Raw genomic sequence first — 50,554 nt, forward strand, 5'->3', positions numbered from 1 at the left:
CAGCAGTCCTATGTGACATAATATGATTCCCTTCATTATGCAATATTAAGAGTTCCAACAAGATGCTTACAGTGCAGTTGACTGCAGTATTTGGAGATCTAACAACTAGTTTATGTATGAAATTGCACATGAATCAGAGCACTGGTGGCTAAGCAACCTGTAGAAAACCCAAAAATTACCTAATTGACCCCTTTTCTCCGCTTCCCACTGCGGCTTTCCGGGACAAAAACTGAACGGTGTGTCCTGTACTTAGTTTCAGCACTCGATTTTTACTGAATTGCACAACAATGTAAATCATCTTCCTATTTCCTCTTTCTGCTTCTTCCTCCTGTTGCCCGCAATATTAAAGCGTGCTGTTGTAGCAGAATCCGGCCACATTTCCAGAGTACAGATAGAAGTCAGACAAACGGCAGAACTCATCATCCTCGCGTGTAACGTAAGTACATCAAGGTGGGGCAGGAGGGTTGCCATCTCCCATTTTCCTGATGGGGAAATGGTCTTTGAATAGATGCACAACAGGAGAAATTTAGTAAGTGCAACTTCGCTCATCGCTGTATTCCCTTCGGGGGGGGGGGGGAAACTGCCCCTGTCCCAAATGCAGCTGTTAAAAAAAGCACAGGTTGGGGAAAGAGAGAGAGAAAGGGAGCAGTAACAGTTCTACACAGAGAGGAGAGTAAAGGCTGGAGGACCCAAGGCAGGTAGTTCAACTTTGGAGAAGAACAGCTCTGTCTCTTCCTGGCCCCGGTAGATTCCACTAGTTAAACCCATTCCCTTCTCTTTCCATATTGCTCTGCAATTTTCTAAAGGTCCTCAGAGAAAACACATTTATGTACATATTTTTGAAAGCATTTCCTCACAGAATAAGGCATGGGCAGAATTATTTTCTCTTAAAATAATTACTTTTATTTTTTTAATGCATTTTGGTGGGATTTGATATTTTCTTGAGGTGGCAGCCAGAAGTAATCAGAAGTAATGATACACCTTTCCAAGGCATCAATTCAGGAGGTGCAGAGCTGGCCAGTTGCCATTGGAACTGACAAATAGCAAACGATTCTAGCGTCTGCACCCTAAGTCACATCCATTTCTGCTTCTAGTCTCTCTTCAGTTAGACCCTTAGCACCAAGGCTATCCTAATGTGTGAGGGAATAGGATTCTGAATACCAGTTGCTGAGAATCATAACAGTACTGTTGTGATCAGGTCCTGCTCTGGTTATCTCCCGCTTGGACTACTGCAATGCACTCTATGTGGAGCTACCTTTGAAGGTGACCCGGAAACTACAATTAATCCAGAATTTGGCTGCTAGACTGGTGACTGGGAGTGGCTGCCAAGACCTACATTGGCTCCCACAATTTGACGTGTTGGTGCTGACCTTTAAAGCCCTAAATGGCCTCAGCCCAGTATACCTGAAGGAGCATCTCCATGCCCATCGTTCAGCCCGGACACTGAGCAGGGCCGTCTTACCCATAGGCCCTAGGGATGCAGGGCACCTGGGCGCCAGGCTCTCAGGGGCACCAGGCCGAGAGTATGGGGCCCGAGAGTTGTCTGGTCTTTATTACACATTCGTTCTGAATGTTCATGGAACTGTTATATGTCAATGAACATTCACCCTGGGTAACTTGTGCAGTAGTTATATACCTTCCTGAAAAAAATCATTTGTTCATCCCATATTTTTCTGTGTATTTTCCTAACCATGAAGAATCTGTTGTTTTTAATTCAAAAAATAGATTCATTGCACTTAATGCTTTAATTCACTTTAACTGTGCAAACCTAAGTTTCATGTGCTAGAATTCCTCCTGTGAAAGTACTGAGAGGACCATAGATTCCAAACCCATATGAATGAATGATAAACGAATGATCTTTTGGATCCTTAATATCTCTGCAAAATAGCTTAGAGCTAGAATTTGTGACATCTTCGGGCTGGGAGAGATTTTCACCAGGGAGAAAGAAGCTGCGTTTTATAAAATGGCCCCCTTTATACCACTGTTAAGCTAGAGGAGAAGCCCGCCCTGTGCTATGTACTTTGAAGGAAACTCTACTCCCCCCGGAAGGCTCTACCTCACCCTCCCAGCTTCACGTTCTTCCACTGTGTAATCTAAACTCAGTTTGTGAAACAGCATTTCGTCATCCTTGGTTATGTTTCCACCTCACACCAAGAAAGAGCTTAAGCTAACCTCCTTGAGGCTTTTCGACATCTTCGGCTTTCACAAGGCAGAAAAAGGATCTGCCTTTACCAAAACAGCTTAGCTGGGGGGTTAATTTGATGGGTAAAAAGAAAGAAAACCAAACCACAGGAAGATGTGGAAATGTGGAGCAATTCACTTGGAAGAAGGAAAAATGGAAAAAAACCTGAAATCGACCGATTCACTTGTCTCTAATGCAGAGCCACATTCTCCCCCTCCCCTTCCACTCTCCTCCCAATAAAAAATATATACATTCTTTTATCAGATGTTAAGAATTGTTTCCCCCCCCCCCTTTTTCTTTTCATTGCCATTTTTTACAGGGGACCTGGGCATGGTGTCAAGTTAAGTGTGACAGCGTTTGGGTGGCTGGAATCTCAGTTGGCATTATCTTTTGCAACACACCCAGTGGCTCTGCTGGAAAAGAAAGTTAAGAAACAGTTCAAAAGCAGGCAGAGAGCCTCATGGGCATGGCAGCAAGTCTTCTGACATGCCATCATGCCCATGGGTGTCACATTAGAGACCGTTGCCCTAGATCAGGGATGTCCAACCAGTCAACTACGATCGACAGGCCAATCCCCGGGTGATAGTGGGGTAAAAAGAGCATCCGGTCCTGCCCCCACACTCTGTCCTTCAATCGCGCATGATTGCAAAAACGGAAGATAGAGACATCGCTGCCGGGTTTAGTACCTGGGCAGCGTTTATGGTGCACCCCCCCCCAAAAAAGCCCAACAACTTTGCCTTGCCCCCCCTAAAAATAGCTCAACAACTTTGCCCCCCCAATGGGTAGATCACTGCTATTCCCCCCCCCCCCAGTAGTAGATTGCAGTCTCTTGGGAGTTGGATGTCCCTGCCCTAGATCATCAACTTGAAGAAGGCAGCATCTCTTGAAGCCAAGTGTAGAACTAACATTTTTAAAAACGAATTCTGGAGAATGGATCATAGGAACACAGGAAGTGGTCTTGTACAGAGTCAGACCATATCTAGCTCAGTATTGGCAATGGCGCTCTAGGGTTTTGTGTAGCATTCGCTACGAACCCAGATGGCTGTATAATCCTATGCCCTTCTAAAATGTGTGGTTTGGGGGGGGCTGGGGCTATTGGGTTGTTGTTTTTGTTATGTATTTTGTGGTTTTATATCTTGATAAATTTATAAATTCAATAAATAAACATAAAAATAAAAACCTTCCTAGATGGGCTGTGACTATAAAGGACTATGAGGGGGTATGGCTGTGAGGTGACATGGCTGCAAGTATCATGAAGGGACCCTATACTTTATTAATTTAGCACTACACTCCTGTGCAAACACCCTTTTGACTGAGCCAGGTTTCCACCAACCACATAGTTGGTGTCTTATAGGTCAAGTGGATGTATCTTGGATAAAATGGCTGACAGGCGAAATTGGGAGGCGTGGTGAGTCTAATTAGTGCTAGGGACTGGAGGCTGCCCACCCCTTCTCTAGAGACATTTGATTGTCTTATGTGGGAAATGGATGGATATTAATCTGATCCAGCCAAGGAAAAGGGACCTTGGAGCTCCTCTGGTCCAACCCCTTGCTCAGCTCCTTATGTTCTTCTCAGTTTCTCTCTCTCTCTCTTTCCAGGTAGGAAAAGAAAGAAAACACGACTGCCGAGTCTCCATTGGAGGGAATGGAGTACACAACTCTACCTCCAGTTTTCACTGGTCCCGACAATGCTTCTAATGCCTCGATTGTCCCCTCTCTGGGGAAGAAGGCCAATGGAGGGACCTATGACTTGTACAAGTGGATCAATATTATCACTATGATCATCTACAGCCTTGCCTTCCTGCTGGGAGTCATCGGTAATGGGCTGGTCATTTTCATCACTGGCTTCCGTATGAAGAAGACGGTCAACACAATTTGGTTCCTCAACTTGGCCATTACTGACTTCACCTTCACCTTCCCCCAGCCCTTGACTGTTGTCTATATTGCCCTGGACGCTCATTGGCCATTTGGCCTGGTGATGTGCAAGCTGATCAGCACTCTTGCTTTCTTCAACCTCTTTGCCAGTGTTTACCTCCTCATGGTCATCAGTATCGACCGATGCATTTCTGTGTGGTGCCCTGTATGGTCTCGGAACCACCGGACCCCCCGGATGGCTTCCTTTGTGTCACTGGGTGTTTGGATCCTGGCTCTGGTGCTGTGTTCACCCTACTTACATTTCAGGGACACCGCCCCATCCCCCAACAATCAGAATGTGATCAACTGCTTTAACAACTATGGCAAGACCAGGGAGGAAGTGAATCTCAACCGACAAGCTCTCATCATCAGCCGGTTCATCTTTGCCTTCGCCATTCCCTTCAGCGCCATCCTCGTTTGCTATGGAGCCATTGTCCTGAAGCTGAGGAGGGACAGTTTGGCTCAATCGAGCAAGCCCTTCAAAGTCATCACAGCTGTGATCGTGGCCTTTTTCATCTGTTGGTTCCCTTATCACGTCTTCTCTTTCCTCGAGACAAAACTTCTCGTGCAGCCTGAGCTGTTGGGGGTTTTGCGTATTGGCTACCCCTTTGCCTCCAGCTTGACGTTCATCAACAGCTGCCTCAACCCAATCCTGTATGTCTTCATGGGACACGATTTCAAGGAGAAGCTGAAACACTCCCTCTTCTCTGCCTTTGAGAATGCCTTTTCTGAGGACAGCAGCCAGAGCACTTCCAGAACCAAGGACAAGTCCTCGATTGAGTTTGATGCCCAGCCATGAATACTGTTTTTTTCAATTGTTTTTATTAAAGATTTTGTTGAATTAAAAAAATACATACAGTGTCTCTGTTTTTCCAACTAAAGCATCCATGACAGATGGCTACCCAACCTCTGCTTAAAAACCTCCAATGGAGGAGAGTCCACAACCTTTCAAGAGAGACCTTTCCACTGTTGAACAGCTCTTACTGTCAGAAAGTTCTGGTGTTTAGTCAGACTCTCCTTTCTAGTTACTTGAAGCCATTGGTAACTGTGTTGTGCTAAAGGTGCTGAGATGTGTAAGGAGACCCCTATCTTCCTGCCGGAGCTTCAATTCCCAGAGCTCCCTGTGAAGAGGAATTGATTGTTAAATCAATCTGGCAACTGTAGCTTTGTGAAGGGAAGAGGTGTCTCCTATGAACTCTTAGCACCCTTAAGAAACTACCACCCCCAGGATTTGTGTAAAAGATATACCTGCTGCGTATCTCTCTGTCATTCTTCTGTTAAAGAAATGTTAGGTGTCAATGTAGCCTCCCCTTCCAAGCTAGGTGTGCTTACCTTATAACCAAAATAAGGAATCCTTCTGCCTCTGTTTCCCTCCTGTAGGGTGGCATCTTGCAGGATTTTGCTAGAATATATGTCTCGCCAGAGTGGTGCATGCTCCGGTTATCTCCCACTTGGACTACTGCAATGCGCTCTACGTGGGGCTACCTTTGAAGGTGACCCGGAAACTGCAACTAATTCAGAATGTGGCAGCTAGACTGGTGACTGGGAGTGGCCACCGAGACCATATAACACTGGGACCTACATTGGCTCCCAGTACATTTCTGAGCACAATTCACAGTGTTGGTGCTGATCTTTAAAGCCCTAAATGGTCTCAGCCCAGTATACCTGTGAAATATACTCAGAGTCGCAAAGTGATTTCATGCTCTTTATTCAGCTCATAGTGGTGAGGAGGAATGAATGAAAGTTCCCTCAAAGTATCTGCTTTATATACATTATTTACACAATGGGCTGCACATGATTGGCTAATTCTGGAATTCTACTGTAAGCCAATCAGGTTGTGGATTCACTTATATCTGGAGCATGATTGGGTGGTTCCTGCCAACCAATCATACTGCTGCATTGCTCTAGGACCAATCAGACTGCTGCATTCTGAATCCTATTGTTCTAGGACCAATCAGACTGCTGCAATTTGGATCCAATTGTTCTAGGACCAATCAGACTGCTGCAGTTTGGATCCTATTCAACTCAGTACATAACAACCTGAAGGAATGTCTCCACCCCCATCATTCAGGCCAGACACTGAGGTCCAGCTCTGAGGGCCTTCTGGTGTTCTCTCACTGCAAGAAGTGAGGTTACAGGGAATCAGGCAGAGGCCCTTCTCAGGTAGTGGCACCCACCCTGTGGAACGCCCTCCCATCAGATGTCAAGGAAATGAACAACTATCTGACTTTTAGAAGACATCTGAAGGCAACCCTATTTAGTAAAGGTAAATGTACCCCTGCCCATACGGGCCAGTCGTGTCCGACTCTAGGGTTGTGCGCCCATCTCACTTAAGAGGCCGGGGGCCAGCGCTGTCCGGAGTCACTTCCGGGTCACGTGGCCAGCGTGACGAAGCTGCTCTGGCAAGCCAGCACCAGCGCAGCACACGGAAACGCCGTTTACCTTCCCGCTATAAAGCGGTACCTATTTATCTACTTGCACTTAGGGGTGCTTTCGAACTGCTAGGTGGGCAGGAGCTGGGACCGAAAGACGGGAGCTCACCCCGCCGCGGGGATTTGAACCGCCGACCATGCGATCGGCAAGTCCTAGGCACTGTGGTTTTACCCACAGCGCCACCCGCGTCCACCCTCCCATCAGATGTCAAGGAAATGAACAACTATCTGACTTTTAGAAGACATCTGAAGGCAACCCTATTTAGGGAAGTTTTTAATGTTTTATCATGTTTTTAATATTGTGTTGTGAGCCGCCCAGAGTGGCTGGGGAAACCCAGGCAGATGGGCAGGGTATAAAAAAAAATTATTTTTATTTTTATATAATCTGAAAGGCATTTATATAAGCATAACTTTACAGGAAACAATGTGTGTAAGCTCATAAGAATTCTTAGAGGTATCAGCAAATACACTAAGGATTCTTAGAGCAAAAATAGATTAGTGGGATTGACGGAGAATTAGTTATCAAGAAGAATGACTGCAACATACTAGTCATTCAGTTTCAGCTAAAGTACTTGGTGCCTTTGCAATCTTTGAATGTGTCAGAGAGTTCGAAAAGCCCCAGCAATTTTGAGATGAGTGAGATTGCTAGTGAGTAAGGGTGGACCACACAGATTGGGCACCAGAGTCAGCTAAGGTGTACTTGGACACCTGGTCTCCTAGATCAGCGTTCTTCAACTTTGGGTCCCCAGATATTGTTGATGTCTATCCAGGCATCCCTGGCCAGCCTAGGTCAAGGATGGTGGGAGTTCTAGTCCAACAACATATGGGGACCTGCTTGAAGTGATTCTCTTCTCAACTATGGAAGATGTGGTCTTCAGATGGGTAATGGTGGGAGTTGAAGCATTGCTGATCTAGGCTAGGGTAGCGACCTGCGTACCTTCAGGTGCTGCTTGACTACAATGTCCCTCTTCCCTGACAGGTGGCTATGCTGACTTGTGTCAATGGGAGTTGGTGACTTTGGTAATCTTTGCACAGCTGCAGGCGCTCCACCTCTGATCTAGCGGGACTACTTGATAGAATGCTGGATAGGCAGAAGAAAGCATCTGCATTGCAGGTGGGTAGTCCCATTCTGTGCCCCTGATTATCGCCTGGTGATAGAAAGTGGAAAGCAAGGGAGATGAGTGCATCTACAACAAGAGGGAATTCCACAATTGGGGGTGGGGAATGACCAAGAAGACCCTGCTACAGCTGTTACGAGGCTCTATCATCTATCTATCATCTATCTATCTATCTATCTATCTATCTATCTATCATCTATCTATCTATCTATCATCTATCTATCATCTATCTATATCTATCTATCATCTATCTATCATCTATCTATCTATCTATCTATCTATCTATCTATCTATCTATATCTATCTATCTATCATCTATCTATATCTATCTATCTATCTATCTATCTATCTATCTAATCTATCTCTATATCTATCTATCTATCTATCTATCTATCTATCTATCATCTATCTATCTATCTATCATCTATCATCTATCTATCTATATCTATCTATCTATCTATCTATCATCTATCTATCTATCTATCTATCTATCTATCATCTATCTATCTATATCTATCTCTATCTATCTATCTATCTATCTATCTATCTATCATCTATCATCTATATATATATATATGATCTAGCTATCGAGCTATCCTCCCAAGAAAATTTTGAGATATGGGCTAGCAATACTGGAAGAGGCATTTCTACATGAGCCATTGTGAACCAGGGTTGCCAGCGTTTCCTCCCAGGGTGGTGAAGTTTCAGCATGCTGGCCACAGATGCATACTCTCTAACATTTCTCCAATGAAAATAGGAATTGCTATTTAACAGCAGCAGCAGCAATAATAATAATAATATTTATACCACACCCATTTGACTGGGTTGCCCCAGGCACTCAAGTAGAAGAAGAAGAGTTTGGATTTGATATCCCGCTTTATCACTACCCGAAGGAGTCTCAAAGCGGCTAACATTCTCCTTTCCCTTCCTCCCCCACAACAAACACTCTGTGAGGTGAGTGGGGCTGAGAGACTTCAAAGAAGTGTGACTGGCCCAATGTCACCCAGCAGCTGCATGTGGAGGAGCAGAGACGCGAACCCGGTTCACCAGATTACGAGTCCACCGCTCTTAACCATTACACCACACTGGCTCACATTGGAAGTCTGCTTCCAATGTATATAAAATCATAATAAAACATCAAACATTAAAAACCTTCCCTATACAGGGAATGTATAATTACTTATTTCCTTGGTTTGGGTGGTTGTATAATTCCATACCAACTGATGAAAATAGGGACTGGACTTAACAGTCGGGAGTTCCTTTACCTTTACGTTTTTAAGGGAAAGCGGGACATTCTGGGATCAAATCAGAAACCTGAACGGCTTCTGTAAATCCGGGTTTGTCCCTGGAAAATAGGGACAGGGTCTGCAGATGCCAAACCCTAACATTGGCCCTACTTCAATATCCTTAGATTAAATATGCTTCTGTCCCCTTCTCCTCCTTTTCTTGTGCTTTTCGTAGTTGCACGTACAGCCAGAAATTCAGCAGGTGAGGCTTTTACCTATTACTGTCCACCACCTCTGTCCGAATGTCAAAGTCAGGATTCCATTGACCAAGAGACAGCATTAATCCATTTACTGTCACAAATATACAGCTCATCTGTAAGAGGGAGCTGGTGTCACGGTGGCATTGCTGCATAGGACCATCTTGTCACTGATTAACACTTTGCACTGCCCTCTAGTGAGTCGTAGTGGCACTGTGGGCCTATATTTATATCCCAGAGATGGTGCCATCACTCACCCTGGCTTTTTGTTCCATTCCAGATGGCCCTGGGCTCAGTAGCAGTCAAAGAAATGCACTGCACTGGCTTCCACTGCATCTGCCCCCCGCGTTCCAGTCCTCTGCCCCAGCTTCAGTGGCAAGTGGATGGAGAGACCTGCTATGGGAATAGCCCAAGAGGGACCCTGAAGGTGGCTTGTTGAGTCCAGGCAAATGATGGCATCAGTTTCCTATGCCAGAAACAGAGCTTGGATGGGGATCACAATACTACCTGCCTTGGGGCAGATCCTCTTGGGGCCTACAGAGCAGTGGTGTAGCGTGGGTTGTCAGCACCCGGGGCAAGGCAAGTAATTTGCGCCCCCTAACCTGTGGATTTGCGCCCCCTAACCCGTGGATTTGCGCCCCCTAACCCATGGATTTGCCCTAACCCCAGATGTTGCGCCCGGTGCGGCCCCCCCCTGCACCCCCCACGCTACGCCACTGCTACAGAGTAAAAGTTCTTGCACAGCAAACCTACTTTTCCAAAAGATTGGGCTTCTAACATTAAGGCAGGCATGGCCAAACTTGGCTCTCCAGCTGTTTTGGGACTACAACCCCCGTCATCCCTAGCTAACAGGACCAGTGGTCAGGGATGATGGGTATTTCATTCCCAAAACAGCTGGAGGGCCAAGTTTGGCCATGCCTGCATTAAGGAAAAGGAGAGGGATGACAATGGTTTTGTTGCAATGTTATCTATGCTTTCAGGATAGCTATAGAGTCACTCACAGGTGAGCACAGAGATGCTGGCACTACAGTGCAAAGTTCCTACTCAACAAAATTGCAATAGGTAAGCCCCCCAGGGCTGAACCTGAATCATTGCCTGCAGCATTTGGAAACCTCAAAGAGGCAAATATAGGTTGCTGCTCCAGACTGAAGGGAACCCAGGAATCGCTGCATTATTAACAATAAAAACAAAAACCATTTTATTATTTATTCCCTGCCCATCTAGCTGGGTTGCCCCAGCCACCCTGAGTGGCTTCCAGCAGATATAAAAACATAAAAAAGCATCAAACATTATTTATTTATTTATTTATTAGATTTATATACTGCCCTTCATCAAAAGATGTCAGGGTGGTTCACAGAATAAAATGCAGGATAAAAACAAATAAATAAGTAAGACAATACCAGCAAAACAATAACAATAGCACCAAAAGCTTCAGTATACAGGGCTGCCTACAGATGTTTTCTAAAAGTTGTATAGTTATTTATCTCCTAGGTTTGGGGGTCAGTTCATTTACTATCTTGCCTGATGAAGAGTTCTGAAGAACTCTAAACCTTGCACACTATTTCATTTATTTTTTACTTTTTACATTTCAGTGGGCCTAATAAAGGTCCCACAATCCCTATTGTGGGATTGGGGATTTTGTTAATGGGCCAACATGGCTAACTCTGTTTTTCCCGTATACATAGCTATATCTTCCTGGATCAATAACTGGGGCTAATATCAAGGTAGAAGCAATTAATTCAGAATATGGGGGAAATGCAGAAGAGCAGATTTGGAGTGAATGTGCTGAACACAACAATACAGTGGTACCTTGGGTTAAGAACTTAATTCGTTCTGGAGGTCTGTTCTTAACCTGAAACTGTTCTTAACCTGAGGTACCACTTTAGCAAACGGCGCCTCCCGCTGCTGCTGCGCCATCGTTGTACAATTTCTGTTCTCATCCTGAAGCAAATTTCTTAACTCGAGGTACTATTTCTGGGATGGCAGAGTCTGTAACCTGAAGTGTCTGTAACCTGAAGCGTCTGTAACCTGAGGTACCACTGTATTTATTTACTGGAGCTCCAATGAAGCTGATGATTTGATATTGGAGCTTCCTGTGTTCTGGGCACAGTCCTCAGCAAAGGCATTTTCAAATGCAGAGAGGAGTGAGTGCCTCAGCTTCTGCCTGAAATCATAACCCATGAAGGCATACAAGATGGGGTTGAGGCAGCTGTTGATGAAAGCCAAGCAGTATGCCAAACGTTCACCAATAATAAAAAGCTCTGACTGTGATTCCAGGCTTCCTGGTTCTTTCTTGTAGAAAGAGAGGATATGAGAGGGTAGCCAGCAGACAAAAATGGCCGCAGTCACTGCTGTGATGACCTTGATGGGCTTGTTTGATTGGCTCAACTGGTTCCTCCCCAGTTTCAGAACAACTGCCCCATAGCAAACGACAATGACACTGAAGGGGATGACGAAGGCAACTGATGGTCATTGCTTTGTGGGTGAACTTATTTTGTTCCTGAGTGTTGCCATAATCAGACTCACACCCCTTCTTGCCATTTGAATATGGAACCTCTCCGTTGAAATAGAAGTGTGGTGAACATAGCACCAAAGCCAAGATCCAAACTCCGAAGGCTACAATGGAAGCTCGCTGAGGGGTGCGGTGATTATGAGCCCACACCGGCCACCTTGTAGAAATGCATCGATCAAGGCTGATGACCATGAGGAGGTAAATGCTGGCATAAAGGTTGAGGTAGCTAAGGGCGCTTCCGATCTTGCACATCACTTCGCCAAATGGCCACTCTTCCAGGACTAAACTGGTAATTATCAGGGGCAGGGAGAAGGTGAATGTGAAATCAGCAATGGCCAAGTTGAGGAACCAGACAGTGTTGACTGTCCTCTTCATACGGAAGCCGGTGATGAAAATGACCAGCCCATTCCCAGTGACCCCCAACAGGAAGATAAGGCTGTAGGCTACTATAGTGAAAGTATCCATCCTCCTCCTCACAAGCTCATCATTTGAATTGCTATGAGCTGTTGGTTCAGTTACACTCATCATTCTGTTCTGTGTGAGAGTCTACTCTTCTCCTTCTTTTCCTTGCTGAAACAAAATAATAAGAAAATAAGAACTAATGTGCTGGTCCATCTTTCTCATCCTTCTGTTTATCTCAGTCGCCCAGCCAGATGCATGTGGCAGCTCACAAGCAGGGCAGACAAGGAACGCGCCACGTTACTTGTCCCCAAGAATATGGAATGGAGAAATATCCTGCCTCTAAATATGAGGTCCCCATTTAGCTATTGCTAAAGATGAGCAAATCTCTCCATCTGGATTTTTTCAGTTTCTCATTTTTTTCCTAATCTTAAATTCAGTTCCCCACATTTCCAGATCAATTTGCAATTAAAAAAACCCCTCATGAAAATTCATCAACATTTCTGTACAAATGTATCATAATATACACCTTTTTGCAAAGCCATTTCTTTTTGTATGCTTCTCCCTACATGTTTTAATGTATACTTTATCTCAGCATATGCATTTTTCAAAAGTATTTGGCTGAAGGAAATGGCGAAGGATAGCAAGAGGTTTCAGAATATTCAAATTATGTAGGCTCACCTTTAAATGAGAAATTAATACAATTTCTCCCCCTTCTTAGCTGTTGTGCTTAATAACAACTCTCAGCCCCCTTAGCAAAGCTAATTCCCAGGACTCCTTGGGGGAAGCAGATTCAGCCACAAAGTCCTGTGCCTTTAACACACGCATTCTAGAGAGAAATCTAGCCCATGTAGCTTTCCCAATTTACAGATGCAATGTTTGTGAAGGATACACCTGATAGATATAGCCTGTTCATTTACATGCTAAAGAAGTGAATCCAGTCTTAGGGAAAACTGGACACCCTCCTCTCAAGCTATGTGTGCTTACCTTCTAAACCAGACGAGTTGTCCTTCAGTCTCTTTGATTTCTTCCTGCAGACTGTTGGAGGAGTTTTCTGGAAGATATTTATATAGGCAGAAAAGGGTTTACTTTCAGAGAGTAATGCCTGCAAGACGTTTCAACATGTCTGCAAGAAGGAAATTGGATTGGCAGAGAATCCGTTATCAGGAAAAGAAAGAGTATTGCGTAAGAATCATTTAGTTCCAACTAAAGTACTCTGTGCCCTTCTGGTCTTTCTTCACATCAGTTCGGTATGTTGAAGTTCAAATCAGAATGTTAAAAAATGAACAATTTTTGAAACAAAATAAGTCAACTAGTGAGTAGGGGTGGGCTACTCAGGCTGGGCAGCAGGGGTGGCTAGGGTGTGAAATCAATCTTTGAACGAGTCAGACCGTTCACAAAAAACCCAACAATTTTTAGACAAGTGGATTGAAGTTGCCTTGTGATTAGGGGTGGATCACACAAGTTGGGCACCAGAGGCAGCTAAGATGTGTCAGGTCTCCTAGATCAGCGTTCTTCAACTTTGGGTCCCCAGACATTGAACTGTCCTTCCCAGGGTCCCACACACATAGCCAATGATCAGGGATGGTGGGAGTTGTAGTCTAACAATACCAGGGGACCCAAGATTGAAGCTACTCCCTTCACAACTATGGAAAGTGCAGCCTTGAGATGGACAATGGTGGGAGGTGAAACAGCTCTGAACTCCACCAGGGCAGGGGTTTGCCGGACTACAGCTTCCATCATCTGGTACAGCTGGCTATGCTGGCTGAGGCTGATGGGAGTCGATTATTCCACAGGAATAAAGCATAGAAAAGGTTCAAATGGCCACCCATCTCTGCACATGTGTGGTGGATGGAATGAAAATGTTTTCAGCAGGTGCCAAAGATATGTCAGTAAGGGGGATGAGTGCATACTCTCCAACGTTTCTCTGATGAAAATAGGGGTGTCCTGTTCCGTAACAATATAAATAATAATAATTTTACTATTTATACTCCCGCCCATCTGACTGGGTTGCCCTAGCCACTCCGAGCAGCTTCCAACATATATGAAAAATCATAAAACATTAAACCTTAAAAAACTTCCCATACATGGCTGCTTTCAGATGGTTTGGGTGTCGGATAACTCCATACCCTCCATCATTTCTCTGATGGAAATAGGAATATCCTATGGAAAGGCGGGACATTCCAGGATCAAATCAGAAACCAGGATGGCTTCTGTAAATCTGGGAGTGTCCCTGGAAAATAGGGACACTTGGAGGGTCTGTGAGTGTCTCTCCCACGGGAGGGAATGTTAGGATATTTCCGTTCCACCTTAAAAGGGAGCAGGCTTTGTGAGTCACAGAGTCTGCGTATTTCCTGTTCACAGGAAGTTTATGTTTTCTATTGCTTTCGTTTCTCTCTCTATGCCTGAGCAGACCGAAGCAGGCAGTCATGTTTTTTCTTTGTTCTGACCAACGCTGAATAAACTTGTAAATATGCTCTCCTGCGTGCATCTTTCGCTGTGCGAATTCTGCTGATAGAGCGTGCATCAGCTCTGGAATGTCACAAGCTATTTTCTGGAGCTCGTGTCGCTAATTGCTGATACTGTATCTACGGGAGATCGATGGACGTCCGGAGGCGACGTGGGGGCCATGATGGGCTTTATCTCCCTGGCAGTATCCCAACAACGAATTCCACAACCAGAGAAATATGATGGTGGGCAGGACTATCAATAGGGCATCCTGAGGCATGGGCTGGAAATAAGAGGAGAGGCACTTCTCCCTGGTGAGCCAAGATTGCCAGAGTTCCCTCCAAGAATGCTGAGTTTTCAGCATGCTGGCTACAGATGTTAAGCCCTGACATTGGCCCTGCCTGAGGAAACTTAGAATAGATTTGCTGACTTCTTCTTCTTTAATTGTAGGACTCTTGTGCCTTTTACAGTTATATGCACAGGCAGGAATTCAGCAAGTGCGGCTCTTACTGATCCCTGCCCAGAACCTTCGTCAGTTTGAGAGAGTCCACCATCCTGTTCTCTCAGTGCCCAGACAGATGTTTTGGGGAATCCCACAACCAGGACCTGAGCACAGTAGCAGTGATCCCCACTTGTGATCCCTAACAACTGGTACTCAGAGGCATACTGCCTTCAACAGCGGAGTTAGAAAAGAGCCATCATGGCTAGCTAGCCACAGATTTCAAAAAGATTTCACTTGCATAATTGTGCAAGTCATATTGAGTTAAACAGAACATGCACAGGCAGATTATTCAGTGAAATAAGTCGGTGGGGAAAAAATATGATTTCATAAACCCATATCATTTCTAATTAATTCAGTAGCATTCTCTCTTCCCAAAGGAAGAGAACACAATTCTTCAGTGTGTTCAAATTTGCCTCTTCTGCATTTTTATCATATTCTGAATGAATTTCCTCTACTTTGATTTCAAGTCTGGTTCTTGGTCCGGGAAGAGGGAGGTGTGTACATGAAAATCAAAGTTAGCCACGTTGGCCCATTCTGAACCCCCCCCCCTCAAATTCACATTAGAGTAAGACTTTTTTCAGGCCAACCAAAATGTCAGAAAATGATGTGCAAGATTTCTCCAGAACTCTTCCTCAGGCCACACAGAGGTGGCGAGAGCAGGAGAAGATGACCGATGTTGAAGCCATAGAAGTGGAATCATTGGGTCTTCAGATGCCATTCAAACCTACCTAACCTTAGCTCCTGCCATCTTGGAAAATGGCCAGGGGGGGGGGGTGAAGAGAGCTGAAGTCCAGCAGCTTTTGGAGGTTCAGAAACTCACCATCCCTGCCACAGTCTCAGTTTAATTGTGATCAAATTAAGTTCTCCTAGGCACAGTGTATATTTCAGTTTGCTTCCAGTGTTGGTTGTAGGGCTGTTGGGATAAAGAAGCTTACAATAGTTGACCCTCCTAAATGGGCCTTTACTCTGGTACAGTACAAAGTAGTATTCTCCACTAGCTTATGCTAGCCATCAATCAATGTTGTTGTGTAATCCCAAATCACAGCATCATCACAGGAAGGAAAAACATTCCTATGTTTCTGTTCTCTCCACAGCATCCAGCATGTTCCCCAACCCATCAAGTCATCATTCCAGAATGCAGGTTTGGTTTGGTTTGGTTCTACTTTGATTACAATGAGACAACTGATGTTCCCACACTAGGGCAGAACTACCTGTGGCTCTGGCGGACCCATTTCTCCGCAATATAGGTGCTTGTTGGCAAATCTTTAAAGGAGCTGGGAGGGACCTTTCTAGCAGAAAACTGATGGGAGAGCAATCCTGAACCTTTCTTCCTTTTCCCACCACCATTTCAGCTTCAATCCGGAAGAACTTCCTTAAACATTAGGAAGAACTTTCTGATGGTTAGAGTTGTTCGACAGTGGAATGGTCTCCCTCAGGTTATGGACTGTCTTCAAGCAGAGGTTGGGTGGGCACCTGCTTTGTATGATTTTGTTGAGATTCCTGCATTGCAGGGGGTTGGACTAGATGCCCCTCAGGGTGATTTTCAACACTATAGCTCTGTGATTCTGTGATTCTAGGTTTCCCTGTTAAAGAGGCAATGGAGGAATCCAGTGCCCCCTCCTCACTGCTTCTTTTCTGATGGAACTCATTCACTTTTCTAAGCATTTGGTTTACTCTTGTAGACTGGTATCTTAGAGGATTTCCTAGAAGATATGTTGACAAGATCAGCATAACACATAGGAAATGAGACTGCAAAACACTTGGCAATCAAGACAAGAGCTCAGATGGCCTCAGTGGGTTTTGGAGAGATGCAATCGGGGTTGGAAAACCTTTGGCCCTTCAGTTGTTGCTGAACTACAACTCCCATCAGCCCCATCAAGTGTAGGCAATGGCCAGAGATTATAGAGTTGTAGTTCAGCAACATCTGCAGGGCCAAAGGTTCCCCACACATAATGGAACCAAAGTCTTGCTCGTATCATGTTTCATGTTATATGTAACATTCTGCAGAGTTTGCTACTCCAGCTGTATTTCAGATCCTCCAAGTGCCCCTATTGAAGTTGCCTAGTGATTAGGGGCGGATCACGCAGGTTGGGCACCAGAGGCAGCTAAGGTGTGTTCGGAGACCAGGTCTCCTAGATCAGTGTTCTTCAACTTTGGGTCCCCAGACATTGAACTGTCACTCCCAGAGTCCCCACCCAGCCAATGATCAGGGATGATTGGATTGCTTTTAGCATTAAGGAAAGGGACAGGGATATGCACTGGAAAGGTTGGATGACAATGGTTTTGATGCAATGTCATCTATGCTTTCAGGATAGCTATAGAGTCAATCACAAAGCGAGCATAGAGATGCTGGCACTTCTGCTGTAATCAGTATCTCCTAGCCAGAGATGCACTGCCTCTGATCATTTAACTATAATGGCTAGGAACAATGGATAGATTTGCCCTCTAATTTGTCTTGACAGTTCTGAAGGCATCCCCTGGTTCTCCTTTATATTCTCCTACATCTACCATCATTCTTTCTTGCCACTAAGAAAGCAGTGCAAATGTGCACAATTAATCTGCCTCACCAGATCTAGAGTTTAGAAACTTATCTTCTGATTCATGGCTTCCTTGATGTACTCTCTCCTTTCCTCTAGAGGGAAATAGAGAGGGAAATGGCAATGCAAAAATGGAACTTTCAAAGATGCCTTATACCAAGATTTATTATTATTATTATTATTATTATTATTATTATTTTAAAAATATCTATAATTTTCATTTATATACATAATCCCATCAATGTCTTAATCTGTTTACAGTTTGGTTTTAAATATTCAATAAACCACTTCCATTCCTTTCTAAAAAGTTTGTTGTCTTGATTTCTTCTTCTTCCGGTAAGTTGCCTTATACCAAGATTGGTGCGTCTTGCTCAGAATTGTCTACAAAGTCAATACTGATACTACGGAGGAGGAAGGTCAGAGCCACCCTCTGGACTTAGTTGTAGGGCAGAATGCAGGCAGGTGGGAAATGGATGAGGATGGGGTAGAAGCACATCATACCCCCTAATACTTTGGTTCTCAAACTTTTTCCTCTGGGCTATACTTTAAGAATAAAAAACCTGTTCTCACCACACCAAATTTTTTATTGATAAGAAATACATTGGAAAACAAAAAGGAACAACTCCTCGCAGTGTTTAATTTGTAACACAGAACACAACTACTTTATAACACGATCATGGGACGTCTGGAAAGAATAAAACAATGCAGCTACATGTGAACATGAATCATTCCCAAAATATATTGATAAACAAGCCTCTTACACATGTACCTTAAGCAGGGCTATTTTTCTAGAAAAAGAAAAATGGCACTGTGTGCTCGACAAAACAGAGAATTGGGCATTGCCAGAGAGCCCTGCTATGGTTGCGGGTTTTCAGAATTCTGGTCACAGATGCTAAGTCCCAACATTACCCGAGGACACGTAGGACTCAGCTATACAGCTGCAAATAAAACATTTTAAGTCTGTTGTAAAGTGCAATATACAAATGTGACACTAGATGGCAAAATTGAACCATGACAAATTCAATGTATTTTTCAAAACGTTTTTTTTAAAAGCATTTTCACAGAGTTTTTTATATGTGTGTAGATTCTACCCTAGATTACATTTGCTGGCCTCTTCTTTTTGTAATATACACACCTTACAGTTTATTTTGTTAAGTCTCGTATCAAAAGACTTCCGCCTCCACCTCTCCATGGTTCCTTATTTATTTTGTTCTTTGCTTCGTATCCTTTCCATACCACCCAAATCATTCTGTACATTTACCACACTGCTCATATTTCTAACCTTACTTGGAAATTTATTTATTTGCACCTCTGGACAAATTATTTCTGTTTGTCATCACAGCAAATGGGGCTAAATTGCTACTCTTGGTCCCACCATGAATGCAAACTCTTCCATATGCAACCAATATATTGAAAAGTGATTACCACTCTTTAAACACTGTGTGTGTGATTGTGCATGTGTAGCGTTTTTGACATGGACTTCTAAGCTCTATTGCAAAGAGATGCCTTGGTTTTACTGCATGAAACCCTCTTCCTTTCAGTGTCCAAGTCTACTTAAGTGAATGTCCTCATTTCAAAATGCCTGTTTGACAACATAAGATGCTTGGCCTTTTGCTGTTCAAACCAGAAGAAGGCTCAATTCACAGAAGAGGGCAGAAGCAAGCCGTAAGAATGATGTTGCCTGGATCTTCTGTAGTTCTTTTGCTCAGTGGAGGCTGCAGCATCATGCACATGGCTGTGCACTCCTGGATGTCTTTGGCCCATGCCAGGAAAGAGCAACAATATGTTTATTTCAATTGAAACAGGAAGAACATGGATTATTAGCACTGCTATTCCATACACAGACATCAGCTGGATTTATTTATTTTAATACAAAAAAAGTTTGAAGTACTCTGGATATGAGTTTGTGGTGTAGTGGATGTAATGGACAACATACAGTGAAGAAAAAAGATGCTTTTAATGTCTGAATCCTTCTTCCTAAAGTTGACAAAGACTGCAGTACTCAATTACCTTGTTTTGAAGTATTTCCTTGACATTATAACAAACCAGGCTGATTGTTCCTTGGACAGCTTTTAGGATTATAACTGGGATGAAAAACATTTGACCCTCTAAATCAGAGTTTCCCAAACAGGGGTCTCCCGCTGTTTTTGGACTACAGTTCCCATTATCCCTGACCACTGGTCCTGCTAGCTAGGGATGATGGGACCTGTAGTCCAAAAACAGCGGGAGACCCAAGTTTGGGAAACCCTGCTCTAGATGTTCCTTGACTGCAACACCTATTGTCCTTGATCATTCGCTATGCTGGTTTGGAGCTAGGAATGGAATAATTTGTCCAGTTCCATGTCTCACTTTGCCAGTCTTATATTGAATTGCCCAGTTCTTTTGGCATCAATTGGCTACTTCTTCTTTTTTAAGTCCTCGTGAAAATGTGTCAGTAATTTAGAGTGCATTCCTCCTTTTGTGCGCCATGTGGCCTAATGCACATTTTTGCAAGGGGTCTCCTTTAATGCTTTCACATCCACATTCAGCTGGAGAACTGCATTGCAACATTTGGGGAAATAAGAATTTGAAGGACAGTTGCATTTCGATTTGCATATTGTTTAGGAAAGTGCGAAATTGGCAGTACTTGGTTTCTCTCCCATCCTTGCCTGGGGATCCTCCAGTGCTTGTTTCTTGCTGGCTTGGGCCAGCAGCTGTCACACTTTGCCATCTTCTCTCAATTCCTCCCAGGAGGCATGACTGCGATGTGCAGAGAGGCAGCCAGCCCAGGCCATGCAATCCCACCACCTTTCTGCATGCCAGATCTACTCAATTGATACATGCTGGTGGAATTCTTTTGAGTATGTAGCCAATAGATGGCAGGCAGAGCAGCAAGTGATGCTGGAGGAAAAGCAGAGGAATATAGGAAGCTGCATCATATTATTGTTCCAGCAAGCCCAATATTGTGTACACAGACTGGCAACTGTTCTGCAGTGAACCAGACAGGGAGCATTCCCAGCCCTATGGTGAAATGCTGGGGACTGAACCTAGGACCTTCTCTATGCCAAGCAGATGTTCTGCCATTCATCTAGGATTCTTCTCTGAAGTGTGTCCTATGCTCCTTAAGTTAACCTGCTGCCTTCAAGTACAGTCATACCTTGGGTTACGGTTACAGTCACTTCATGTTGCGTTTTTCCGAGCTGCGGACCACCGAAACCCAGAAGTACTGGAATGGGTTACTTCCGGGTTTTGGCAGTCACTCATGCGCAGAAACGCCAAATCACAACCCATGCGTGCGCAGACGCGGGTTGCGAACATGCATCCCGCACGGATCACGTTCGCAATCCGAGCATCCACTGCACTGGGGTAGTTGCTGTCCCATCCCCAGTGCTGAAGTAAGACCTGACTGCCAGTCAGGTCAGCTTCTGTATGTGGAACAAGAGCATGGGGTATGGGTGGGGAAGAAATCTTGCTCTTTGCTTCAGGCAGACAAATGTCTTGGGGCAGCCATGGATGGCAAGGTTAGAGGTTGTTTTGTTTTACTTGACCCTGTCTTTCTTGAAGCCCATTTCCCTTTTTATGTTGTGTGCAGAAGCCCAATAAACAGCTTAATGTTGACAGGTGGTTGTTGTTGTTGCCTCAAAACTGTTACCATTTTCTCCTGTGTGAAAAGAATCAAAGAGGCAGAAGACAGGGAGAAGTCAGAAGTCAGAACTAGGGCTTTTATCCAGTTGAAGCCCAAAACACTGACCACATTTCCCCACTGTTACCTTCTGCCAAAATGGCTAAGTCCAAATGAATTGAACAGTAATTCCAATTAACAGAAGAAGATCAAAACAATCATTTTTAAAAAGCTGAGAGCCAAGCTCTGTTTAAAAATCTAAAGAACATTCCAAAATAAATTTAAGTGGCAGAAAAACCAGGGTGTGGGGCACCATTGCTACTGAAATACCACCTCCATGGAAGAAAATAATTTGCTACATCCCAGGTGCTAGGACAGAAAAGACCCTGTGGGACATTGCCCCCAAGTCACAAATTCATTCCATGCAGATTTTTGTAAATGATTTCCCATAAAAATAGAAGGGGAAGATGCCTGAGAATCTAATTCTGCTTACATCCTGTTTGACTAACCTGTCTTCTGAGACTTCTGCTTTTCTGGTTCCTATTATCTAATTCCCTTCTAAATTTGCAAAATTCTCCCAGAGGTTCAGCACCACAGACAGAAAGGCAGAAGCAACAAGGAGGTTCCTCGCTCACTGCTTCAAGTTGAATCGGAGAGGTGAGGAGAGAAAGGGCAATTCTGAATCTGTCTAGAGGTATGTCTGCTAAGCCAGAAACTGAACCTGACTCAAAGGCTGCATACACACTACACACTTAAAGCACCCCCAAAAGTATCCCAGGAAAGGTCATTTTTTAAAGCTGCTCTCAATCGTAGCTCTGTGAGGGGTAAGCTATCATTCTGAGGATTCACAGTTCACAAGAAGAGGCTTAGTAAGCAGATGTCTGGGAGGTTCTTTTGAGGGTTGTTGAGCAGAGCCAACCCTACTATTGGACAGGGTGAGGGAGCTGCTTCAGGAAGAAAGCTGATTTAAGGTGTTGTGTCAAAATAATTTGACTGGCCTTTAATACTATGCACCTTGTTTTTTTGTTTTGTTTTTTGGTGTGTGTGTGTGTGTGTGTGTGTGTGTGTGCCAGTTCCTGCTCCACCTCAAATATCAAAATGTCTTGGGCTTGCCCTGGTGTTAAAGGCAGCTTTATTTCTGTTTCTCTTTTTCTCTCTCTCCCACTCTCAGAGAAAGGAGCAAAAGAGGCTGTTTTTCCCAAGGGCGACTATTGCAGAACAAAACTCAGGCAAGAATCGGAAGGTTCTGGAGGGGGGTAGTTCTCCTGTTTCTTGCATTTATTCTGCAGGTGCAGCTATATACAGCAAGGGGCAGTGGCGTAGCGTGGGTTGTCAGCACCCGGGGCAAGGCAAGTAATTTGCACCCCCTAACCCGTGGATTTGCGCCCCCTAACCCGTGGATTTGCGTCCCCTAACCCTAACCCCTAGATGTTGCGCCCGGTGCGGCCGGCCCCCCCTGCACCCCCCACGCTATGCCACTGGCAAGGGGTTCATCCATGGTTTTTGTGCTGTGTTTCAAGGTTCAGGTCTTTGCTTTCAAGCTCCCTGCCGGAACACTCCCCCTGGTTTCTCTCAGTGTCTCATTTCCCCAGTCTTTAGTTCTCCACATTTCCACATCAGTGAGGGCTCATCCTCCCCCACAAGCTGCTATTTGCCTCACAAGGGTGGCAAATAGCAACCTGAGGTGAGAAATTTCACCTGTGGAAACAACATGGAACTATCAAAGGGAGGGGTGGCAATTGGGTCCTCCTTTCTCTTCAGCCTTCTCCTTCTTCTCCATTCATTGCTGCCCAACAAACACACACAGACAGAGGCACTTGGCTCCTTAGCTCAGATTCCACAGTGGCCCTTTCACCAGGGTGTGAGCTTCCTTTGCATTCCTGTGTGATATATCTCAGGAACATGACTCTATGGGTGCCTGGGTGCCTGTGGAAAGCGACTGGCTCCACTCCGTGTGTGTGTGTGTGTGTACCAGTATGGAGACTCCCTCAGCTCTCCCACACTCCCTCATGGACAAGCTTCCTGGGCTCATATGCCAGCAGTGGGCAAGATCAGAGTGGGTGGAGCAACTGACAAAATTCTTACCTTTGTACAGCAAAAAACCAGATGTTTCTATAGCCACTACCATTCCATGCACATTTCTCCTCAATCCAGGAAAGCAAAAGGGCATCTCACTATCCGGGGGCACATTCCAGGCAAGCTAATTCACAAGAAGAATGCGAAGTGAAAAGGTGTGTAGCCTAGTAAGAATTTCAAGGGCCAGATACAGAGGACTGGAGGGCCACATTTGGCCCCCTCCCCCCATGGCTTGAGGTGTCCAACCCCTTGGCTAATTTAACCCTGCATTATGAACAGGAAAAGTGAGGCTGCGGTTAGTGGCCCTTATGACCCTGGAGTCTGAATTCATGGTAGATGTTCGAATTGGAATGGGAGACTTTGTGGCGAACACTGCTTGCATATTTTTATTCTTCCAGAATCTATGAGTTCCAAGCACCCTCCCTGCTTCAGGCAGCACTGCTCACTTAGTGCCTCATGCTCCTCTTCTCTTATTTCTTTCCCCCAGAGCTCCATCCTCAGAAAGAAGCCGCCAGTTCAGAAAAGATGCCAAAGGGCAGAAGGACCAGAGGACACATGAGCCTCACCTGGGAGGTGAAGAACCCAGCCTCATCCATGGTGACGGTGACACTGTTGATTCTTGCCTTTCTCTGCAAAGGTAGATATGGTGGCTGGGGAACCTGCAGCCAGCACGGCCAACCCCCGACATTTGAAGGGTCACATATTATCCATCCCTGGTGTGCAGAAACGAGAAAATTTGCTCTTCTGAGTGCTATGTCGCAAGAGGGAAGGGCCGTGGCTCAGTGGAGGAGAACTTCCTTTTGGAAACTGACAGTTTTTTAATGAAAGGGATGGTGCTGTGCTGTTTTCATTGTAATTATATGTATGTTTCAAGTGTATGTGTGTAGTTTTGATTCTACCAATGTTTAATCGTTTTTTAGTGACTATTTTCCCCTCAGCTGTTTATACGGTCATACCTCAGGTTACAGACACTTCAGGTTGCGTTTTTTCGGGTTACGGACCCGCCAAAACCTGGAAGTACCGGAATGGGTTACTTCCGGGTTTCGGCTGTCGCACATGTGCAGAAGTGCTGAATTGCAACCCGCTTGTGCACAGATGTGCCGCTGCGGGTTGCGAACATGCATCCCGTATGGATGACGTTCGCAACCCGAGCATCCACTGTATTTTTATCTGTAAGCCAACTTGAGTACCTGTCAGGCAAAAAAGGCAGGGTATAAATAAACAGCAGCAACAACAACAAACAACAACAACTTGCATGCAAAAAGATCCAGGTTCAACCCTGAGCATCTCCAGAAAGGGCTGGCAGAGGTTCCTGTCTGGGACACTGGAAAGGCACCACCCATCAGAGTAAAACTAGATGGACCAGTGGATGGACTTAGCATAAGGCAGCTTCTGATCAGGTCCAGGTTTTGGGTGGTCCTTGAAAAAGACACCCTCCACACATGCCCCTTCCTCACTGCAGGAGCTCCAGAGGGTTCTTATCATTGAGTCCCCACTGGGATAAGGGCTCTTGACAGACACCCAACCATGCCACCTCTTGAGGCCAGCCCTGCTTCCTATGTTCCTCCTAAGTTTTGCTCACTTCATGGTTTAATTTAAGAGTGAAGAATTTGAAAACTTGGAAATGATGAGTCCTGAGTACAAATAGCAGGAAGAGCTCCAGTGTGAGGCCTAAGGAGCACCGGAATATCCCTGGGTTCAGGGTCCTTGGTCAGGGGGCTTGAGAGCACCTTCCTCCTTCTGACTGAGAGTGTGTGTGGCACCTGCTATACACTCACACCTGAATGTCCTCCTCCTTCTTGCCCTGGCCCAGGAAATGCTTCCCCTGAGGTCCTGCTACTGTGGTAGGTGGTTGGGAAGTCCTGGGACTGGAGACCCACCATAATCCCCAGGCACTGCTGCTCCAGACAACCCTTGATGTTTTGGTGCTGTTGACTGTGCAGAATGTTCTTCTCAAGGTGTACAGTATTCTGGCAAGAGGGTCAGCTGCAAAACTGGTCTTCGTTAAGCCCACAAACCAGTGAACTCCTTCCTTCTTTCCTTTGGCAGGTCTGCGGAGTCAGTACCCGGGATTTGATCTTAAAGCGCTAGAGGCTGTCACTGTGCAGAGAGGTCTCTGCGTTCACATTCCCTGCAACTTCACTTATCCCACTTTTGAGGATCTGTATCCTGAGGAATTATACGTCTACTGGATTAAGAACGATGGTGCTTTGTCCTATATTCACAACCGTCCAATTGCTGCTAGTGTTGTTGCCAGTAGTGACAAGGATCAAAGAATTGCCTTATTTGCTGGGAATCGTTTCCAGTTGACTGGAAATCCATCAGAAGGTGACTGTTCCTTTAGCATCAATGATGTTAAGTTTGAGGATGAAGGGCAGTACTATTTTCGAATTGAGAAAGCAATCTTAAAATTCAGCTATTCTCGTTATATTTTACCTCATGTTTCTGTGACAGGTAAGAGGTTTCCTGCTTCTTTATTTGCTCCCTCATTCCCTGTTTTGTGCTTTTTCATGCTGTAAATGGGGGAAAGGCTCTGCCTACAAATATGCCTCAACCTCTGGACATTATGCTGATGCGAAAGCGACAGGAGATACAAGTGCTCCATGCTTCCTGTTCCTCTCCATTATTATAATGCCAAAATTAGATCATTTGCATCTCCAAATGTCTGAATACTTTACACAGCTCACTAGAGGGAAGAACTCTCTCGTTGATTCTGTGCTGACAATCTGAAGAAACAAGAAACTGGAGGCATTTTCTCCTTCACTTCCAGCTGCATCCCATCACCTGCTTCTTCTCCTTCCCCCAGCCTCTCTCCACAGCTTCCTCAATGGCAGGAGAAGCAGAGAGGTATTCTCTTGCCACCTTTGAAATCAGCCTCAGTGCAGATCTGGAACATTGTCCTAATCCACTGCACCCTGAATTCTAGGACCAGAGGGTGCTTTGAGTGGGGGACATTTCTTTCATCCATGGGCCGCATTCCAGGGGCCACATGCAAGTGGTGGGCAGGGCCAGAGGCACACATGGATGGAGCCTCAAGCAAATGTGGGCAGAGCAACAGGTGTGCCTCTTATCTTTGTCCAGGCCTCAAACCAGGTCACTTTCCCATAGCTGACTGGTTTTAAGGTGAGTGCACAGTGGGTTGAGTCATAGGGCTTAAATTAGGGGCACTTTGCTCCTCCCCTGTTTCTCCTGCTGCTGTTCTGCACAGAGCCTTGATTTGGCTCAGCATGGAGGTGGAGAACCTTCCCCTTGCTGGTGTGGGGCAGGTGGTTTTACAGGAGGTTAAGCCTCAGCTTAATGTCTGAGCCCCAAAACAAACCATGAGCAGTTAGCTAAAAAGCAAGCCTATGCTACAGCTCATGGTTTCTTTTGGAGAGAAACAAATCTTGAACCTGAGTTTAGATCAGTGGTTCCCAGTTAGGAGTCCATTGACCCCTGGGATCTGCAGAATACACACAGGGCCTCCGCGGCCCCATCCCTTGCCTCCCCTCCCCAACTCATTTTTTGGCATTTTTGCATAGTATTTCACAAATTTTATGGTCTGTTTTAGTACTCCGCAATTTTTTTCAATATATTGCTTAAAATTGGTTTTGAAATCACACCGCGATAACGATTTCGACCCAGCAATACGTAGCACTATATCACTCCTCACACATGGAAGAGCAGGGCAGCTGATTTCAAGGCACCACCCAAATCGCAGGATGATTTCAGCCGATCACGCTGCTGATCTGAGCTGCCTTCCCTCACACCGAGGGAGACCAGGGCAGCCGATTGCGAGGTGCTGCCTTCTCATGCTGATGGAGAAGAGGGCAGCTGACTGCTCTCACTTCAAGGAATTGTAGCACTACCTCCTCCTGGCACTGACTTGGAGCAGCTTTTCTTAGTCAGCAGGAAAGCAGCAGCAGCAGCCACAGTGGATGTGCTTCTTCACTGGCTGCCCACCCCCACCCCGATTGTGGCTTGATGCACCCCCCACCCCCTCCCACTCAAACCATGCAGTGGGGGTGACTCGACTTCCTCTCCTCTCCCCAGCCATCCAGACTCTGCTGCTGCTCCTTCCCTCATCCCCACGCCCAATCTCCAATTTCATAAATGGTGATATATCGGAACATTGTGATATTTAGCTGCTGGTATATCAAGATGTTAAAAAAACCAGATATCTCTCAGCCCTAGTCCTTTGCTTATTAGAGGCTACACCACATTTTGTTCAAAAATTGCTTTGCAGAGGTAACTACCACAAAGCTATCAAAATGTTCAAAAGTAGGGGGACTGTGGCTTGGCTTTTGAAAAATAGGGGGTCCTTAGTAATTAGTTAATTGGGAACCACTGGTTTAGAAAAACATTCTGTCAAACCATGGCTTAGCTCCTGGCAACATGGCAGGAGCAAAACACCTTTGATTTGGGTCCCCTACACCAACACAGTGTGCATTCACCTTCAAACAATAGTTCAGCTATGGCTAAGGTGATATGAAAGCCAGGCTTGTGTCTGCTACATGGCATTCAGGCAAATATCAGGTGTTTCTACATGGTCATCCACCTCTTTCCATCCAGGCAATCTAGACTCATTACATTTCAACAACCCATTCCTGGAAGAAGGTGTGTGCATGGAGGGGGTGGGGAGTGTGGCCAGGGGAGTTCTGGATTTGTTCCATGTCTCCTAGGTGGAATCTACACACATATAAAAAAAGCTGAGGAATTTTTTTTTAATCCACTGAATTTGTCATGGCTCACCATCACCATCTAGTGTCACGTTTGTATATTGCACTTTGCAACACACTTGAAACGTTTTATTTGCAACAGTATAGCTGAGTCCCTAGAAATTGCCCTCTCCAAGCTCCTCACCCCACGGCAAAAGATATGCAGACCTGCTTCATATTCCCCTGTATGCAAGTGAGTAGTTTGGGTGGGTGGCCATTTGCTTCAGAAAAATAGTTCAAGGGTTAAGTGACCCCTCCTCAGCCTGTGCTCCTCTTCTGATGAAAGACAGATCCCCCCAAGGCTGCTGCATTCAAGGTGTTGTTTTTCCCCTATTTTCTTCCTGTGTCTCCCAAATCACATCTGGCTTTGTCCTCCAATTTCAGGATCGTGTTCAGCAGCATAGTGGCAGCCATCAAGATTTCTCCCTCTCCAGGCTGAGTCCACATTGAGCAGAAACATTGACCAACATTGGTAGAGAAAGCAGACCATTGCATGGGGAATCAGTCTACTAAGGGAGAGACACAAAGTTATTGTTAAAGGACAAATGAAAGAATGACAGGATTTGCCACAAAGTGGGGGGTAAAGTAGTGCTGGTGACCATCCATAATTCAGGACTCCTGTGTAACTCCCTAGTTACTTTAGTCTGTGAATTTTCTTCTGATCCCATCCTGGGGACTTTTGTTTTCTCAGAGCTGGCAAAGCCAAAGATCCTGAACTTATCAGAGGTGGTTTTGGGGAAGAGCATCACTCTCATCTGCCAGGCGCCAGGGACCTGCCCATGGAAAGAATCACAGAGCCAGCCTCAGATCTCATGGAGTAATTTGCCAGGAACAATAACTCCACAGAAGCATCAGCACAGCAATGGGAGCTGGACCTTTGCTTCTGCCTTCACCTTCACACCTACTTTGCAGGATCAAGGCAGAGCCCTCACTTGCCGTGTCAGATACCCTGCAGTTGATACAACAGTTGAGAATACAATCTCTCTTGAAGTGGTCTGTGAGTAGCTCCCATAGCTCAGTACTGCTTCCCCCTCCCATGAACGGCCAACAGTTCTTTCTACCCCATTCAAGCTAATTTACTCCTTTCATGCTCCCCTCACTATTTTCTTATGTTTCAGACCCACCTCAGGACATCAGAATCACAAGGCCTGGACACCCTGGTGAGATACAAAACTCTTAAGACTTTTTGCACATCCCCATCCTCACTGAGCTCCGCTGGGCAGCCAATAGCTGCTTAGGGATCTCAGAGTGGGGATTGTGCAGGAGGAAGGGTTTTAGAGATGGCTGGGAGTTGGGGCAGAGCCCAGGATGGTGGTTTGGAGGGGAGTTGAAGACAAACTGGATGGTAACAGGGAGGAGCTGGGTTCAGTGGGTCTTTCCAGCAGCCATGCCATGCACACATCCTTGCACCCGAACCAAAATTCACTCCCCACCGTAGCACCCTTCAGGCTCTTGACCTGAGTCTCCTCTTTTAATTGCCATGGGGTTTCTATTTAATGGGACTGTTCTATTGCATATTTCAATTGTGGGTGTTTATATTTTAATGTTTGTGTAACTGGTTTTTGTACTTCGTAAGCTATTTAGAATCCTATGTTGGCATTAAGTTATGTATTACAGGGGAATGAGAAGGAAAAGAAATGGGCCCAAGTCTTCCCAGTGGAAGGCAAAACAGGGGATATTATTATTTTTTCTCTTGCCAGTTGAACTTGCAGAGAAATGAGGGAATCATCTCTCTTTTTGCAAAACTATGGCCCAAAGCTGTCTTGAACCCATTATAATTAATAATCATTGTAAAGATTTGAATCCCCACTTCTGCAGACCTGGTGTCAACCATCCTTCTTCAAAATACACAAGAACATCTCAGCACTGAATGAGGATTCCTTAGCATCAGGCATCCCAGGACCAATTGTGATCTAACTGCATTTCTCTTACAGATTTCTCCACGCAGAAAGAAAAGCTGGTGGTCCGAGAAGGTGACACCGTCAGCCTGCTTTGTGAAGCTCAGGGCAAACCTATTCCCTCCGTGACATGGCTGAAGAAGAACAAGACCCTAAACAACCATATGCAGGGCAGTAAAGATACTCTTCAACTGTCCAACATTAAATCAGAGGATGCTGGGATTTATCCGTGTCAGGCAGAGAATCCACATGGCTCAATCAGGAAGAATCTCTCAGTGATTGTGCAATGTAAGAGATGGGGAGTGGACAGATCCTTGGGGGCATTAACCTGGGAAACTCCATTGTACGCTAAGTGGCTTGACCTGCAACTAATACCAGCAAGCTTCCACTAAGGGGACCTCTGCAAATGTACACTTCTGTGGCTGCATTGCACAGTGTGTCAGCCCAGTAGTGTGAGATGCAGTTTTTGACAGCTTCATCACAAGTTCAGGAGCCCCATGATGAGCTTACATATTTGCAGAAGCTTTCTAAGAAGTTAGTTTCAGGATGCATAAATGCAGCCCCAGGGGCAAAACCACAAATTCAAGTCACTGAACATAACCCTTGTCTGAAATCTGTGGGAGTATCCTCATTCACCAGGAGAGGGCACATTTATGCAACCTCTCATCAGAATGACAGCTCTCTAATATTAAAAACAAAGGCCAAACTTAGAAGTTTCTGTTCACATATCTGTCCTGCCCATAAAGCAGGATGTGTAGGATGTGGCTCTGATGTTTTGTAAGAAAAGGTCTGTGTGGACAATGGAGGAGAATGGCTGGATGTCCCTCTCCCACCTGCCCATCTTCAGTTGCTTCAAGACCTTTTCGTCTAATGAGCATCTCATGAAGGAATATCCCCAGGTGGCAACGGTCTCACTGTTTGCTACCTGGAGATGCAGAACATAGTTCCTTTGCTTATCCAATGAAAAGGATGCCATAAGGATGCTGCTTGTGGGGACCTAAGTCATTTTGCAAAGTAATTTCTCTTCCCCCTCTTAGGTACTATGTGATAGCCTCATAGGTGGGCCTTGTGTTTAGCTGTTGCACAACCCAATACTCTGATATTCATTTGGCATAGCGAGAATCTGCATTGTCTTTTTCTTTTTAGAAAGTAGCTGCATAGAGTACAGTGGTACCTCAGGTTACATACGCTTCAGGTTACATACGCTTCAGGTTACAGACTCCGCTAACCCAGAAATAGTACCTCGGGTTAAGAACTTTGCTTCAGGATGAGAACAGAAATCATGCAGCAGCAGCAGCAGCAGGAGGCCCCATTAGCTAAAGTGGTGCTTCAGGTTAAGAACAGTTTCAGGTTAAGAACGGACCTCCAGAACGAATTAAGTTCTTAACCCAAGGTACCACTGTACTGTGACTATTTAGGGAGGCCAACTCCCTTTTTCATTAAGGGGTTCCTGAGCCTCTAATAACAGCATGGGCAGAAGAAACCAATTCAGTGCCTCTTTTGCTATTGTTGCTGCCCCGTCACTGGAAAAGCCCAGGCTGCATTGTTTTCTCCCACGAGAGGTGGTGGACTCTCCTTCCTTGGAGGCTGGGTGGCCATCTGTCATGGCTGCTTTAGTTGAGATTCCTGCATTGCAGGGGGTTGGACTAGATGACCCTTGGCGTCCCTGCCAACTCTAAGATTCTATGAGACACAGCTCTTAAGTTCTTGTAAACCATTCCTGTAAATTCTGCTTTTATTTTCAAACTGGACACAAGAGGGAAAGAAACTCCTTGCCTTCTGAATCCAAGCCGAAGCAGGATTTTACCTTATTCAACAGAGTAGGGAACTAGGGTGGCAGCAGTGTCTGCTCCCGGGTGCCTCTAGTGGATGAATTGTGGTATTGCAGCTGTTGCAGTCATTAGCTAGATCGGAATGTGTTCTCCACCTTGGCTACTTGGTTCTCTGCAGATGCCCCCAAGCTCAGCAAAAAAACCGAGAAAAACACTGCCTGTTGGCGTAAGGACAATGATATCCTCTGCAACTGTTCCCTGCACTCCAAGCCTCCACCTCAGATCCATTGGCAACTGGATGGGAAGACTGTAGCTGAGAACACCAGCACAGCAGACCTTAAAGTCTCTTCCTCATTCCAGAAGAATGAGGTCACCAGCTCCCTAATTTGGACAGGTAGCCCGGATGGCGACCTCAGCATCATCTGTCTTGGGAACAATTCTCTGGGAGTCTACACCATGCAATTCCACCTTAGTTCCTTGAAAACAGGTAAGTGTCCACCAGACAGAGAAATCCTGACTTTTGCAGCCCTGCCGATATTAGAAAATCCCCTCTGTTGCCTCTTTCAAAAAATGCAGCAATCTGATTAGCAATGACAACAATAGTGATAGGAACAGAATGGTGATGTGGGGTTGGGGGAAATCTGGATCCAAGCAGGGGTAGAAGACACACAGCCTGGATTTCAATCACAGCCTTGCAATGTTTTGTTGTAAAATGCTTTTAAATCTTGCTCTGTCTGCTCTGTCTGTCTGTACACTGGGGACTCAGCTACATTAGTCAAAAAACAGAATTTTAAATGTGCTATAAACACCTAACACCAGATGGCGCTGGAGAGCACAAAACTGTAGGGCGATTTTACATAGAGATTTTTTCTTTTGTTATAATGATTTAATTTATGACTTACTTATAGCATCCCCCCCCCCCGTGTGTAGATCCACCCTGGGATAAGGGAAAGCCACCCTCTCTGGGACAGTCATTGCTGACCCTACGTTCCCAGCATAGTGCAGGCTGGTCCATTGGGGCAAATGGGGCATTGCCCCACCTACCGCAATCTGTCCTCAGACAGTCCCAATTGGCAGCCTTCTTACTTACATGGCGGTGGCCCAGACTGCCAGCTTTCTCCTCCTTAGTCTCCATTTTACCCTTACAGAACTCAGCAGGGAGGAAGATAGGACTATAACTGGATTTAGTTGGCTCTACCAGTCTCTGGCTCCAGCTGTCATTGGTGGTCTCCCTCCCTCCCTCCCTCCCTGCCTGTCCCGATAGGCACCACTACCAGTAGAGCACCAGGAGCTCTAAAGCCTTACTTCTACTTGGAAAAAAGAAGGTGGCCACTGATAACTGCCATTGCTCCTCAGCAGCATTCAGTTGGGCTGGTGGAGGAAGGCTCCATGCCCTTGGCAGCTGTCAAGTTTCTGATTTCTCATGGAAAATATCACCATGCAACACAGGAGAGTCTCATCCGTCACTCTCCCAATTTTCCAGTTACAGGTAGTTAGCTGTGTTAGTCTGCCACAGTCAAAACAAAATAAAAAAAATTTACTTCCAGTAGCACCTTAGAGACCAACCAAGTTTGCTGTTGGTATGAGCTTTCATGTGCATGCACACTTCTTCAGATACGCTGAAACTGAAATCACCAGACCCTTATATATAGTGAGAGGGTGGGGAGGGGTATTATTCAGAAGGGTGGTGGGAATGGGTGATTGGCTGATAGGTGTGGTAAACTTATCCACCAATTGTCACGGCTAAAAATTGGCCACTGTTTCTTTAATGCTAAAACAACTAAGTCAGCATGAGTCAGCAGCCTACAATGACTCATACAATCTTTCACCTAATTGTACCTGTATATATAAAGTGGTCAATGTTAGTGTTGGCTGTGGTTTGGTTGGTTGGTAGCTGGTTGTGTTTAAGAGAGTCTGTGTACTGGTCCAGTAAACGCTTCCGCTGCGCCACCAGCAACAGTTCTCTTTGCAGAGAATTAATTAAGTCCAGTGCAGAGATTCTTGTTGCAGTACAAGCCTCAAAGTCTCAGCAGCAAAGAAATAACGACACAGGGAAGCCTGTCTTTCCAAAGACAGGTTTATTGCAGAAAGATAACAGAAACACCTCCGGAGCTTTCAGACATTTTTGCTTCACGCCCCACAGGCAGAGAAAACAAACACTCTTTGTATACTGAGCAACTTAACAACTTAACGAGCTTGACTACTTAAAGTCACATGACATTGCTAACTTGCCAGCGTCTTAGGTTTCACACCTTAACAGTGTTTGGTTTGTGTTAAAGCTGTTGGTCGTGGTTGGAAAAGAAGACTTTTTAAGAATAAAAGCAGCAATACTCTGCAAGAATACTCTTTCTCAAAGACTCATTTGTTGCCAACTAAGGTCTGAGAACTAGGCAAAGGAGTAAAAAGGAGGTCAGAACCTTTTATTTTTCAAACACTGACACCAATCAGCCAATAGGTGTGGTAAACCTATCAGCCAATCACCCATTCCCACCACCCTTCTGAGTAATACCCCTCCCCACCCTCTCACTATATACAGTGGTACCTTGGGTTACAGATGCTTCAGGTTACAGACTCCGCCAACCCAGAAATAGTACCTCGGGTTAAGAACTTTGCTTCAGGATGAGAACAGAAATTGTGTGGCGGTGGCGGCAGGGCAGCGACAGGCTCCATTAGTTAAAGTGGTACCTCAGGTTAAGAACAGTTTCAGGTTAAGAACGGACCTCCAGAATGAATTAAGTTCTTAACCCAAGGTGCCACTGTATAAGGGTCTGGTGACTTCTGTTTCAGTGTATCTGAAGAAGTGTGCATGCACACAAAAGCTCATGCCAATAACAAACTTAGTTGGTCTCTAAGGTGCTACTGGAAGGGATTTTTTTATTTCTCCCAATATTGTTGGACTCCAACTCTCAACAGTCCCTGCCAGCATGGCTCAATGGTCAGGAAAGATGGGAGATAGAGTCCAGCACCATCTGGAGGGAAACAGATCAGTCATCCCTGTGTGAAATAATCTTGTCTCCTGTTTTCCGTCTCTTGCTTTATTGTGAGCTAGTTCTGCTTTGTTCACATTGACTTTTATTTTTGCTGCTTTTCAGCTTCTTTTGAGTTGATTGTTCCCTTGGTGGTAGGCCTCATCCTGATGAAGTAAGTAATCTTCCTTCTTCTGGGTTTTGTATCTGCCCTGGGAGCCAGATTTGGCTGAAATGTGGGGGGGTCACCTGTCTGAAGTGACGATAGCAACAAACCCACCCAAATCCTCTTTAGCCTTTGTTGATCTTGATCCTAAGGTGTTCCCTCCTCCCCTCTTTTGGCTAATGGCTCTCTTATGTCACCATCTGCTTTTAGGGTCTTGTTTTGTTTCGTGTTCTTTTTCTTGGCCTTTTGGTATTCGAACTGGAGGAAGGCTCCATTGACCCAAGAGGGCAGAAGGAAGCAAAAAGAATGATGGTGACTGGATCTCCTGCCGTTCCTTTGCTCAGTGGAGGGATGGCATCACACACATCGCTGTGCACTCCCAGGCAGTGAAAGAGCATAAATGAATGTTTATTTCAAATGAAAGAGGAAGAGCATGGGTTATTAGCACTGCTATTTCATACACAGACATAAGATGGATGATTTCTTCTTCTTCTAAGAAAAGTGTTTACAGTATTCTGGTTGTGCATTTGTGGTGCAATGAATGTAGTGGGCACCATATTGTTTTTTATCATTATTTTGATAGATTTCATTAATTTATTGCAACATATTACCAACATCATTCATACATAAAATAAAATATCCCACCCTAGCCTGGGCAATGGAGTTCAGGCAATACATCAAAAATAACAACCAAATAACATATATCTTCCAGTCGCAGACAAGCATATGTATGGAAGGCGGTGTACAGTTAATGCTAACCAAAAAGTTTTATTATGTGACGGCAATCGTGTTTTCATTTTTAGACATGTAGACAATAAAGCTGTACCAGTCTTGCAAAAGAGTATTTACACTTCAAACTTCTTGCCAATTTTATTTGTCCATTTTTCCATAATTGCTATTTGCCACACTTTATTGTACAGCTGTTGGTCTAAGGCAGATATAGGATTACATGTTAAGTGAGACTGAAGACCCCCTCCCCAATTCTTTCTTTTTGGGCAGAGTCCACGAATAATTAAAATGGGATAAGGTCCCTTAATGCCTACATGTCAGCTTCCTATGTTACTAATTCTTTTTTCAATTTTTATTGGAATTTTATTTACAACAATAACATAACCCCCCACCCCCACATTACACAAATCTACCCTCATTAAACATGAACGTAACATACAGTGAGCATAACATACAACAATACAAACAACCAAATAAAAGTTCTTTCTAATCTTTAGTCGGAATCTCCTTTCTTGTAACTTGAAGCCATTGGTTTGAGTATTGTTTTGTTTGTTGCTGTTAGGCATCTTTGTGTTTTTATACTGTAAGCCGCCCTGTGATCCTTGGATGAAGGGCATTATAGAAATTTAATAAATAAAATAAAATGATTGGCAGGTGGGTTGCCTCTCCCACCTATCAAAGTTAGCTTGCAGGTATGGGGTCAGATAAGGAGCTGGCCCCAAAGAGGCCAGAAAGTTTCTCCATCCCTGTTTGAAAAAGAAGTTATCCCTTTTACCTGAAAAAAAAACTTACTGGACTGTTATCTTTAAAAGATAAAAGACCTCTGCAATAAATCAAGATGCAAAGATTTGGTCATCCGTAAAAACCACCTGGTGAAGTGGGGAGCACGGTCTCTGCCTCATGAGCCCACTAGGGAAGGGGGCCCACCAAAGGTCATTTGACACAACCCCCCACCCCATTCTGAAGAAACCACCTTCCTCTCTACATGTGGTCCAAAGTAGATGCTTCAAGGATATGGTAGATTGCTCCCCTAAATCACTTTCAGGTTTTGGGTACTTTCCCCATATATAAGAAGCTGCCTTACTGCTGGACCATTAGTCAGAGTCTACATTGCTGGGCAATGGCTCTTTAAGGACCCAGACAAAAGTATCTCACAGCGCAAGCTGGAGATGCTAGGGACTGAAGCTTTGGAACTTTTGCATGCAACATTTGTGATATACAATCAAGCTACAGTCTTTCTCTATAGGAAGCTGTCCTATGGCAAATTAGTCCATGAAGTCCAGTGCATGGACTGGCAGTGGACCACCAAGATTTCTAACACTGGTCTCTCACAGATTTACCTGGTGATGCTGGGGTTTGAACCTGGGACTCTCTGCCTGCAAAACAGATGTTTTCCCCATTGAGCTCTCTGAATGGTTCTGGTCAACCCTCTTGCCAGTGTGGATATTGTCCTCTAGACTGGTGGGATCGTCCACAAAAGCTTTACTAAACGCTGCAAAAATGGATGTCTTGAAGACCTCCTGGAATTTCTCCCCAACAAACAGGTACAGAATCGGGGTGAAACAGATATTGAAACAAACTCCGGTGGCTGTAGTATCCCATAGAACCTGTGTTGTTGCTTTGGATACTTCCTTAAAGAGCTGTGAAGCATGGTAGAGATGGTAGGGGAACCAGCCAATGAAGAATGATGCTACGGCAGCCACCAGGACTTTGGAAATCTTCCCTGCCCTCGGTAAACTTTTTTTCTTCATTTCAAAACCAATCCGACAGTAGCATGTCATGATGATGATGAATGGAAACAGGAAGGCCAGCAGAAAACGGACCAAGAAGAAAGCCAGATGAACGTGGAAATCATCTTGATTTGGGGAGAAAATAAAATAATAGCTGCACTTCATCTTCCCCTCCTCTTCTTGAGTCTCCAGAAAAGCCAGGTTTGGGGTGCTCAGAGCCAGGGAAGCAAGCCAGACTCCTGCAATTACCTTCCGTGCCAAAGGTATTCTGCGGTTACACTGGGACCAGACAGGATAGCAGGTGAAGAGGTAGCGGTCCAGGCTGATGGTGGTGAGTAGAAAGACCGTAGTGAACATCCCCAGAGAGAAGGAGAAGAGTAAGATCTTGCACATGATTGGGCCAAAGATCCAGTCAAAATTGAGGAGGACAAAGACAGCAAAGAAAGGCATGAGTGAGCTGGAGACTAAGTAGGTGAGGATGAGGTGGAGGAACCACATAGTATTCACAGTTCTCTTCATCTTCACCCCCAGTACCCAGAGGAAGAGCCCATTCACAGTTATCCCCACCAAGAAGCATGTGAAGATAAGGATGGCAACAACCAGATTTGTGTCTGCTGGAAGGTGGCTTACATCCATCTGTGTGTTGCTGGAATTCTGCAAGCTGATAGTTGTGTTATTTTTCTCCATCGTGCCCTGGAAGAAGAAGGAAGAGATTTGAGATGGAGGCAGGTGAAAGTTAGAGGGAACACGGGGAGGTTGGGGGAGAGATCAGAACACTGGAAATGGGAAAATGTGTCTATCCAGTCAGGTAAGTAAGCAAATTTCAAAACTAAGCAACTTAGCACTCTAAGCTTCAAAGAAACAACATCAGCAACCACATACATTAATATGGTTTCACTAGGACTGATATCAGGTTTGGAGTTCAGACCTAATTCATAGCTTCCCTGCTCAAACCCATTTCCCATCAACAGCTGAAAACAAAGATTGCTGAATCTCATTCAGTTTAGAACTCTGACCCAAGTCCTCATGAAGGTCCTGTGGACTTCCAGATGTTGCTCAACTCTAGCTTCCATCCATCAGTCTCAGCCAGCAAAACCAACGAACAGAGATGATGGGAACTATAGCTCACCAACAGCTGGAGAGCCTTGTGTTGCCAATCACTTGTGTTCCAACACCCACCCTTTTCCAACTGAAGACTTCATTTTCCATAACTACAAAGACAATCAATTTTAAAGATTTTAAACTTTCCTTCTCTTCCCCACCCACCCTGCCACCCAGTCTTCAGAGCATGTCCACTCACTTGATCTGCTTGTCTAGAATAGTTGTCCTCAACGCGTTCCACTGTTCATTTCAGCATTCAGAACTGAAGAAGTCCTCCAAGGGCATAGCATATTTATGAGAACTGAAAGACTTGTGAGTCACACAAATTATTTCTGCAAGTGGGTTCTCTGTATAACCCATTTCCTTCTTCTCAGTTTTTGGGAACAGAGTGCCCATGAATTATATATTGTTAGCGAGTTCCATTGGCAACGCTGCCTGTTTTAGAGTAACACCCTCAGCATGTTTACTCAGAAGTAAATTTCACTGTCTGCAACAAGGTTTACTACCATTTTCTGTTTCATTGTTATTTTAGTTTTTGGCTTTGTTTGCTTGCTTTCGGCTTTCTGAAGAATTGCAGCCTCAAGTCCCTGTAGCTGAAATATCATTTGCATTCACTGCTCCAGTGGGCAAATGAAGTGGGTGGTTTCACTTCAATTTTTAAAAAGGATGTGGGGTGGTTTCTATTTCAAATTTTTGAAGAAGAAAAAATGGGGATGGTTTTAGGTCCAGATAATATCTCACTCTACGTTGAACTCTCATTATCATGCCTTTGTGACATTGACTATATTTGGAAATATACAAGCAGAGGATAATGAAGGAAAGCGAAGAATGAAGTATCAGGCAGCAAATGCACTGCATCACTTCTCTTGCATCAGAGTCCCATGAAGCAGCTTTTCCAACACCTTCCCAGCTTCTCTGCCAATTTCTGGCTATAAAGAGGTGGTACGGAAGCCAGGAGATCAAGAATGATGCCACAGAAGTGACAAGGAATCTGATAGGTTTTCCAGCCCTCACCAACTTTTCCTCTTCCTTTTCTGACCTACCTGATAAGAGCACCCCATAATTATTATGAAAGGAACCAGGAAAGCCAGGAGAAACCAAATGAGAGCCAAATGAACATGATACCTCAGGCCTTTGTCTATATATCATCCTAGTCTCAAAGAAAGCCTAATTCTTTTGTTTTAATACTTCTTTTTTTAAAATACTTTTATTTTGCTTTAAACAAATACAGATAAATATTTGTTGTTTAGTCATTTAGTCGTGTCCGACTCTTTGTGACAGATAAATATAGACAACCAAAATTACAAAAGAAAATTACTTAATAATAATGAAAAAGCTAAAAAAACTACAAAAAATATCAAAGTACATGGCATAGAACATAAGCCATTATGGGAAAGAAAAAAGAAAAAGGAAAGAAGGAGGAGGAAGGGGGGGGGAGGAAAGAAATGGGGGGGAGGGAAAAAAGAAAAAAAAGAGGAAGATGAGCCAAAACACAAGAAGGCTCATCTATTGTACACTTCCTTCAAGGTCACAACAGATCATTATTCTTATCAATTCTCTCTATCTGCATTCCATAGAATCCCTCATCTTGGTATCAGGGAACATTTCCCTATATGCGGTATCATTCTAAACATAACCAGGTCTTTCTTGATGAGCCCTTATCCCCTAGATAATTATTTAAACATTCCCATTCTTCTTTCACCATCTTTTAAGGTTTATCTTTTATTGCATCTGTCAGCTTTGCGAGCTCCAAGTACTCGCACAATTTGACTACCCATTCATCTTTAGTGGGTGTCTTTTTATCTTTCCAGTGTTTTGCCACTATAACCTTTGCTGCTGACTTCGCATACATAAATAACCTGGTTTTATTTTTGGTAATGTTATCTGAAACCATTCCTAGTAAAAATTCTTCCAGTTTCTTGCTAAATGTAGTTTTTATCAATCTCTTTATCTCTTCATAAATCATATTCCAAAATCTTTGTATCTCTAGACAGGACCACCACATATGGTAGTATGTTCCTATCTGTTCCTTACATCTCCAGCACTTGTTATTATATGATTTATTTATTTTTGCTAGTTTTACAGGGGTCAAGTACCATCTATAGTACATTTTCATAAGGTTTTCCCTTATAAGGAAGCAAGCCATGAATTTTATATTTTTAGTCCATAATTCATTCCAAATATTGGGTTTGATTGTATGTCCCAGATCCCTCTCCCATTTTACTGTAATTTATTTGATATCCTCCTCCTTTCTTTGCCAATTCAAAAATAGTTTGTACATTTCTGAAAGTGTATTTTGATTATCATATAATATATCCTTCTCCAGATAGGATTGTTTTTGTCAAATCCTTTGGTTCTTTTATCCTTTTCAATGGTGACTTTTAGTTGATAATACTCCTACCAGGTTATTCCCTTCTGTTTCAGTTCTCTTAGGTCCTTTATTTTCAGATCACTACTTATTTCCTCTACTAAATCCTTGTATGTTAACCAATCACTGTTCATATTTTTCCTATGAACCATCATAGATTCCATCGGTGACAGCCACCATGGTGTTTTGGTCACTACTGATTTTTTACTCCTCTCCCATACTTCATATAATGTCCTTTGACTCAAGAAAACCACCATTTTATATTTCAAATTGGGGGAAATAAATACAGTAAATGGACAAAAGTACAAAGATTCACAAAATGTTTAGGGGTATGCGTACCCCTGCATACCCCCAGAAAAAAGCACTGGATATACCAAAGGCAGCTGCACTTCCTTCAATCTTCCAGTGGCCAATAACAATGGGAAGGAAGGGATATCACCCTTTGCTCATGATCACTTCCATCTTTCGGGGGACTTTTTCAGAATATAGAAAGGTTTTAAAGGCTTAAAATATAGTTACCCAACAGAACCACATCTGGGACTGCAAAGATGCCTGGCTCTCTGCTGCACACTCAGGTGAGTACCTGCAAAGATGCCTGGCTCTCTGCTGAAGCCTCTGTCTGCCTCTGAGCCTTTGGGATAGGGTGGCCGTATCAACCTCCTTCCTCCTCACTTCTCTTTCCCCTAAGTTTAAGTTCTAGCCTTTTCCCACCACTTTCACTTTCACTATTCTCTTCTCATAGCGAAACCCTGGAATGCCCGTCTCATCAGTTGTAGGTCTCACTGAGCACAATAGTGTTTTCTCCAAAGAACAGCTGGGCGGGGCAGCCCCCTCAAATATTTTATTGGGGGACTGAAGTCCCCACAGCCTCCAGGAGTTGGCTCCTATGCTTGGAAGTACTACTGAATTCAACAGTTCTTGCTCTCAGGTAAGTGCTTTTGAGTCCTGCTCATAAGCTCCTGGTGACAAGTTTCCAGAAGCTGCAGTCAGCTAAGTAGAACTGGTTGTATAATACTTTATCATTCCCTGTTCTATACCTCTCTAGGTTTCTGAACTTCTACCTTACCTAAATCCGTTAAGCATTTACCAGCAACAGTTAAGATAATAATTCAATCCAATAATTCCTTCCATAACTTAGGAGCTGTCAAATGTTACACACAAACAAACACATACCATTCAGAACTTAAAATATTGAATTCTTTAGTTTCGAATGATATGAATGCAGGAAGAGAGTGGAGTGGGGATGGGAGAGAAATACAATCCAGTCTCCATTTAAAGGCAAACTTACCTAATTCTCACTTTCTGAATCAATATGTGAACTGAAGCACAGCTATCCTGCAAAATTCACACGTCTCACCATTTTACAATGCATTCCTCTGACCAAGCTATGTGTCCAAAAACTACATATAACAGGGTAGAATGTGCATAAGATTTAATATATTAGTGAAAATAACATACAAAATGTATTATATTAGGGAGCATCGCTTGGCAAAAATGTGAATTGCACACAAATGTGTGCCTTAGGAGGCATTCAGAGTAAAGTGCATTCAGAGTAACAACAACAACCCACAATCTGATGTTGAAAAGTGGGTAACTAATTGTAAGATTGGGAAAGTGGGAACCTGAAATTTTCCCATCATTACACTGTCATCACCAAAGGCTGGCAGCAGCAGGATCACATCAGATATATTTATATGATCATACACGACCAGTGTAAAAAAACAGCTGGGGTAATAGACTCCATAGAACACAGAATGTTGCATGCAATATATAGACAGGCAAGTCCTGTAATATTTTCCATCTGTGCAGCTGTCACTGAAGCCACATGAGCTCTTGTCTTGATTGTGGCATGTTTTACAGATGTCATTTCCTGTAAGTTATGCTTATATCTTTCCTACTTATATTAATATATTCTAGCGATGTCCTGTGAAATACCAATCTATGAGAAGAAGCCAAAAAGACAGAGGGACTCATTGTCCTGTTTATATGGTAAGTACACCTAGATTTAACAACAACAACAACAACAAATTTATTATTCACATGCTGCCCAGCTGACTGTGTTGCCCCAGCCGCTCTGGGTGGCTTCCAACAAATTAAAACACAGTAAGACATCAAACATTAAAAACTTCCCTAAACAGGACTGCCTTCAGATGTCTTCTAAAAGTCAGAAAGGTGTTTATTTCCTTGACATTTGATGGAAGGGCGTTCAACAGGGCAGACACAACTACTGAGCTTTAGGGTGAAGGCCACCTTTCCTCCTAATAGTGGATCTATTCCTTTAGCATATGAATGACAAAGAGATATTGATCAAGTGCATCTTTCACAAATAATGCATCTCCAAGCTGGAAAAGATGCATCTGTTAGATTCCTGGCTGACATGCATGTGTTAAAGGAACCTTGTTCAGGGACAATGGGAAGTTAGTTGGTAGTATTTATTATTATTAATATTATTATTACTTAAAATTGTATCTCGCCCTTCATCTGAAGATCAGAGAGCGGTAATGCTACATGAAGAGAGAAGGCAAGGACTGGGAATGCAATGGCACTGGTAACAAGAAGCATAGGTGCCAACTCCCTGGGGCCCTGTGTGCCCCAGCACCCACAAAATTCCCCATGAAGGGGATGGGCACCCACAAATTTCATTTTTGAATTTTAACTTTTATTGGAATTTTATTTACAACATAACACAAACCCCCACCCCCACCCAATACACAAATCCACCCTCATTAAACACACACATAACATACAGTGAGCATAACATGCAACAATACAAATAACCAAATAAAAGACTTCCTTTATCCTATATCTGGCCTCCTTATTTACTTCTTATAAACTGTTTCCTTTATGAATAATTATTAAGATTTTTCTAATTATAACTTAAATATCCACAAAGTCTCCTACAGACATTCATCGAAACAAGTCCAGGTATGTATTTTAGGGCACTGTTTTGTGAAGTATTCTCTGCATTTCCCCCATGCTTTTTGAAATTCTTGTCTAGTGTGATCTCTAATTGCCTCTGTTAATCTAGCCAGTTCAATATACTCTAACAGTTTATCTTGCCATTCTTTTTTTGTTGGCACAGTTTCTTTTTCCCAGTTTTTAGCAATTAGGATCCTTGCCACTCCTGTGGCATAGAGGAATATTTTCTGATCTTCTCTTGCTATACCTGTGTCTGTTATCCATAGTAGAAAAGCTTCTGTATTTTTCATAAAGTTATACTTAAACATTTTTTTTAAGCTCGTCATACACTGTGTTCCAGAAGCTTTTGATTTTTTTACAGGTACATGGGCACCCACAAATTTCAGTGCCTGCTCAGGCAAGGAATCCTTGGTGCAGCGGGGAGGTCGGTACACCAGAAGGAATACTGTACTGCCCCTATCGCCCAGCTTCCAGAACATGCACTCAGAGAACTGGGTCTTCCCAATAGGACGCCCAGTGTAAACTAGTGACTTCCTAAAAATCACTGCAACAACCCCCCCCCCTCGGCCACCCATATGACCTGGGTTGCTGTGAGTACAAGAAACCCGGTGGACAAGCAGGCACATTAACAGTATCCAGCCTGTTTAACAAATCTCAGGAGCACAAAAACAGCACTGAAGTTCACTATCATGTATGTGTTTATTTCTGTATGTAATTTCTATCCTGCTCTTCCTTCAAAAGAGCCCAGGGTGGCAAACACCAAAGTAATAAAATAATACGATTTTAAAAATGTTTTAAAAAATATTTAAAGCAATGAAAACATTAACAGCCCTATAATCTAACAGTTTATAATTTCAAAGATGGCAGGAAGGCACAGTATGTTTCAGACATCAAATGCATGGCTGAACAGGAACATTTTAAAATTCCTCCTGAAAATTAATAATGAGAGAGACAGATGCGTTTTACTGCAGGGAGAGCATCCCACAATTTTTAACTTGCTGCTTTTTTTTTTTTTTTGAAATTTAACAAAAAGAAGGAAGGGGGGGGGAGAGAAAGGGGAAGAATAAAATTAAATGAAAACTAGAAAGAAAAATAATACACAAATAATGCTAATAATGATAGTAATCCACAATCAGTGCATGGATCCTAAATTAAAGAAAAAACTTAATATAAGTCATCCAAATGTTCAAATAGGGGTCCAGATGAAACTGATGCTGATATGAAATACATTTGAGTATAGCCAAATGTCATGGACTGGTTGGCTGCAAAGGAATGGTAGAAGGAATCAGCTGGGGAACCCCCAAGGGAAGAAGGCTCAGAGTCCAGGGATTGGTGGTGGGACAACGATGAGCAGTCACAGGGAGAAGAGAAGAGGGAAAAGACTGGGAAGAGTCTGTAGAGCCCCAAGGTTACTTCCTCGGGAATCTGGGCAGATTACTGTCTTAAGTCACCGTCAGCACCAAGCTGCTTCTGTCAATGGTTTCCCTCCCCACCCCTTCTGTCAAATTTTTATTGTAGGCAGATGTGATGGGTTCATCTAGAAAAGCTTTCTGAGCTAGAGCAAGAATCGATGTCTTAAAGACCTGCTGGAACTTCTCCCCAACGAAGATGTAGAGGATGGGTGTGAAACAAAAATTGAAACAGGCTCCAGTGATGAAGATTGGCTTCAGTACATTTCCCACCATTCCAGATCCCTCAAGGAGCACTGAAGCCTGGTAGAGGTGATAAGGAAGCCAGGAGATGAAGAATGATGCCACAGAAGCCACAATGATTCTGAAAGGTTTCTTAGTTCTCCTCACCAACTTTTTCTTCTTCATTTCCTGGCCTATACAATAAGAGCAGCCCATGATGATCATGAAGGGAACCAGGAAGGCCAGGAGAAACCGAGTCACAAAGAAAGCAAAATGAACACGATACCTTAGGGCTTTCGTCTTCTCATCATCCCAGTCATTTGAAAAAGCATAGTTATTGTCACACACAAGCCTGCCATTCTCTACCTCTCGTGTTTCCCGGAAAGCTAAGTAAGGGGCACTCAGGGCTAAGGACACAAGCCAAACTCCTGTGACCAGTCTCTGTGCTCGAGAGATTGTGCGGTTATGCTGGGACCAGATGGGGTGGCAGGTGAGGAGGTAGCGGTCCAGATTGACAATGGTGAGAAGAAAGACAGTGTTGAACATCCCCAGAGAACCCAATGAGTTTATGACCTTGCAGGTAACTGTGCCAAAGGCCCAGTGGAAACCAAGAAGAATGTAGGCAACATAGAATGGCATGTTCCAAGAGGAGATTAAGTGGGTGAGAATCAGGTGGAGGAACCAGAGGGTGTTCACTGATCTCTTCATCTTCACACCCAGCACCCAGAGAAAGAGCCCATTCACAGCTGTCCCCACCAGGAAAGACAATGAGATAAAGCAGGCGATGGTTAAGTTCATGGGCCTTATGGATACCAAGGAATGGTTGGCATTTGTTCGTACTGTTGATGCATTCTCCAAGATGAAGGCCACTGTGGTTGTTTCCATGAAGCCCTGGAGGAAGATAGAAAGCAGTAGACTGAGTTAATAGCAGAGGAGGGGAACAAGGCAACAAGAAGAAACATCCTTAATAGTTTTTTGTTGATATGGAAATTGAAAACATTATGCCCTAGGATTACAATGTTGGACATAACATGTAGACAGCTGGAAATTAAATTAACTAGTCAGGTGGGTAATTTTTTTGGGTGGAAACAGGCAGCCCACAAAAAGAGAAATATAAAGACATTAGTCCTCTTGTGTTCCAACTCATTTTCTCCAACTGTTGCATAGCTTTTAAAAATTGAATCGAGAGCCACAAGGTCTCCCAGGAGGAGCTAAAAACAAAAATGTTCATGATCACAAGCAATGTTACATTTGGAGGAATAGGGATAGGAGAAAAATTTGATCGAGACCATCTTGGCTATGAGTTCTAGAAGACCTGCTGCCTGCTTTATCATAGAATCATATAGTTTTAAAGTTGGAATGGACTCCAAGGGTCATGTAGTCCAACCCTCTGAAATGCAAGGATATCAACTAAAGCACCCAAGACAAATGACCATCCAACCTCTGCTTAAAAGCCTCCGGGGAAGAAGAGTTCACAACCTCCCAAGGGAGACTGATCCACAATCAAGCAGCACTTGCTGTCATAAAGTTCTCCTGATGTTTAGTCGGAATCTCCTTTCTTTTAACTTGAAGCCATTGGTTTGGTTCCAACCTCCAGTACAGGAGAAAACAAGCTTGCTCCAGCTTCCATATGACGGCCCTTTAGATACTTGAAGATGGCTATCATCTTTCCTTTCTGTCTCCTCTTTTCCAAGCTAAACATACCCAGCTCTCTAAGTCATTCTCCGTAAGCGTTGGTTTCTAGACCCTTGATCATCTTGGTCACCCTCCTTTGTACACGTTCCAGCTTTTCAATTTCCTTCTTAAATTGTGATGCACAGAGCTGGACACAATATTCCAGATATGGTATGACCAAGGCAGAATAGAGTGATACTATTACTTCCCTTTATCTGGACATTATAGTTCTGATCAAGGGGAAAAAATGCTTAAAATGTACATTAGGCAAAACTGTATACAGAGATGAATTTATCAGGAGAAATTCACACTAAAATAATGATCAAATTTCATGAAGAATGTTTTTAAAAGTATTTGCAATAACAATTGCAAACTGATGCAGAAATGTAAAGCATTAAGACTGGAAAAATAAGAAAATGAGATAAACAGAAACTGAAAGATTCACCCGCCTTGGTTATTGCATGCCTTAAGTTTAAGAATGCTGTTGTTACCCACAAGTGAGGGTGTTAGTATGTCAGTTTCATTTTTTCTCATTTTTGCAATCCTAAATTCAGTTCCCCACATTACCATATTAGTCGGCAACTCAAAAAAAGAAAGAAAGCCTTTATGAAAAATCATCTTCATTTTATACAAATTTCACCTAACATACCAATTTTTGCATGCAGTTTCCCCTAATATACGAATTGTTGCAAACCATTGTTCCCCGTTATAATGTTTGTTATTTCCCTGATTCAGGCATTTGCATGCACATTTCACACTGGTCTGTGGATTTTAATTCGCATTTCTTGGCTCCAGAACGGCATCACAAAATTCAGAGCAGTGGAAATTTCAAAGGATGGCTGAATTTCAGTTCACGTATCTTTTTGGAAAGTGCAAATTACTTTTGTTTGTTTTTTCTTTAAATGGGAAATGAATAAAATTTCTTCTCAATAATCTTTATTGGTTTAGATTAAAAGCATAAATACATAACAACGTTTAATACAGAAACAGAAAAAAGAAAGAGAAGAAAGAAAAGGGACAAAGAGATATAAGACATTATATATTTCTTCTACATAAATACAGTAACATATTAACACTTAAATTCATATAAATACAAACTCACAAAAAGAACAGAAAAGGTTTCTAGAAATGAACTAAAAAAGACTTCCAAATATTCTCGTTGACTATATCTATTCTTTCCTTTGTACCGCACAGTCTCGTATTACGCTAGTTTATCTTCATATGTCCACACAGAATGTCATTTACAATTTTTATTTTACAAGAATCACTCTAATTCTGCCAAGAGATTCTTGTTCATACAATAGTTTTTAAAATATTCTTTAAATATTCTCCATTCCTTATAGACTCTCTGTTTCGGATGACTTCTTACTTTTCCTGTCATCTTTGCCAGCTGGAGGTATTCAATCATTAGGGCTTGCCACTCTGCTATTGTAGGGATTGTTTTGTTCTTCCAGTTTCTTGCCACTAATATTCTGGCTGCTGTTGTGGCATCCATGAACAATGGTCTCATGTTTCTTTCTTATTTCTATTGCCAATATGCCTAGAAGGAAGGCTTCTGGTCTCTTTTTGAAATTGAATTTAAATATTTTTTTAAGTTCATCATAGATGTTATTCCACAATTCTCGAATGACTACACAATTCCACCACATGTGCAAGGAAGACCCCATTTCTTTTTTACATCTCCAGCAAATGGGTGATCTATTTTTATACATTTTTGCTAGTTTTGCTGGAGAATAAAATTTCTTCTCAATCTGTACCCATAAGCAAGACACAAAGGCTGCAACCCTTCCCTGTGTTTGCCTCCAGTACATGGTAGCCTATTCAAAGATACATTGGGTCCCTCAATGTGGACAGGTGTAGATAGAACAGCAGTAGATGAATTTCCAATTCTCTCCTCTCTATTTTTCCCCATGTGATTTCTCCAATTTTATCTCCAAAGACCTCACTCGATTTTAGCTGGCTCTCAATTTTCCATGCTTCCTCCCCCACCCCACAACACATAATATCCTTGCTCAACAACAAATTACAGCAATGCAGTCTTTTGTCCACCACAACAGGCTGCGGATTCAGTACCCCAGATGTTGTGGAACTCCAACTCCCATCAGCCCCAGCCACCATGGTCAATGATCGGGGTGATGGGAGTTGTGATTCAGCCATACCTGGTGCTTGCATTGCCTGATGTAGCCTCTAAAACCCCAGACTGCTGAATCTCCAATCATCCAGAGCTCATCCAAGCAGTAGAACTTCCATGGCCCAGAATTTTGGCATTCTGATTCCCATCTTCCCCCACCTCAGGCTGAACTGGGGCCTATTGCTATCCAACTATCCCTTCTCCATTGCACCTAGCCTGAGAGCTCCACTCACTTGATACCTTTGATCTTCTTTTCTAGAAGTGGTTATCATCCGAACTGTCAGGACAAATCGGGGGGGGGGGGATGCTTAGAGAATACGGGGTATTTCAGTGTGGGTGCAAATTAAACCACTTCACGAAATAGATTTTCTGTAAAACCCACTTCCTGATTCTCATTTCCTTTTAGCAAATTATCCAGAACCTGTCATGCCTGCTCCACTTCCCTGAGTGATAGGTAAAGGTAAAGGGACCCCTAACTATTAGGTCCAGTTGTGGCTGACTCTGGGGTTGAGGCGCTCATCTCGCTTTATTGGCCGAGGGAGCCGGCATACAGCTTCCGGGTCATGTGGCCAGCATGACTAAGCCACTTCTGGCGAACCAGAGCAGCGCACAGAAACGCCTTTTACCTTCCTGCCGGAGCGGTACCTATTTATCTACTTGCACTTTGACGTGCTTTCGAACTGCTAGGTGGGCAGGAGCAGGGACCGAGCAACGGGAGCTCACCCCATCACGGGGATTCGAACCACCGACCTTCTGATCAGCAAGTCCTAGGCTCTGTGGTTTAACCCACAGAGCCACCCGCGTCCCTGAGTGATAAGAGATTGCATAAAAACACAACAATTCTTGTGAGGACTGGGGGGGGGGTGATGCTGGAAGAACTCTCTTCTGAGAGGTCCAATCACTTTGTCACCCCTGACATGGATCCTTGCCATCCCCTCTTTTCTCCAGCATGAGACCTTACCTGTCTACAGTGACGAATAGAGCCATAACCAGTTGGCCTCTGACCAGCTCTTCTCTTCCTCCCACCTCCCCACAGCAAGTCCTTGAGGAACATCCCACTCACTTAGTGCCTTTGATCCTCTTGTCTAGAAAAGACTGTCCTCCAAGCGTTCTATGATTTGCTTCTGTTTTCCAGGCTCATGTGGATAACTATAAACAAATGCGAAGAAATAGAGTGTGATGTATTTTTAGTATAGGTTGAGGGTTGGGTGGTGGGAACGCAAGGCCTGAACTTCCCATGAATTATCCGTGCGAATAGACTCTTTGCAAACTGCACTTCCTTGTTTTCAGTTCCTTATAGCAGACTTCTAAAGATTTGCTACACATGCTTGAGGGCACCAGTCCCAAAATAGCTGCTATGGGGCGTAGGCACAAGCACACATAAATATACTGATGCTGTTGCTGTCTAATAGCAACAGGGAGCATTCCTCAGTACCAGGAAAAATATACAAGGTGGTCAAACTGTGTGGTGGTGTAGTGGTTAGGAGCGGTGGACTCATAATCTGGTGAACCAGGTTCGATTCCCTCCTCCTCCTTGGGCCAGTCACACTTCTTTGAAGTCTCTCAGCC

At 43.9% G+C, this 50,554-nt stretch overlaps 4 protein-coding genes across 4 annotated transcripts; 2 read left to right on the forward strand and 2 right to left on the reverse strand.

The window, feature by feature from the left end:
* Positions 1–352: 352 nt before the first annotated feature.
* Positions 353–4,945, forward strand: LOC310768000 (chemerin-like receptor 1). The gene is made up of 2 exons (XM_083625679.1): positions 353–436; positions 3,781–4,945. The coding sequence occupies exon 2, from the start codon at positions 3,827–3,829 to the stop codon at positions 4,892–4,894; it is 1,068 nt and encodes a 355-aa protein (XP_083481805.1). The 5' UTR covers positions 353–436; positions 3,781–3,826; the 3' UTR covers positions 4,895–4,945.
* Positions 4,946–10,426: 5,481 nt separating this feature from the next.
* LOC310768887 (formyl peptide receptor 2-like) lies at positions 10,427–13,159 on the reverse strand. Its single transcript, XM_083627778.1, is given in 3 exon segments — positions 10,427–11,589; positions 11,591–12,210; positions 13,027–13,159. Coding segments are annotated over 2 exon segments (990 nt in total). The 5' UTR covers positions 12,169–12,210; positions 13,027–13,159; the 3' UTR covers positions 10,427–11,177.
* Positions 13,160–21,707: 8,548 nt separating this feature from the next.
* LOC310768729 (sialic acid-binding Ig-like lectin 14) lies at positions 21,708–36,075 on the forward strand. Its single transcript, XM_083627438.1, has 9 exons — positions 21,708–21,784; positions 23,691–23,840; positions 25,253–25,657; positions 28,592–28,897; positions 29,019–29,060; positions 29,835–30,086; positions 31,749–32,057; positions 34,663–34,711; positions 34,913–36,075. The coding sequence occupies exons 2-9, from the start codon at positions 23,729–23,731 to the stop codon at positions 35,010–35,012; spliced, it is 1,575 nt and encodes a 524-aa protein (XP_083483564.1). The 5' UTR covers positions 21,708–21,784; positions 23,691–23,728; the 3' UTR covers positions 35,013–36,075.
* Positions 36,076–36,176: 101 nt separating this feature from the next.
* Positions 36,177–50,125, reverse strand: LOC310768144 (uncharacterized protein). The gene is made up of 3 exons (XM_083625859.1): positions 50,049–50,125; positions 45,001–46,071; positions 36,177–37,854 (listed from the first exon to the last, which is right to left on the reverse strand). Exons 2-3 carry the CDS (start codon positions 46,063–46,065, stop codon positions 36,760–36,762), a joined length of 2,160 nt encoding a protein of 719 aa, XP_083481985.1. The 5' UTR covers positions 46,066–46,071; positions 50,049–50,125; the 3' UTR covers positions 36,177–36,759.
* Positions 50,126–50,554: the final 429 nt, after the last annotated feature.

This window comes from Podarcis filfolensis, assembly GCF_964270895.1.
Source record: "Podarcis filfolensis genome assembly, chromosome: 8".
Taxonomy (NCBI): Eukaryota; Metazoa; Chordata; class Lepidosauria; order Squamata; family Lacertidae; genus Podarcis; species Podarcis filfolensis.

Coding starts and splice junctions, on each gene's coding strand:
- LOC310768144 (XM_083625859.1), bottom strand. CDS start 46,065: ATGGAAACAACCACAGTGGCCTTCATCTTGGAGAATGCATCAACAGTA. Junction 37,855..45,000: donor GAAGCAGCTTGGTGCTGACG/GTGACTTAAGAC, acceptor TTCTTCTTCCAG/GGCACGATGGAGAAAAATAA.
- LOC310768729 (XM_083627438.1), top strand. CDS start 23,729: ATGCCAAAGGGCAGAAGGACCAGAGGACACATGAGCCTCACCTGGGAG. Junction 29,061..29,834: donor CACAAGGCCTGGACACCCTG/GTGAGATACAAA, acceptor TTTCTCTTACAG/ATTTCTCCACGCAGAAAGAA. Junction 30,087..31,748: donor TCTCTCAGTGATTGTGCAAT/GTAAGAGATGGG, acceptor GGTTCTCTGCAG/ATGCCCCCAAGCTCAGCAAA.
- LOC310768000 (XM_083625679.1), top strand. CDS start 3,827: ATGGAGTACACAACTCTACCTCCAGTTTTCACTGGTCCCGACAATGCT.